Raw genomic sequence first — 57,388 nt, 5'->3', positions numbered from 1 at the left:
TATCCAAGCTCAAACCAAACCAAACCATAATCAAAGCCGATCCAAATCCGAGTTGTGGCACCCAGCTTCAACTTTGTAGCAAAGGGGGCCACCTATGGGTTTCAAACTCGGACTTAGACCTATCCAAGCCCAAGCCTTTGCTAGCCCAGGACCCATCTCAGACCCAGATCCAAACACAAAGCCGAGAAAATTATACTCCATATTTGTGTGAGTCTACGGGGTCTTTGACATACGAACAGAGGAGCAATGATGGTTGTTGTTGCGTCTGTGTTTCGTTCCCTAACCCCCGTAACTCAAGCTCGGTGGTGGAGCTTGAGGGTGGGCGGCCTCCGACACCGGCATAATATCGTGGAGCAACACAAGCAGAAGCACGAGTTCTCAGAGGCGTGGTCGTACCTGGGCAGCTAGAAGGTGTCGCCCAAGGACCCCAAGGAGGCGGAGGCGAAGCTGGGCTTCCTCCATCGCGACTACGCGAAAAAGGTGAAGGAGCTGAGGAAGCAATACATATGGGAGATGGAGGCACAGCAGCAGGAGCAGGTGCGCAAGGAGGAGGCGAGGCAGAAGAGCGTCCGCCGCGCCAAGGAGGAGCGCCTCGCCGCCAAGGCCAAGATCGTTGAGGGTCGCGCCGCCGAGCTTAAGCTCATCGATCAGGAGTTCTGCGAAACCCTGGTACCTCTGCTCCTTTCTCTCTTCTTCTGTAATTGTTTTGAATGCCCTAGAACGAATTATGCATTGCTTGATTTGTATTTTTAGGGCTTTCACTTTCATCCCCCAATGTTTTCATTGTTCTCTTTTGACGCTATCGATACAAACTGAGAGGCTAAATCTGACGAGTGGAATTGCTTCCTATTGTTGAGAATGATCCCTTACTCTTTCATTTTTATATCTATGTGTGTGTGGATGCGCTTTTTGAAAAACTTGTTCAATTAGGCAAACATATCACAGAAAAACCCTTAGAAGAACATGGATCGACTTGGCTCTGTTTTTTTTCTTTTTCTTTCTTTAAGGTCATTTAAATAACATAGCTAGGGCTTAATTTCGACAGTTCAAATGCGCATCTTTGTCATACTCTGTTTGATCTTGCTAGGCTTCCAGTTTATCCTTTCGATTCTCTTTTGTTGAATACGTATCAGTTGATTTTGTAATCTTCATCTTGTGCATGAGCTATACTATGCAGGCATAAATTGAATGGGACCCTCCAGAAAGCTGGTTTGATATGCAGTTTTACTTTGGGATCCAGGAACGAGCCGTTCAATGATCGGTGTTGATTCATGAGATTCAAAGCTTGAGTCATTGACAGAAATAGAGGAATAAAAGATCGCTGTGATCTGTTTCCGTTATATGGGAAGAACCGTTCTGCTTTGGTAGTCATATTAATTTAGCAGTCAGTCAATTGTTTGCTCTTCTTTGTTGTTAGCATGTGTGATACCTTACCGATTCAAAACGTGAACAAGATCAGTTTGGCAACCAGCAGACAGTGCTCCCAAACTCATCTAATTCGTAGTTGAATCAGGGTTGCTGGCCTTAACTACTTAATCAGAACTGCAACAGGATGAGGCTCAACTTAGGCAATGGACTTCTCAACCCTGGAGGGAGCTGGTGGTCCATCCATGCCTCTGCCCATATCCGCCCCTAAACACAATGTGGGATTGGGCAAACGGCAAACAAAACATTCTTGGTGAATGGTAGACGCCAAGAGAGCACCAGTCCACTAGTGCATGGAACAGGTTTTTCGCTTCCCATTTTACTCTCCACTTTCTCAGGGCAAACCTCAAAAGGTTTGGACTCAAATCCAATGACCACAAAGGAAAACCTGATTTATTGTTCCCTTGGTAATGCACTTGGTGGTTTGGGAAACTAAGTGCATTTGATATCTCAGTATTTCTAATTAACATGTTAATAAGCCATTGGGGGGCTCTCTTCTGTGCAAATATTGGTGGAGAAAAATGTCATGAAAACAACCAGTGTGAAGATGATATTCATAAAATATATCATGATGGTCTAAGATACAGGTAAACTTGCATAATCACATTAGATTGTTTTACAAATAATCTCAAAAGAAAGTAAAAAAGAAAAAAACAAAATCATAGGAGAATGGAAAAGAATGACTGACTGTTATGTTTCTAGAGTCTGTTTGTTGATCCCAAGGCATTCTTGGGTGTAGCAACTTTTCCATGTCCCAATATTAATTGGTTTGCCCTGTTCATTTAGTGTTCCTCAAGTGAAGTTCGTGGCTATGATTGCAGTTGATTATAATTGTGAAATCTGATTTACTGTATTCTTAGTTGGAGATTGTTGTTTATTCCTTACTTATGCTTGTTTTCCTTTTGATTTATACACGAATTGGACCTGGAGCTAGTTCTTGCTTATGATAGTACTAGATGGTTCTGGAGGGCAAGCCTTGCCCTTTATCTCTTTGTTGGTGATATTGCAACTTGTTATGTAAATGCAATTGCGGCTTGGATTGCGCACACCAAGGCTTGATGGATTTCTATGGCAAGGGATGGTACTATTCATTGTAAACCTCATTCTGATACCATTAGCCTTCAATTTTTTGAAGGGCTCGTTACCACAACAAATGTCATTCAAATTTAGTTTTTTAGAGAAATTTAATATCTGCCTCAACAACTTCAAAAGAAAAAAATGTCATTTTTATTTACTTCTGAGTGTAAGCTCTGAAAATGGAGGTCATGTGCACTAAGGGCTCCCATCGTAGATAATTCTATATGGTTGGAGAGTCAAAAGAACTTTTTAGTCCTTGTAGCATCAAGTTTCAATAATGAAGTAAATGTTTGGCATCCTAGCTTGTGTTATTATAGTAGAGCCTCTGATGATGATATGTGATAAGGGTTCATTTTCAATCTTTTATAATCTGTTAAAGCACTTATGTTATGGGCATCAAGTTGGAAAATATGTCAATTTTCTCTTTCATAGCAATAAGTGCTCCTTCCATTTGTGAGATAATTCTTACTAACGTTGGTTCCTTTCTCATGTTACTTCTTCTGCACCTCATTATTATGTTGTATTTTCAGTTGATTTCTCCATATTTTCTTGGTTGTTTTTTCCTGAAAAATATATCTCAAGTATTATAAGTAGGACTAGGTTCTGATTAAGAACTGGAAGTGGACTTGGTATAGAGTTTTGGCATCCAAATCCTAGATCAAATATGTGTAGAATGCTGAATTTTCCGCTAGATAGAATTGTAGACTTGGTTCTAGCTGTTCCAATCCAACTTTGGATCTGATTAGGTCGGACATGGTAATGTCTAGATCAGACCTGAATCCGACCTGTTCACATTCTAAATTTTTGGTATAAAAAATATAAATCTGAGCCTGTTTGCACTCGGCCATTGTTATGCCTACCGAACAATTTTATGCAACATTTATCTGAATTAATCTGATTTTGAACCCAGTTTATATACCCAAACTTATCTTATACCGAGCTGGAACTTAGATCTATCCAAGCCCAAACCAAACCATAATCGAAGCCAATCCAAATCCGAGTTGTGGCACCCAACTTCAACTTTGTAGCAAAGGGGGGCACCTATGGGTTTCGAACTCGGACTTAGACATATCCAAGCCCAAGCCTTTGCTAGCCCAGGACCCATCTCAGACCCGGATCCGAACACGAAGCCGAGAAAATTATACTCCATATTTGTGTGTGTCTGGGGGGGCTTTGACAGATGGACAGAGGAGCAAGGATGGTTGCTGCTGCTGCTGCGTCTCTGTTTCGTTCCCTAACCCCCGTAACTCAAGCTCAGTGGTGGTGTTTGAGGGTGGGGGGCTTTCATCACCGGCACAATATCGTGGAGCAACACGAGCAGAAGCACGAGTTCTGAGAGGCGTGCTCGTGCCTAGGCAGCTGGAAGGCGGCGCCCAAGGAGGCAGAGGCAAAGTTGGACCTGCTCCACCGTGACTACGCAAAGAAGGTGAAGGAGCTGAGGAAGCAGTACATCTGGAAGATGGAGGTGCAGCGGCAGGAGCAGGTACACAAGGAGGAGGTGAGGCGGGAGAGCGTCCGCCACGCCAAGGAGGAGCGCCTCACCGCCAAGGCCAAGATCGCCGAGGGCCGCGCCGCCGAGCGCAAGCTCATCGATCAGGAGTTCTGCGAAACTCTGGTACCTCTGCTCCTTTCCCTCTTCTTCTGCAATTGTTTTGAATGCCCTAGAACGAACTATGCGCTACTTGATTTGTATTTTTAGGGCTTTCACTTTCATCCCCCAATGTTTTCGTTGTTCTCTTTCGACACTACCGATACAAACCGAGAGGCTAAATCTGACGAGTGGAATTGCTTCCTCTTGTTGAAAATGATCCCGTACACTTTCATTTTTATATCTATGTGTGTGTGTGTGGATACGCTTTTTGAGAAACTTGTTCAATTAGGCAAACGTATCACAGAAAACCCCTTAGAAGAACATGGATCGACTTGGCTCTGTTTTTTTTCTTTTTCTTTCTTTGAGGTCATTTAAATTACATAGCAAGGGCTTAATTTCAACACTTCAAAAGCGTGTCTTTGTCATACTCGGTTTGATCTTGCTAGGCTTCCAGTTTATCCTTTCGATTCTTTTTCGTCGAATACATATCGATTGATTTCGTAATCTTCATCTTATGCATGAGTTGTACTCTGCAGACGGAAATTGAATGGTACCCTCCAGAAAGCCGGTTTGATCTACAGTTTTTCCCTGGGATCCAGAAACGAGCCGCTCAATGATCAGTGTTGATTCATGAGATTGATCAAAGCTTGAGTCATTGACAGGAATAGAGGAATAAAAGATCGTTGTGATCTGTTTCCGTTATATGGGAAGAACCGATCTGCTTTGGAAGTCATATTAATTTAACAGTGAGTCAATTGTTTGCTCCTTTTTGTTGTTAGCATGTGCGATACCTTACTGATTCAAAATGTGAACAAGATCAGTTTGGCAACAAGCAGACAACACTCCCTAACTCATCTAATTCGTAGTTGAATCAGGGTTGTTGGCCTTAACTACTTAATCAGAACTGCAACTGGATGAGGCTCAACTTAGGCAGTGGACTTCTCAACCCTGGAGGGAGCTGGAGGTCCATCCATGCCTCTGCCCATATCCGCTCCTAAACACAATGTGGGGTTGGGCAAGCGGCAAACAAAACATTCTTGGTGAATGGTAGACGCCAAGAGAGCACCAGTCCACTGGTGCATGGAACAGGTTTTTCTCTTCCCATTTTACTCTCCGCTTTCTCAGGGCAAACCTCAAAAAGTTTGGACTCAAAGCCAATGACCACAAAGGAAAACCTGATTTATTGTTCCCTTGGTAATGCACTTGGTGGTTTGGGAAACTAAGTGCATTTGATATCTCAGTATTTCTAATTAGCATGTTAACAAGCCATTGGGGGGTTCTCTTTTGTGCAAATATTGGTGGAGAAAAATGCCATGAAAGCAACCAGTGTGAAGATGATATTCATAAAATATATCATGATGGTCTAAGATACAGGTAAACATGTATAATCACATTGGATTGTTTTACAAATAATCTCGAAAAAAAGTAAAAAAGAAAAAAACAAAATCATAGGAGAATGGAAAAGAATGACTGACCGTTATGTTTCTAGAGTCTGTTTGTTGATCCCAAGGCATTCTTGGGTGTAGCAACTTTTCTATGTCCCAATATTAATTGGTTTGCTCTGTTCATTTAGTGTTCCTCAAGTGAAGTTGGTGGCTATGATTGCGGTTGATTATAATTGTGAAATCTAATTATGTGCACTCTCCATCGCAATCTCAATTTTTGGCTAGGCATCTGATCCACCCACCTCTACTTCTTAAGTTCCCTCACTCACCTCCTTTTTCTAAGGACCCTTCATATTAACCTTAGCCTTAGGGTTCACATCCTCCCATTGCTGAAGTATTGTCTCCATCTCGCCATTGCCATTGTCGGTGGTTGTGTCTTTATCTTCCTCTATCTAGAAATTGAGGTTAATAACAACCTCAGAGTTAGCCAATGGGTGAAATTCCTTCACCACTGAATCTCATTCTCCCTCCTTAAAAGCTTTCGGGATGAGAGACAAGATCGTAGTCACAAACTCGTTAACAAATTTTTTACATTCATCATTAGATTTGGGTTACACTTCAAGTGCTTGTTGTTGGTTGATATGTATTAAAGGTATTAGGTGCTGCAAGTTTAAGCATAGAATTATATGTCTTAATTTATCAATGCTTTATTTTCTATGAAAAATGTCCAACACTCATGCTTTTGGGCATAGAGTAGGCTCCTTCTCTACCTCTGTGCTCCTTACTTTATAATATAAATTATCAACCAGAATGTAATTTTTCTTCACTTGCTTTTTTCGTTGTGTTCTAACAATAGCAAATGTTGTGGGTGTGGCCCCCTTGGAGCAAGTATTCTCAATCACCATATTAAACAAATTAAAATTTTCTACAATAACAACATAAAGAATATAAATAAACAAGCAGGCAACAACGACAGAGTATAGGCTATTGAAAAAGCATTACAAAAAAACAAACAAAATAACCTATAAAAAACTCGAACCGTTAAGGAAACAACCAAAAGAAACAAAGAGTGTTATTCAATCATGTTTATAATACAAGATACACAACATATAATCATACAGACACTCACACACAAATTATTTATTCAAAGTAAAAAATAGAATATGCAAAGATAACTAAAAAACCATGCAATTCTTCCATAACATAACTAACTCATGCCAATATTTCAAAAAAAAAATGATTCAAGCTTTAAAAAAAATAGGTTCAACCGTTAAAGATGTGCTTATCGAAAAAACTCATTGTCCATGATTTTCTACCGATGAAGTATTGCCACCTATAATTCGCCAAAAATTATTGCTTAGGGAAAGCACGTTGGGGACTATAAAAAAATCCTATTTTATGGAAAAATAACCTTGGGGTGTGACAATCGTTTTTTATACAATGAAGAAAATTCACATTTAATGCTCGTACGAAAAACCACAAACAGGCATATTCGCAATGACATGATTTGCAAAGTTAGTACCTAATTTATGAACTTCACACTATATCCTACGGTTTGTGTTATATATATGCAAATTTAGTACAGTATTTGCAAGTTACGTTATATGAATATCAAGTTTGCACTATATCTCGTAAATTTCATGTTATATATGCGAATTTAGTATGATATTTGTGAAGTTTCTAGGTTTCAATTTAACAAGAGGTTCGCAAATATAGTTATGTGAACTTTCTAAGGTCCACAAAAAAAAAAACATGTGAATCTACATTGAAGTGTATTTGTGATAGTCAACAAACAGACCGATCACGAACCTCAAGAGGTTCCATGTGCGAATGTTAAAATGATATTTTTGAAGCAGAATATTTGCAATTTTGGACATCTGGCAATTTTTTTTAAAATATAGGTTTTTTTGAGAAACACATCATTTTTGTTGTACAGTAGAACTATCTTCTGTTTATTAAAATCAACTATACTTAACTTTTTCTGTGATAATTATGATGCTTGTTTGCTATTGTGTATATTTTAAGTACTAAATGCATATATGAACATGTAACAAGTGACTTATCTAGCAAAAAATAATTACTTTTTTCGTCTAGCTCACATATGAAACAAGTAACCAAAGTGATATTAGTCACTCTTATGAAAGGGAAACGCATTCACTTCTACAAGAGGCAATCATCTTGTAAGGTGAACACTCCAATAACTTGATCCATGTTCCTAACTATGTATGTGAGACACCAAAGTAGACCGTGCCCTGGTATATGCGTGACTGAGATACCAAAGTAGATCCATGATGTAAGATTCATCTATAAAAATGGTCAAAGGTTTTAAACCTTGAGCGACAATATGACGAGGCGTGATTCTGTGTTCAGGGCCGGACACTTATGAAGTGTTTGACACCTTTTTTTTTTATAGGGGCTTTCCCTAACTGGGGCGCCAACACTGGATCTGCTCCCCAATATGACATGAAGTGATAATTTCATGCAAATGAGTTCTGTTTAGATTTTTTAAATTTGTCACTCTTTTCTCTCTCTGACACCCATATCACAAAAATATGGATACGACCCGTGACATGAGTTCGACAAGGGATCTTTGCAAATAAGATCAAATTAGGTCAAGATTGTTTTATTCTAATAGAAACAAATTGGGTTTGACCTGCATGAAATTGGGTCAAGGTAATTTGGCTCATTAACTCATGTTTTAGGTTCAAATCCACTTATATTAGCACTAAACCAATATCTATCTCTAAATTTCACCAAAACGTTCACGAGAGAGAGTTGAACGAATAACCTTAGCTTTTTTCGCTAATTATATAAAGTTATTGAGAGCAAGAATTTGTTTTTTCAAAGTTAGTGTTAGTAGGTTTTGCAATTTGTCTTTTCGGGATCCCATTCGGATCTGAATCCCATTATATTAAGCTATTCCGGATCCAAACCATTTCCATCCCCAGCCTTCTCTCATCTAAAGCAAACACATGTCCCCTTGTTAAAAATCAGCTAATAGAGGAGTTTGATCTTAGGTCCCAAAAATCAAATAGCAGGATAAATGCTTTATAATTAAGAATCACCTTTCTGCTTAGTTCATTACTGATCTCTCTTTTCGATTTAGCGAGTTTCATGTGAACAGCAACGACAATACCACTAGCCACTTTTAAGAAAGGGGACACACGTCCAATCATGAAGGGACCAATCGCCTCAAAAGATGGTCGCCCCGATTACTGGATCCATGTACGTACCACATGGAGAGCAGAAGTTGGATCAGAGGGGGGTCCACATGGCTCCATACTTAAGATAGTGATCCTCTTGTGTATTAACCCAAAAGCAAGATATTGGACCCCATGCACCTATATTGGCAGTTCTTTTGGTTATGTGGTTTTTAGGAAGAATATCTGAAGAACCGAACCCGTAATAATGCAACTCCATTACATTCACTGGTGTGTATATATATATACATATTCATGGCTCAGAAAAGATTAGATGGTACGTGTCCTTGTGTGGGTAAAGTAATGATCGTGCTGGATTGGAGCGTGCCATCCAAGTAGCTAGTGAGAGCAACAAGCACGTCTTGTGGGTCTTTGGGGGTGTTGCACCGTTTCTTTGTCCGCCAGAAGAGGGTCATGTGGTGGTCCTCAAACCCCTCTCAATGCTACTACCTTCAGGTTTTCCTGCTTGCTGTCTTCTGGACCAACCCCATGGCCTCCCACCATTTCTGACAATTGGAGCCCAAAACTCTCTCTCTCTCTCTCTCTCTCTCTCTTGTAGCTGATGTAATAGTGCATGAGTAAATGTGCTCCCCGAGACAGAAACCTTAAGAACGTCATCTGACTAATAAGACGTAAATTACTTGGCCTTCAATTGTCTTTCTTTTCTTTTCTTTTTTTTCATTTGGAAAGAGAGAGAGAGAGAGGCTTGAGCTCCAACTTGTTTTCTTTTTTCTTCTTTTCTATTGAGAGAGAGAGAGAGAGTCATTTGATTAATGAAATGTAAATCAGTGGAGCACCAATTGTCTTGTTTCCTTTTTTTTATTTAGGTAGAGAGAGAGAGAGACCTAGAGATCTAGAGAGATTGCGTGCATCTACATTCGAATGCCCTGTCGTTTTGTGGGCTGTAGACTAGTGCTGCTCAATGTGCCATGGCGACGATTACGCCGCTTTGCGTTACTATAAATTATAGTTTGAAATAACTTATCTTTAGTTCAGTCCAATCTTATCTTATAAGTTCAATTTGGACTCGATTAATAAAAAGATTGGGACCTTTGTTTTTAGGAAGCACAAGCATCTCTTTGTTCTATGTGCATATATCATTACTATATGATCACCACCACCGCCACCACTGTACATCACAAGGACACGGGGTTCTCTGTATTTTTCCATCAATAGTAGTATATAAGTGAATATGAAACTGGAGTATCCTGTAACATAGACCACCACCCTTAAACATCACTTGCCTCATGCCTTGTAATTAATAGCAATGATAATCTGATCCTTACCAGTTTTGTTAAAACTTTTTTTTTTTACTTGTTAAAACTAATTTGGCTCGTTTATGAGCCCTACTTAGGGAAATTATGCACACATATGCATTTGGTATGAGTTTATGAGTTTGATTGTATCCAACTGGACCTCCAAACAGACTTCGACAGTGATTTTTTGGAGAATGCATATCATCTCTTCCAATATTTGGCTCCACACATTTGAGTTGCTTCTAATCGTGAACGGATTATACCTAATCCATTTTCCTTTTTAACCCATGGGTCTGGCATCAGCATGCCAAGATCCAAGACAGATTTGAATTTGTATTTTTAGGCCAGACTTGGATCTGGATCCAGACATGGATCAGAAGCAATTGGGTCAATATTGGATATTCTGGGTGGAGATCAAGCATGGTCGGGCTTGATTTATTTCGACCCGCATTCACTTTAGAATTTGGAAGCCGCAGGTCATTCTAAATAAAAGCAAAGCCTAAGCCAGGTCTGTTTCTAACAGCAGTGTGTCAGCTATATTTTGAAAATATCGCTAAAAAATATGACATTTTACTCATAATATAAGAAGGCCAACATATCATGATATTTCCATGTAGTAAAAAATATCACAATCTTAACATGATATGTAATGTCAGTAGAATACCTGTTGATTATTTTATTTTGTTGCACGTTATTCACTACGTTTGTTCTTTTTCCTTCTGTTTTTTCGTGTTGTTTAATTCTATATATGTATTTTTGCAGAGATTTTGGTGACAAAAATGAGAAAACAAATTTATTAAAAATACCACCATATTTCATAGCCAATAAGTTTCTGTCTAGGATGCTTGTTATAATTAGTGGGGCTGCACAAGAGCTGAGCTTGGGTTGTTCAAGCTCAGAGAAACTCATGTTCAAGCTCGACTCGAGCTCAAGCTACACTTAAATATCCTTGCCGATCAAGCTCTACTTGCATCAAACTCAAGCTGAGCTTGGTATACACTTGCCCAAGCTAATTAATCTTGGGTGAAGCTCAGCCTCAGCTCAAGTTACGCTCTGCTAGGCTGAAGCTAAACAAGGGCCCAAGCTTGGCTTATTTATTAAACAAATGAGTCCGAGCTTTGCTTTAGCTGAGCCAAGCCGCGTGCCTACGTTGAGCTACTTGGCTCATTGTGCATAGGGATGGCAGTGAACCGGGGCGGGGGTGGGGGACAAGGTCTCCACCCCCACCCCGTCTCAAAATCCTGCCTTCATCCCTGCATGGGTTTTGATTTTAACCTCCATCCCCGCCTTCATCCCTGTTTCATGTCCTCCATCCCCGGTCCCAAACGAGGCGGGGCGGAGCGGGGCGAAGTCCCATTTTCCCTCGGTCCACTGTCATCTCTAAAGAGAATTTTAGCATTTTACAAACAGGGATCAGGGACGGGTGGGATGGGGCAAGGCGGGGCGGGGGAAAGCCTAAGTTCATCCCTGCACTGGTTTTGATTTTAACCTCCATCCCTTTTTCATGTCCTCCATCCCCAGTCCAAATGGGGCGGAGCCCTGATTTCCCCAGGTCCAATGCCATCCCTAATTGTGCACCCCTACTTACCAGCATGGTTTGAAGGATTTAGCCTTGGGGTTGGGGTTTATGAGGAGAGGAAGAGGGAAACCCAGCTTAGTTTAAATTGTCTTTCTTAAATTTTTTTAGGTTAATGAATAATAAACCAAGTAATAAAGCCAAGTGGGGTTTGTGGGGGGCCTCAAAAATCCTTACTTAATACGGTCGTATGATGGGCCGTAATACCCCGTTAGCACGGCGTAGGGATTGAGGCACAGATTTCAGGCGTAATGTCGGGGTCATATGAGTGTTGTGTCTCCATCCATGTGAGCCTCATTAATTCCTGTTTCCCTTTATGCTACGAACCCATACCTTTTTTGTAGGGGAATATTTTATCCCACCAAAAGTTGGATTTCATTCTGCTAGAGACAAGGCTTTTCCCACTATAAATTTTAACTCTCTTACCATTTTCCTACCCCAGCATTTATCTCCATTTCCCTTACGGCCAACAAGCTCCTAGCTCTTCAACCATGGCCATGACTATGCATGTGAAGCTTGAAAGACTGCTTTCCATGAAAGGAGGCAGAGGGGAGTTGAGTTATGCTAAGAACTCTCAAGCTCAGGCAAGTAAATTCTATGTAGATTTAGTGTCACTCATATACAACCATTAGTAGCCTATTAGTATTTTTTCTTTGTTTTTTTTTTTCATGTCCATAGAGTGCATCAACGCTATGTAAGCTTTAATGTATTATATATAGAACATAACCATGTTATCTGATTTTCCTTTTTTAATGAAAAATCGTGTTTTGTATCATATGATTTGGTGATGTTACTCATGGCCTACAAAGTTTTATGGTTGAGCTTTGGATGTGTGCTTGGCGAGCGATGCCAAGTCGGCCATGGGTGTCTGCTAGCGACCATAGTGATAAATATCACAATATTTTTTAAAATATAATGAAAATTGGTCATAATATAGTGTTATTTTCGTCTTTTAATTAAAATATCATGTGATTTTATCATGACATTTGCATCTTGTTGGTACATATTGGAAGTCTTTTTTGCATTTATATATTTTATTATTTCTTTTCACATATGTTTTTTTAGTTTATTCACTTCAACGGATATTTTAATGACGATAAAAATGGTGAGAGCTATAAAAATGTTAAATTTCTCACTAGATAGTTGTCTGCCGTTATTTTCACATTGAAGAATTTGTTATGACTAGCTGAAGACCAACTGGACATAAAATGACTCGCAATGCACCCCAAGTGTTATCGTTATCATCACCGTTATTATTGTTATTACTGTTATGTTGCTCGATGTTGGTTATTAGCCTTATCATGAAGTTGAAGCTCAATGTAAACTATTATAATAGCAAATAATTTAAATGCCACAATATGATTAGAAGTGAACTGTAGCTGACTTATATTTTTATCTTCCTCATGATTACCCTCTCGTCTTCCTTTTTTCCCAGTGAACAAGGTGAGGGATAACCCTGCGGTACATTTCACACTTTATTGTGCCTCTGCTGATCAGCTCTCCATCTTCTGTTGGGCCCCACAGCCTCATAGATGGAGGGTGGTCGGGTGCAGCAGCACACTCAAAGTGTGCAAATGTGATTTCACCTGATCTACCCTCGTTCTATTTTCGAACTTGGGACCCCTATGTTATAATAGTGCACCCTAACTTCCAGCTGTCTTATTCGACCCTCCATTTTTTTTTCTGCTAGCCCAAGGGAAAACTGTCCATGTCCATCGCCAACCACATTGGCAGGCATCCAATTTGTAAAACCTTTGAGGTCCTCCCTGTCCACTGAAAAGTACACTCAGCTTGAACTTACAGCAAAGAATGCTCCTCATGGGTTTCGAACCGTGGTTATCCTATGTCAGATGACAAACCATAGTCGCCCTTAGCGGGGAAGGCGGAGCCCACGTAGGCCCCCTTCATAGTTATTAGAAACGCTAATGGATAAAATCATAAGCATATCAATTTCAGTAACCAATATTGTAATTTTCTTTTGTATATTGCCATAACCTTGACGTGAAATTAACCATTGCATGTATTTTATGGTATAGATTTTTTTTGATAGGCGATTTTATGCTCTAGACTTTGTGATTGGTAACGGCAGCCAAATTTTGATGCCATAAAATCATAATATTTTTTGTTTAACTGTCAATATTGCAAAAAAAAATCATGGTATTTTGGCTGCCAAAAACTGCAGCTAAAATATCGCATGTTTTCGTGATGTTTTCAAAATATCGCTGATATTTGTCAGAATGGTGCTTAGCTTGCTTTCTCTTTCCTTCTCCTTGCAATCTAATAGTATCCCCCATTGGTTTAAATAGGCTGAACATGCCCGATCAGTTCTGTATCTTCTCGAAGCAGCACTGGATGAAATGCAGTTCACTTCCTCTGAAACTACCTTCACGGTAGTGGATCTGGGATGCTCCTGTGGGAACAATACCTTGTTTATCGTCGATAAGATCGTAAAACACATGCTCAAGAGGTACGAAGCTGCCGGCGCACCGGCGCCAGAATTCCAGGCCTTCTTCTCCGACCTGCCATCCAATGACTTCAACACCCTCTTCCAGCTGATGCCTCCACTGGTCATGAATGCTAGCTTGGAGCAGTGCCTCACCGCGGTCGACATTCAGCGATCTTATTTCGCCGCTGCCGTCCCGGGTTCGTTTTACCGGCGCCTTTTCCCAGCGAGGTCCATCGATGTCTTCCATTCAGCCTTCTCATTGCACTGGCTTTCTCAGGTAAGATGTTATAGTCACAAATGTTGACCTCAGTGATTGAAAATATCGCGCGATATTTTGAAAGTTTTTGTTCTTCTCGAGAAAAGCTTCAAAACATATTGGCATATATAAACAAGTAAACTAACCAGGATGGGAATATATTGGCATATATAAACATATAAAGTGCGATTGGTTTGACAAAGCTTGTAATGTTGTTGATCTTAATCTAGCCAGGAAGGGAATTCTCCAACTGATACTGTCAAATTCAGTTTTCATCTCTCTCTCTCTCTCTCTCTCTCTCTCTCTCTCTCTCTCTCTCTCTCTCTCTCTCTCTCTCTCTCTCTCTCCTGTGAGAGTGCCCAACACTTGAATTCCAGTGATTCTCACTAGAAATATGATCTATTGTGGTGGAGCTAGAACTAGAGTCTGGTCATTGTTATGGGAAATCGATGCCATATATTCCCCACACATTCTACTTGGATCCACAATAAAACTGATATCTGGATTACTTCATTCATCATATTTTCTTCATACGTAGTTGTCTTTCACAGTGCATAAGATGATTTTCATTAGACCGTTCCTCCATATGCATTGTTAACGGAAACCCATCTTAAAAAAACAGATTAGATCTTTAAAGAAAATAGAAAAAAAAGATTTAGAGTGTTCAGTAAAACGTCTTCGTCCCTGAAAAAGGTGGTTCATTCTCATCTGCAGGCGCGTTCTGAAAATTGAACATTGCTTTGATGTTTTCCTCTTTGATAGAACGTAGCTTTCATTATCAGTGTTTGCCATAAAGCATGCCTGTCGCCAATTGCTGCGGCAAAAGAATTGTTCCTTTCCGCTCATTGAACAAGTTGTGGTATGGTCCCCTTCACCTAGAAAAGATTAGGCTGTATCATTCATGATGGCCTCTCAATTAATTCCAAGTCGAAACCCAAAAAGCACTAGCCTGGCTCCATACCACCTATATAATGAGTGTTTTTTCTGTTTGTTGTTGGAATGATGGATTGGTTGGTGAGACTGAGGGCTATAAGCTTAGAGAAGAAATGTTATGATAGGATGTGAGTTGGTCAGCATATATCAGATAACTTTCACAAGCTTCACACTCTAGGAGCCAGAGTTTAATATGTTTATCTATTGAAAAATATTCACATGAAAGCTGAAAAAATTTAAGCATCCAAAGTGTCATCGGCTTATTAGAAGCAAAAAGGTGAAAACATGGAGGTTGGAACACAGAGCTTATACAATTATATATTGGTTACCATGCATCCCACTTTAGGACTGTGCATCTTACTTGCTAACTATGAGAGTGGGCCCACAGGCATATCCATCGAGTGACGTGTGAGGCGGGGATATTGATCAATGAGAGTGATGAATCAATTATATACAGTGTTCTAAATTTTTATGTTTATTTGATACCGCGGATCAGGCGCAATCACATTGTACAAAGTACATGTTCTGCTGCAACTGACCGCCACCCTTCATCTGTTGGGTCCCATGGCTTATAACGACGGATCAGGTGCAATCACATTTCACATTTTGAGTGTGCCGCTACACGCCTTTCATCTTCTATTGGGGCCCCACAGCTGACAGGTTGTACCTCAGAGATGAAGGGCAGTCAGGTGCAGCGGCACACTTTTGAGTGTGCAATGTGATTGCACCTGATCTGCCATCTGGCTTAATTATAGGTTGTGTCGCATAAATGCGTGGCAATCAGGTGCAGCAGCACATGCAGTTTGTGCAATGTGATTGCAACCGATCTAATTTGTGTTTATTTCTTTCTTAAAAGTAGCTATCAGTGTTAACCTAGGGTCTGCAAAACCCACTATAGCCGGACATGATATTTATAACTGAAATTCTGTCTAGCTCGTTATTTTCTCTCCTTTACTTTTTTAAAGAAATTCTCTCCTTTCAATATAGCGATGTCAGTCGCTACCTTTAAAAAAGGGTAGGTGTCTGATTCTGAAGGTGGAAATAAGCTTGGAAGCTGATTATTGGATCCATGTTCCATAAGATATCACGGATTAAAAAACATGAAGTATAAATCTTAGCATACAATTAATGGTTAATTAGGGTCCACAGAAGTTTTATCAAAATACTGCTCTTTTTTAAATGGTTATGCATACTTATGGAATTCTTGGTACAGCAATGTGAGGAGACCACTTCAGGTCACATTTTATATAAATGATTCCCCAGTTATATTCAATCCACACCACACATCTCACCTGATGGAGATATGTGCCGCCCCCCCTCTCATATTTCCCCAAGTGAGATGCAGAATTCTCAAGTGATTTGGAGAGCAGTTATGCTCATATGATGTGTTATATTCAATCCAGACCACATATCTGACTTGGAAATAATGCATTTCACTTGAGATATGTGAGATTGGGCCCGGCACACATCTCCAACAAGTAGGATGCACGGTGGTAATGTTCATAACCAGCAATTTGGTTATATATAATATGATGGTAACTAAGTAAGGATCGAATATAACCAACGATCAGTTATGCACAAATATGACCTGATCTGCTCTTCAATGCGAGGGGCTTATTGGATGTGTGTGTGTGTGTGTGTGCGCATGCTGATGGACGTCTTGTTTAAAGGTGCCGGAGGTGGTGATGGATAAGAGATCTGGTGCATACAACCGAGGGAAGATATTCATACATGGAGCATCAGAGCACACTGCAAATGCATACAAGAGGCAATTTCAGCATGACTTGGCAGGGTTTCTGAGGTCAAGGTCTCAAGAGATGAAGAGTGGAGGGTGCATGTTCCTTGTGTGCTTGGGTAGGACCTCAAGCATTCCTAGTGATCAAGGTGGTGCGGGGCTCCTCTTTGGTACACACTTTGAAGATGCATGGAACGACCTGGTGGTCGAGGTAAAACACACACAACTACGGCCTTATTCAATTTCCAATTGTTTAAATTGATGTCCTCTGGGATATATTTAGCCTCTGTTTGGAAACCTTGCATTGTGACTATTTCCATGTGTCGCCAAAATATGGTTTTTCCAAAATGTGGTGTCGAGGATAGAGTTGCCAAAAGCATCTTATCGAATGGTGTTGAAATGTAGTGTTAGGGCTGCCAATTCTATTCTCAATGCAGTGTTTTTGGCAAATACTATTTCTCTCAAACAGCAGAGAGCATGAGAGCATTTATGGAAACCACAACACACCTCTGCTTCAAGGCTCCCAAACAAAGCCTTAAGGATGTCAAAGGGTCAGGTTTGTGTTAGCGAACCTGGTGCTATTCGATTAATAGCCCCATCGAGTCCATATGCAGTTTTGCATCTGAACCTAACCGGAAATCATTCGGATAATCCAACCTGATTACATATAAAGCGTATCTGATTAGCTAACTGGATCCGAACTTGACATTTTTTCTATATATAGAGCCGAACTCAACATATTCCTTTTTTATTCAGCTCTGAATTCAAATGGAAACCTGATTAGGCAAGATCCAATTAGATGGATTCAATAATGCTGAACCTTAATCTTGCATGAAAAAGATAATGGTCACCAACAAACATTCCCCGAGCATAGTCATAAATATTGATCATTTTCTGGAAATCTTGCGATTTTATTGCAAGATTTTCAAAAAATTAATATAATCCCAAAAGAAAGGTGATGTTTTCAAAATATCACCTATTTTGGAAATATCATGTTTTTATCACGCTAACAGCATGATATTTATATTTTATATATTTAATATTTTTATTCTATTTTAATATATTTTTAAATTTTAAATATAGCGATACTTTTTAGTAAACAAATTTTTTTATTTATCGCTGAGATCTTCTTTTGAAGAGAAAACCCTAACAACATCTGTGATTATGTTCCCCACAAAAAGGAATATGATTTTTGAACTGCGCTAGAAAAGAAAAAAAAAAGGAAAAAGAAGAATGGCATAAGGTACCTTCCATTGTACATAACTGTGTCTGCTTTTTTGTCTTTGAAAATTATTGCATGTTGCAAGGAAAAGCCGAAGAACATGTTGTTTCCACTTGTCTTTTCTTCTTCTTTTTTCTCTTTTTTTTCTTTTTTTAGGTTTTATCACGTTCCCAATCTCCTTTGCTTTTCTTTTGGAAGGAACCTTTACCTTTTTGTTAGTTCACTCAATGGCCAGCAAGATGCACATGGCAGCAGGAATGCAATGCTCTGCTGCATACTTTTGAAGGTGCTATGATACCAAATCGGTTTCACTCGTCTCCAACTAGATCGACCATGTTGAACCCATCTATAGGGTCAGATTTGATCAAAACAACTTGAATTATAAGATTTAAGAGGGTTATCACATAGACATTGTCTAGGTTCAAATCTCATGGGTGTCACCCTTTGTGCAAGCCGAAGCATGGTGACTCCCTGGAAGCAATGAGCCTAGCCACGAGCTGCTTGGTTCATTTCCCTGAACTACCCCTAATGGTAATTGGGTATCCCACTCTGATTTACTAGGACAGCATATTCCCCTAACAATTGTGCAGAAGACTTAGTTGCACACCATTGTCTGTGGACTCATGCAGGGCCTAGTAGACGCAGAGAAGCGCGACAGCTTCAACATTCCGGTTTATGCGCCGAGCCCGGAAGACTTCCAAGAGGTGGTAGAGGCAAATGGCTCCTTTGTGGTGAACAAGCTGGAGGTGTTCAAGGGAGGCAGCCCGCTGGTAGTAAGCTGCCCGGACGACGTGGCCGAGGTCGGCCGGGCATTCGCCAACAGTTGCCGGAGCGTGTGCGGCGTGTTGGTGGATGCGCACATAGGCGAGCAGTTGAGCCATGAGCTGTTCAAGCGGCTAGAGCGACGAGCCATACTGCATGCCAAGGAGCTGTTGGATCACCTTCAACTCTTTCACGTAGTGGCCTCACTTTCACTAGCTTAGACAAGGACACGACTCGTGCGTGTCGCTTGGGAAAAGCTTTCAGAGTTCACCAATGAATGTAAAACATTTGAGACACAGATCATCTGATGTTTAATTTCTAATAGTTTATTTGTTTTTCCTTCCATTCCCTTTTCTTTCATGACGTATGCTATACCCAATTGGGATCCAATGACATCTTTTTAACTCAGCATTTTTAGTAGGACCTACATTCTGTTGAGGTGGGGGAGACATTTCATGGGAAATGGCACATTCCGTGAGAAAAGGTGGACCCATCTTCTTTTTAGGGCTGAGAAACATCCTGACCCGCTCGTAGCTTAGCTCACGTTCGATTCCTAAGAGGCTTAAGCTGTATATATATGAACGATAGGTGCCCGGCTTGACTCGTATAAGCTCGTTAAGTATTAAAAATTATATTTTACATGTATATTCTTTTAATCTCATTTCTTCCAGCTTTAAACCAATGTATTTTTTTTTTATAAACAAGCCAATTCAAACTCTGTTCGTTTAATTAGGGCTTATTGTGTGCACAAACTTGGCTTGGCTCACTACAAGAACGAGAGCTAAGCTTGAACACTCTAAGATCAGATCGTTCTGTTGAGTTGCAGTATGTCGAAACACCCAAGAAGGGGTGAATTGGGTTTTAAAAACCTATAAATCAAAAGAAGCAATACTAAAGCAAAGAAAACAAGCAAACACGATACACGATTTATAAAGGTTCAACTCAACTCTGGCCTACATCCTCTTGGCAGTGCCCTTGCTCCACTAATAAATCACTAGCTTCACTGTGCTAGTAACCAATACACAAGTTTCACACCGCTTGTGAAACCCAACGTGAGCTTTTTCAGTTCATTGTAGTTCAACCCAAAAGCTATTAATACAAATGAGCTTGAAATGATAACTCTTTATAGAAATTACAATCTTGACACAGTGAGAATATGGGTGAGTGAAACCCAAAACAGAAAAATCCTAAGAGATTCCAACACAAGAGTAAAAAATCGATGAAATCTTTGTTGGAGAGTTTTTGAACACTTGAGAGCTTTGAATCTTGATCTTCTTGAGGGTGTGTTTGATTTCTTTGATCTATAGTGGTTTTTCATCTTGATTTTATACTAAGAGAGAATTTAGATCGGTTGAGAAAATGATGGGTACAAAATAGTACAACATCAAACGTCTTTATGATCATTGGAATTCATTTGTTGAATACAGGAGTCAACTCTGAGCACACATGGATCGATTTTGTATCCTCGAAGGTCGACTCTTCTTTTTTCAGATTTAAGCTCTGTCATTTGTAACAAACCAAAGGGGTCGACTCTTATTAGAAAGAGTCAACTATTTTTACCCTAAGAGTCAACTCTTTATTTCGAGGGTCGACTCATAGTTGCTTAGTCAATGTTTATACATTCGGTTGCCTGAGAGTCAATTGTTCTTTAAGAGGGTCGATTGTTCTTTAAGAGCATCGAACTCTCTCCAAAAGTCAACTCTTATTACTAAGGGTCGACTGTTTAGGGCAGAATATGTCATTGTGTTGCACAGGGAGTCGACTCTTTATCCTTAATGGTTGACTTTTTTTCTTGAGGGTCGATTATTCATTTTGAAGGTCGACTATTTGATGCTTTGAGCCTTGATATGTTCAGTTCTTCAAGGGTCAACTATTCTCTGTCTTTATAAGATGCTTTAGCAGTTGATTCTGAACATATTCAAGGGTCAACTTTTTTTCATTATGATCATATGAATATCTCTAAAAATCGTCATTGTAATGACATGTTCTTTTAACACTTTTAGAAAGATATTTATAGCTGAAATATAATATTTAAGAGAGCATTGTAAGCAAATTTAAATTTATACACACTTGAGGTTAAATAATTAGTCCTTCGAGAGTTTTATAATCATCGAAATCAGTTCAACTCATTTACCAGCCATACTTCTTTTCACAAAGGTACGTTGTTCAGTGAGAAAATGAAAATGATCCCTTTGGTTTTTCTCATGCAACAAACAAGCCCAAAATTTCTTTACTTGGAGGTGTGGGGGGTGTTGGGGGGAAAGAATAAATGCAAAAAGGAAAGAGTCATTCTGACCTGGTTTGGGCCCAGTTGAGATAAGGGTACCAAATTTAGACCCAGGTCTAATCAGGCCCACCATAAAGAAAAAACCATACTCAGGTCTTACAAGGATTTACATGAACTAGACCCAGTCCATACCCTATAAAATAATATTTTCATCACTTTTACATTGAGAAAACATGAATCTTAATAGAAACTCGGGTTGAACTTGGGTGTGATATGAAATTTCACAAACCATACGACAGCTCCATATACTAATCAGGCCCTTCAGGTCTGACCCGGATTCTAATCAGACCTTCTTATTTATCACCAAAATCTAAACCTATGGGGCTTGATACGGGTCTGATCCAGGTCCAACCCTACCCATTGACACCCGCAGGTTGTCATCATTTGATTAAATGGCTTTCACTTACATGACCCCACTCTACCTCTCATTGGTATTTGTGTGGTGGATAGTAGTCTCATGGTGTTGTTTATCCATAGGTTAGCAATTTTTTTTTTTTTTTTGGATTAGCAACTTACAGGAAGAAAGTCCACCTACAGACCCTTTCACTTCAATCCGGCCAATGAAGCACTAAGCACAGAGCATGGTTTGACAAGATTTAAATGCTGGATGACCTACATAGGGAACTGACTTTTAAATGGTTCATGCCTTGGAGAATTGACTTGAAGCCTCCTACAGTTTGGAGTCAGACTATAGGTTTCTGGTTATAGATATTAAATGCGAATACATTTATCCGATTAGTAAGTACAACATGCTAAATGTAATCCATTGGGTTAGGCATACCCTTACCAGTAATACAACTATACCATTGGGTTTTGAACCTACAACGTCTCAACACAAAGTGACGGTATTTATCATAATCGGACTATCCAAAAGCCAATTCTCGCTAGCCAAGAGATGTAGATGACATCTGTAAGATTAGTACTAGGCTTTGACGGTATTTATCATCCGGTTTTTTGAACCCGGGACTCTTGAAAAATCTTTTCATTCGGTTTGTGCACCTCTCACAAGGTACGACGACACATCGATGTAAGCCCATTCTGGATGGCATATGGATTTTAAAACCGATACAAAAATTTAAAGAAAATTACAAAGAAGACTCACTCAAACGTCCAGTTAAGCTGATCAAAGTTAACCTTACAAAGTGGGACAGCCTTAACTTTCTATTTAATAGACCACCCCCCACCCCTTCATTTTTCCCACATTGCTCTTGGTAATACTCACATAACTAGAACGGCTCTTTTAAGGGATTTACGAGTTAAAATACAAAAAAAAAAATAATAAACTCTTTTAAACAGTTGTATTATTTTGTAATTAAATCACAATAATAACATGATCTTATCATGTCATATTTAGAAGGGTATGATTTCGAAAATCACACAATATTATCAAGTTCCTTACACCGCGATAATATCATAAGATTTTTTCCAAACGATTTTTTAAATATGGTTCTCTCATCGCTTGGACGATAGACGGCAAAGAACTTGCATAGTCTATCCCATCTTATTGGTCAAAGAGAGCCTTGAGGTAGGGTAGCCAAACAGATGGTCCAGGACGACTAAGCCTCAGCTTGGTCTTCAACAGCCTAAATACTCATGGGAATCGAATTCCAAACTGCCTCGGTACTGTCCTGCACTCCATGATAATCTTTACAAGTTCCCAAACATGAACTATGAAGATTGCCAACCCAAAGCCCGAAGAATAAACACCGACCAGTCATAAATTGCTGCAAGGCCCACATCGCACCAAGAATTCCATCTTATGATTAGGGATGATAGCGGGAAACAAGGATTCCACCCTTGCCTGTCTCAAAATTTTGCCCTCCATCCCTGCCTTCATCCCCACACGGATTTTGATTTCAACCTTCATCCCCAGTCCAAATGGGGCAAGATGGGGCGGGGCCCGTTTATCAGGGCTAGTTAGAGAAAGGAGAGAGAAGAGATTCGAGAAAGGGTTTTATGTTAGGGTTATATATATATATAATGGTATAATAGTAGTTTTTTTAATGAAGATCGGGGTGGGTGGGTAAGAATAAGTCCATCCCCGGTTTCATGTTCTCCGTCCCCGGTCCAAACGGGGCGAGGCAGGGCAGGTACCCCGTTTCCCACCAGTCCAATGATAACCATCGGAGAAAGATGACTAGGCATTTCACAATTTCAAATTTTTTTGGGTTTCCTTTTTAAATGTCCTTAATTCATACATTGGAAAAAAAAACAAAAGAGGGAAGAACAAATTACAGAACTCAACCTTGTCCAAAATTTGGATTCTCTCTCTCTCCGTGCGCATGGGCGTCTGCATGCACAATAAAAATCCAAAAGAATAGAAATTAGCTTTACAATGAAAAATTCTTCATTTAGTTCTTAGAAAGACCACCACAATTCATTAACAAGTAGTGACATTCATGCATCGCACCCTACCTTCATAAAGCTTCCACAATAAAAAACCCTCAAACTGTACAACAAAATGGAACGATTATATTTTGTTCTTTTTGTTTTTCACTCCAGAAAGCTGTTCAAGACTGGCAATTTACAAACCAACTGCAAAGCCAATACAAAGACTCAGTGAGTTGTTGCAGATGGGTTGGTCAACAATTCAAGCGATCTCCGGAGGAAGTCGACTGCAACAGGAACATCATCAAATGCAAGAGCTCCAACAGCAAATCTAGCAGCCTTATGGGCCTCGGCTATCTTCTCAGGTTGTGGCTGATAATTGCAATCATACGCGAAAGCTACAGCAGGTTGTGGTTGTGGTTTCTCGGTGTAGGTTTCATTCCTGCTTCCAGGATTGTGAGACAAGTCTTGAACACGAGGGTCAGGCTGCCGCATATATGATGCACCAACATGGCCAGCATCAACACCTTGATCATAAGTAGAGTATGGAGCAGACCCTGTCGCTGGATTCTTGTCGTTAACATTTGAATAAGATTGGGAATCATGGTAATAAGAACTGGTCATGTCATGAGAAGGATAGTGCTGTTGGGTAGGTGGTGGCTCGTGGTGTTCTTGTGGAGGGGGCTGATGGTAAGGTTGTGGATATGACAAGTTCCCACCAATTTTTGCAGAAGAATGGTAATCAGCAGTATTATATGTGAAAGACGGCGAGTGTGGAGGAGGAGGAGGTTGCATGTAGCTATCTGGGTATGTGGATGGTGTATCCTGTCTTGGCTGAGGCGCATCAACAGATGAAGGGTAATCAGAAGTAGTATATGTGAAAGACGATGAGTGTGAGGGAGGAGGAGGTTGCTTATAGTTTTCTGGGTACGTGGATGATGTATCCTGTCTTGACTGATTCATATGAACAGACGAAGGATAATCAGAAGCAGGAGACGTGAACGATGATGTGCGCAAGGGAGGAGGTTGCATGTAGTTATCTGGGTATGTGGATGATGTATCCTGTCTTGGCTGGTTTGCAGGAAAGGTATCAACATGTCCAGAATCCTGCAGAATAATTAGCCACTGATGAGGCCTGAAAGCTTGAACCTTCAATTTTATTGCAAAAAACAAATATTTCAAGAAACAAAAGACAATTCACCTGTGTAACATCGATAACATTGTTCATTCAAGGATGGTCACCTTATAAATCAAGCTTTATTTATAACAAAAGGCAAAATCCCCTAAAATTTGCAAGGGAATCTAGATTATTGAAGTTGGGTGGAAACATGGTCACATCTATTAGATCCTAACGGGCCTGGGGAAAGGCCCAAGCCTTTGCTAGCCAGGACCCATCTCACATGACATTTCACCCATCGTACGGATCCTGTATCAACATGATACAACATCTCAACACACCATATGGCACCCCATGGACACAACCAAACTAGTGTTGCATGCAGTAAATATCATGTCCTTAACTTTATCTATTTCTTTTTGTGATCTTGATTGTCTACTTTGTATTTATTTATGTTTTTCCTTTAAAATTGACATTGATTACATCACATTTTATTTTTCATCTCAGATTTGTTGTTTAATATTTTTAATCATAAGGATTTAGAATTTTTGTTTAAGAATTTGCATTTAAGACAATATTCATGCTTTATTGCATAAGAGTTTTGAATGCACACAATTATATATATATATATAGAGAGAGAGAGAGAGAGTAATACATCGGTGCTAAATATGGCAAGGTGCTAAATGACAAATTTTATTGGATTTTAGGTGTTTTTGCAAAATTCTGACTGTATAGATGTGTTTAACATTATTGATTTAGTAGAAATCAACACTTGGATCATGCATTTTGGATGGCAAAATATGGTATTTGGAGCCTCGAAAATTTATGAAAATTGTAGACAGTTGATTTTTTAAACCTTACAAAAACTTATCCATGTATGGGAATCAAATGCTCCAAGAAGTGATTCCTATAAAAACAAGCATATAGATCACATCTGTATGGTTAAAATTTTGAAAAAAAAAAACGAAAATCTAATAGCATGTTTCATTTAGCACCATGCCCATTTAGCATGGATATATATATATATATATATATATATATATATATATATATATAGTAGAGAGTAGCTGCCTACACAGATCCATGCCTACCACTGCCTACGGAGCTTTTGAAGGGTTCTTTTTCATGTTTTTCTTGAATCTGACCATACAAATGTGTTCTACCTGTTTGATTTTATAAGAATAGACTCTTACATCATTCAATTCTGAAGCACAAGTAGGTTTTTATAAGGTTTGAAAATTGACGGTGTAACATTTTTATAAATATCATAAATATTCAAGACTTAAAATTTTGTATTTTTTATTGAAAAAACATGATCTAAGTGTTGTTTCCTAGCAAATTGACCATGCCGAATGCATGTGTGCAGTAAGATTTGGGAAAAACAACTTAGAAACCCCCCTTCGCTCATGGTAAGCTGTCGTTAGCAGCTTAGTTGTCAAAAGTTGCGCCTAGGCTGGCTAGGCGTAGGGCCACTGCCTAGGCTTATGGGTCTAGATGGTAGGGGCCTGTTTTCTTTACCTAGGTTGCCTAGGTTGTCCATGCCTAAGCCCCAAGGACATATTTGTCATGTTTTTTTAACTTTTTTTGTCTCTTTTCTTTCTTTTTCTTCTTCCTCCAGCTCCAAAAGTTTTTTTTATTCTCTCATTTTCTTCGTTTGTTTTTCTTTTTTACCTTTTTTTTTATTCCTCCTCCTTTCACCCCTCCACTTAGTTGTCAAAGGCGGAGCCTAGACGCCGCCTAGGCGGCCTAACCGAGGTAGTCTCTCGGTTTGATGAGCAGTTGTACACACACACACACATATATATATATATACTTAATTCATATATAATCTATAAGCGTATGAGTTATCTATTTGATTGTTTTTATGTAATATAATTGCTTTACAGCTATGTCACATGGGTGCGGGTGCGGGTGCGGGCGCGGGTGCGGGTGCGGGCGCGGGTGCGGGTGCGGGCGCGGGTGCGGGTGCGGGGATTCGGCACTTCCAAAAAACCCGGGTGCGGGGGTGCGGCAGGGGCAAAAATGTCAATATATATATAGGGGGTCGGGGTTCCCCTCCCTTACGAATCGATTTTTTTTTTTAAAAAAGCAGCTGTCTGCTGCTTTTTTTAAAAAAAAATCGAGCTGTCAGCCAGCTGACAGAGCTGCTTTTTAAAAAAAAGAATAGCAGCTGACAGCTGCTGTCACAGCTGACAGACTGCTGTCAGCTGCTGTCAACAGTTTTTTTTTTAAATCGCAGCATAGGGCAAATTTAAAAAAAAAAAATCCAAAAAAAAAAATGGACTTAAATGATCTTGGGTGCGGTCAACGCACCCAGGATCGGGTTGACCGCACCCGCACCCGCGTCGAGTCGCGTCGACGCGGGTGCGGCACCCTGCTAGCCGAATCCCTGTGACATAGCTTTACAGTGTTCGACAACATGTTAACATATTATTTGTCTATTGCTTATTGTTGATTGATTTTATGTTGTACATATGTTTGTTATTAATTTTAGTAGTTTGTTTACATATTTTGTATGTTTTTCTAATTTTTTTTATTTGAGGTACCACCTAGGCCCCACCTAGTCATTTTAGGGGCTCACCACCTAGGCTCCGCCTAGTGCTTTTGACAACTAAGGTAGGCAGCTATTCTCTCTCTCTCTCTCTCTCTCTCTCTCTCTCTCTATATATATATATATATATATATATATATATATATATATATATATATGCACACCCATTGTAAGCTAGGTATCCTATGGCCCATTAGGTATGAAGTTGGTAACTTGAAAAATGATAAACTTTTTCAGAAAATTTGTGAACATAAAAAAAAAGTGCATGTACATTCAGAGGAGCTCTCAATCACTGCCAAAACAAGCTCTATCCTGGTCTCCATTCTTCATACCAGCAAACATCAATCTCATAACAGACTAGACACCAGCGATTTACCATTCTATTTTGTGATTACACTTGCATTTTGACCTTGCAAACAATTCTCACTTAAACAGCCAGAGGCTGGTAAAACGGTCAAGCCTAAAAACTGTCCATCAACTCATTCAAATTAGGCGGGGAAAGAAAAAAAACCTATGTTGAGTAGACAAACAAGCTGACATCAAGTGTAGCTGGACTCCACTAACTGAATCTTTGCTTAGTTTTTTTTTTAAGAAAAAACTAGGATTAGTGTGTTTGCATCAATGGCAGAGAAAGAGTGATCAATATCTTTGGCAGGTATTAGAGTAACCATCTAAGGACTAGAGATACTCTAGAGCACAGAAGTTCAATGGTCAGTGTGAAGAAGCCAAACCTGCAGAACGGGATGGAAGGAAGCATTTAGCCAACAAAGAGAAGGAACCACAGAGAGTCTATTTGGATGTCTTATTCGGGCGGCAACCCCAACACACACACACACCCAAAAAAAAGAAAATTCTTACTTTAATGGGTTTTTGCCAATCCTTTATTTATTAGGTCTACATTAGATCCAAGATAGTATGTGAGAACCTATGTTACACGGACATTTTACTTTAACATGTGTATCCTATGTTGACATGACGTGAGATGAATACAATCAAACCACTGTCAGACACTATCAACACTAATTTTATCTATTTCCTTTTAGGATCTTCACTACTTATTTTGTATTCACTTGTAACTTGTATTCTTTTTCTATTTAAAATTTGTCATCAATAACATTACATTTCAATTTCAACTTAAGTTTATTATTTGATGTTTTTATTTAAAATGACTGCACTTGAGATGAAATTAATGTTTTTAATTATAATGGGGAACATGACACGAAGTGGATAATCATGGCACAACATGGCAGTTGTAAAAAAATAGGACAAGGGGACATGGCCACAAACACACACACATACGGCTGTGTCCCAATGTCCTGATCTTTTTACAACTGCCATTTGTATCAATTGTATCTGCATCATGTCCTGTTCTCGCATCCATATCCATGTGACATAGGTGAGAAACAATCAGAGCAAAACCATCAACTTACTGGTTTAAATGCATAAATGGGTTGTAAATTATGTTGTCACCTTATTCCATCTCCTATCTTGTCCTCCAGGCCAAGATAAGAAGTGAAAATGATGAGTTCAATGACATGCTTTCTATGTCATTCATGGCAGAAAGTAAGCTTCGCCCCGCTGTTTCCTTCCTCCATTCTTAGGGGAAATAATGAGGGATGGAGCATATTTTTCACCCTCGATGCACATCCCTTAAAGGGGTTAGAAAGGATGGTTGTGCCCCATCCTGTGAGTCAAAACTTCTAAAAGTAGTTTAAACAGGTTACATATTGGCTCACCGGAGGTTCAGAGGGCCAGATAAAACTCAATCAAAGGTCAAACCAAGCTACAGCAGAACTTAGGTCTTATTGACCCAAGCCTGCATATGTTATCTGCAGCCCGGAGGTTTTACAAGAAACATAATGCAATCATCACCTTCAAATGTTTTGCAAGAAAGTCAATACATAAAATCACCAGACGTCTCTAAAATAAAAGAAACATACATTTATGGTGGTTGAAGCAGTAGAGGGAAGCAATAAGTCCTCATCATCACCTGGAGGACCTGGTTCAGGCTTTCGTCCTTCCTTCAGAGCTTTTCTGATATCTGCAGCCTTCCAAGCAGCATATTTCATCTTTTGTTCGATCTGTCAGAGATACAAGAAACAAAAAATTGTTTTGAACTGGAGCAATTTCTTATTCGCCTGGTGAATCCAAACCATAAGTGATACTCATTCCATACACACAAATTGAAGAAAAAGAAAAATGGGAAAAAAAAAACAGGGCATTCACATTGATTAGAAACTGTACTGTAGAGTCTTAGATTAGTAAAAAGTAACAATGTATTCAGTGTCAATGAACTCACATCAGGCTGGGGATCTCCAAACTGACTAAGTATCTCAAAAAATATGCCAGCTGCATAGAAAGTCTTTGCTGTATTCCTGGATCAACAAAGATAGGAATCAATAAAATGCAACTTTCAGCTAATGAACTATCATTTTTCTTTTTCTTCTTCTTGATGAATAGCCCCTGGTGAAATTCAAACAAGGGGCTTCCACAACCAAAACAGTGCAACTTTCTCATTCCAGTTATCACATTGATTTTCAAAATAAAGTAAAAGTAAGAAGATGCATACAGGTCAGCTCGTCCAGCTCGATCTTGCTTATCAGCCTTTGCAAACACGTTCAAGGCAAAGCCTTCAAGATGAAGATGGTCTTCAGGACCAAGTTTTATTGACTTCTTATCCTGTGAAATGGTCACAAAAATATGCAATGGTTAGAAAAGATACAACCAGTACCATTATATAAGTTAGCAAGGTAAAAGAGAAACTGGTATTAGTGATGTTTACTTTGCTCAAGCTCTCACAACAGTGGTGATACCTTGATCCAGTACACAAAATAATTTTGCAGTCTCTACCATTAATTAATGATCAAAAGGCACACCAATCCATCGAAAAAAAGAAGAGGAAAAAGGTACGAAGAGTGATAGCATTCATACATTCAGAGATGTATTGTCATTATGATCCACCAAAGAGGTTCACGCTTATCATAGGATCATAATATCAACCTAAACGGTGAATGAAATGAAAGAGCTCAAGTCAATCACCAACATTATGTATAACTGCCAGACCACATGTGAATTGCAATTAATACTTTGTTTTTGTAATACTAACATGAAAAGATACTCTATCATCCAGCCAAATGTATGCACTCATGCACGCATCGCACAACAGGTTTGACTGCATGCATGTCCTCAGCAAATGGACTTGATGAAAGCCTCACAAATATAAAAGGGGACACAAAACCTATGTCACATAGGTGCGGGTGCGGGTGCGGGTGTGGCAACACGGCACTTTAAAAACACTTGGGTGTGGGAGGGTATATATATATATATATATATATATATATATATATATATATATATATATATAAAATCCCGGAGGGACCTGGCTCTGTATATCCAAACTGATTCAAACCTGGATTTACTTTGACCCAGGTCCAATTCAAACCTAGGTCTGCTTTGACGCAAGACTGAGTCTAACTTGAGTCAGAATAGGTCCAAGTCCAATTCAGATCGGGGTTGCTTTGACCCAAGTCTGAATCAGACTTGTTTCTAAACAGACCTGGATCAGATCTGACACCTGAGTCTGACCCAGTTAACACCTGGCTGCTTGATTGCGCCAGGTGTTGTAAACCTATAAAAATAAGAAAACGGGAAAAATAGGAGAGAAAAGGGGGAAAATGAGAGAGAGAGAGAGAGACTCGAAGTGTAGGCAACAGAGGAGGAGATGGAGGAGGCGGCGAAAGCAAGAGAAGAGGAAAAAATGGAGGAGGAGGAAGCAGAACAAGAGGAGATATACATTAAAAGCGCTAGGCAGTGCCTAGTCGGTAGGCCCCTAAAAAGATTAGTCGAGGACTAGTCGGTACCCTGATTAAAATATAAAAAAGTATACAAAATATACATTAAAATATGTTTAATTCTTTTATTAATAAGATGTTTTCATTACACAAGTACAAAATTACACATGCTTTCACAAAATATATTAATATACATAACTAGAATATACATATATATAATTGTACACACACATATATATGCTTTCAGCCTTTCACAGAAGCACAATAACACATACATATATAAATAACATATATACATCATAAACAAAGTAACACATATATAAGAAACATAATCAATTAAAATTAACTGTGCATGCTTTCAATGTTTTACAAAATAAATCCCAAAAGCAAAGTAACACACACACACACACACACACACACACACACACACACACACACACACACACACACACACACACACATATATATATATATATATATATATATATAAGAACTGGAAATATGAGAACTAATGTGTGAACCACTATTTTCATGGATTTTTTGTTCTTTTCTCTTAAAATCTAACCATACGGATGTGATCCACATGCTTGGTTTTATAAGAACCCGCACTTGAATCATCCAATTTTGATGCATAATTGTGATTTTTTTAAGGTTTTAAAATCAATGGCTCAAAATCTTCATAAATATTCAAACATTCAAAAATCACATTTTTTCATTAAAAATGCATGATCCAATGGCTGATTCCTAGCAAATTCACCAAGCTAAGCACATCCACATGGTTGGATTTGCAAAAAAAAGTGTTAGAAATGTACATATTCCAGTTCTCATATTCTAGTTACTATATATATATATATATATATATATATATATATAAAATCCCGGAGGGACCTGGCTCTGTATATCCAAACTGATTCAAACCTGGATTTACTTTGACCCAGGTCCAATTCAAACCTAGGTCTGCTTTGACGCAAGACTGAGTCTAACTTGAGTCAGAATAGGTCCAAGTCCAATTCAGATCGGGGTTGCTTTGACCCAAGTCTGAATCAGACTTGTTTCTAAACAGACCTGGATCAGATCTGACACCTGAGTCTGACCCAGTTAACACCTGGCTGCTTGATTGCGCCAGGTGTTGTAAACCTATAAAAATAAGAAAACGGGAAAAATAGGAGAGAAAAGGGGGAAAATGAGAGAGAGAGAGAGAGACTCGAAGTGTAGGCAACAGAGGAGGAGATGGAGGAGGCGGCGAAAGCAAGAGAAGAGGAAAAAATGGAGGAGGAAGCAGAACAAGAGGAGAGCGAGATGGAGGAGGGCGACGACAACCTCAAGCCTCTCTATATGTGTGTGTGGGTAGGCAACCCTCTCTCTCTCTGGCGTGTTTGCCGCACCGGGTGCGGCACCCGCTTCGCGGGGTGCGAAGGCCTTTTTTGACGAGTCCCTATGACATAGCACGAAATCTCTGGCCTATCAGCTTCAGTATAGAATATCAACAAGGAGTAGGGCATTAATCAGGATTTGTATTTGTAACATCCCAACTTCTACAAGATATAACCTATGTCACATAGGTGCGGGTGCGGGAGGGTATATATATATATATATATATATATATATATATGAAATGAAATGGGGATCTTCGAAACACGAGCTTTGATTAACAAGAGCAAGTGTCAAGAATGACACTAAAGCTTGGAAACAAAATAAAAATAAAAATGTATTCTTTATTGATATGAAAAACCAATTGCTTAAGAAGCATTGGAGTAAAATACAAGAGGGGCTGCACCCCTTTATATACACAGCTGAAAGAGGACTCAATAGAGTTGTTGGGCACAGTCCAACAGCTCTATTTAGAGCTGTTGGAATGTGTCAGTCCAACAGCTCTATTAAGAGCTGTTGGACTGTGTCAGTCCAACAGCTCTATTGCTAGTCAAGTCTGGACAGGACTTGACTAGCAACAGTCATTCTAGTTCAAACTGAACTAGATGACATAAAGACAAAAAATAAAAATAAAGGAAAAAAAATACAGAAAAGAAAGAAATTAAAAATGTATTTATATATATATATAATAATATAATATTATTATATATACATATATGTACAGTTTTACATTTTAACACTCCCCCTCAAACTTACGGTACAATGAGCGAAAGTTTGTCTAAGAGAAAGTGAAATCGGGGAGCAGCGAGAGGCTTTGTAAAGAGGTCTACTAACTGATATTCTGAAGTGACATATGGCAGATCAATTATCCCGTGTAGATATTCCTCTCTGACGTAGTGACAATCCATTTCGATGTGTTTGGTGCGTTCGTGGAATGTTCTGTTACTGGCAATATAGATCGCACTTTTGTTGTCACAACACATTTGTGAAGCCTTTGTTGCTTCAATTCCCATGTCAGCAAGCAGTCGTCGGAGCCAAACTACTTCCATGGTCGTGGTTGCCATGGCTCTGTATTCAGCTTCGGTGGATGAGAGAGATACCTTCTGCTGCTTTTTACACCTCCACGAGATTAATGATTCCCCTAAAAAGACACAAAAGCCAGTGGTTGAGTGTCTGTTATTGGGATCACCTCCCCAATCAGCATCAGTATATGCAATTAAATCAAGAGAAGAGGAGGAAGATAAGAAAAGTCCTCGTGAAAGAGAGGACTTGATGTATCTGATAATACGCATGACTGCTCCCATATGAACAGAAGTAGGAGCATGTTGAAATTGACTTGCTGTATGAACAGCATGTGCTATATCTGGTCTGGTAATGGATAGATAGGAAAGTGCCCCGACAAGCTGTCTGTAAGGAGTAGGGTCTGCAAGAAGTTCTCCATCACCAATCTTCATTTTAACATTAACAACTTCTGGAGTGTCAACTTTCTTATCATCAGTAATACCAGACCTGAAAACAATATCAAAAGCAAATTTAGTCTGAGATAATAAATATCCTCTAGGAGAATAAGCAACTTCAATGCCTAAAAAATATCTCAACAAGCCCAAATCAGTCATTTCAAAATGAGATTTAAGAAGTGTTTTGATTGTTTCAACTCCCTGTTTATCGCTTCCGGTGATGATCATATCATCCACATAGAGAAGAAGCACAATGATCCCTGCATCAGAATTCTTAATAAACAAAGCAGTGTCAGTTAAACAGAATTGAAAACCAATATCAATCATAACACGACTAAACCTATCATACCAAGCTTTTGGTGCTTGTTTAAGTCCATAAAGAGCTTTTTCTAAGCGAAGGACTTTACCCTTAAGAATACTTAGACCAGGAGGGGGTTCCATATATACTTCTTCAACTAGCTTTCCATTTAAAAAAGCATTTTTGACATCCATTTGAAAAATAGACCATTTTTTGATAGAAGCTAAGGCAATTAAGGTTCGGACAGTAGTCATACGAGCCACCGGAGCAAAGGTTTCTTCATAATCAATCCCATATTCTTGGGCATAACCTTTGGCTACTAAACAGGCTTTATATCTTTCAAGAGTACCATCACTCTTGGTTTTAATTTTATAAACCCATCGACATCCTATAGTTTTCTTCCCTGGAGGAAGATCTTGAATATTCCATGTAGAAGCCTTTTCAAGTGCATCTAATTCAACTTTCATGGCTTCTATCCATTTGATATCATTTTTTGCTTGAAAATATGTGGATGGTTCTTCATATGAGTGAATTAATGCAATAACTGCCCTATATGTGGGTGAGAAAGACTCGTATGATACAAACTTTTCTGGAGGCCTCGAGATTCGGGATGATTGTCTAGTTGGAATGTTAGAATATTTCTCAAGTGCACATGGAGTATTAGACTCTTGTCGCCTGGAATATTGAATACTAGTATCTCTATGAACTTCTTCATTTTCAACATTAAGATCAATAATTCTTGGATCATCATCAAAGTTACAATCAAGGTCATATTCATCAGATGTTGATGTTAGATCTAGCAAAAAGGAGTACTCAGTGACGTCTTTTAATTTTCTAAAATCAAAGAAGCTCTCCTTTTCAAGAAAGGAAACATTTCTAGACACATATAGTTTATTATTTTTGAAGTCAAAACATCTATAACCTTTCTGGTTTTCAGCATATCCTAAAAAGGCACAGGGAATCGCACGAGGGGAAAGTTTATCATTTTTGTCAGTAAATATGAAACATTTGCACCCAAATATTCTTAATCTAAAGTAGTCTGGAGAAATGTTCATAAGTTTTTCAATGGGAGTGATATTTTGTAACGAAGAAGATGGCATCCTATTAATGAGATAGGTGGCAGTTAAGGCAGCTTCTGCCCAAAAGTCTTTAGGGACTTGATTTGCTATTAATAAAGTTCTAGTGGTTTCTATAATATGGCGATGTTTTCGTTCTGCCAGTCCATTTTGTTGAGGTGTATAAGGACAAGATCTTTGATGTGTGATGCCATGCAATTTAAGATAATTTTGAAAATCTGTGGATAAAAACTCTCCCCCTGAATCTGTGCGAAAAATAGTAATATCATTTTGAAATTTGTTTTTAACCATATTATGAAAAGTTTGAAAGTATGAAAATGCTTCAGACTTATGTTTGAGAAAGTACATCCACGTATGTCGGGAGAAATCATCGACAAAAATAACATAGTAAACAAATCCTCCTTTAGAAATTACTGGTGCAGGACCCCAAACATCCGAGTGTATTAATTCAAGTGGTCTTGAAGAGAAAAAGGTTCTGTTCTGAAATGGTAATCTTTTCATTTTGCCGAGAATACAATCTTTACAATCAAATGATTCAGAGTTACAAAATTTCCCTAGATTTGGAAAATGTTGGATTTTGGCTATATGTGGGTGACCAAGTCTCTTATGCCACAGTTCCAACTCTATTTTTTGAATATTATAACAAAAAGCTTTCTTCGGCATTTCCAAAAAATCCATGTAATAGAGTCCTCCTTCTCTATGGCCTTCCCCAATCAGCTTGCCTGACTGGCGATCCTGTACCCAACAACCATGAGAAGAAAAAGAAATATTACACCCATAATCAGAAATTTGAGATACAGATAAAAGATTTAAATTTAATTTGGGAACATGTCTAATTTCTGGAATAAAAAATTTTTTTTGTTTTATAAATTTTTTCAAAATCTCCTATTCCTTCTATTTCAAGAGAAGTCCCATCAGCAGTAAAGACCTTTGACACACTTGTTTTATTTTTAACACATTTGGATAGACTTTGATTATTTGGGGTCATATGAAAAGATGCACCAGAGTCAAGAAGCCAAGAAATTTTACCTAAATCAGAAAAAGATGAGGCTGTTGCGCCGGTTGAAGCTTCAGATGAGGAAGAGGCACCTTTGATGAGAGGCTGAAGGATCTCCATTAGTTGGGCCAGGGAAACTGGTGCATCCTGATCTTTAGGCTCCGATCCAGCAATTGCAGCTCTTTTTTCTCTCAGCTCCTTAAGTTTGGGACATTGTGGCCTGTAGTGTCCCGGTTCATGACAGTGATGACAAATAACTTTCTTCTTATCATAGTCACCATTTTGTCGGTTAAAGTGAGGAGGCCTATATGATCGAACATGATTCCCTGGTCTAGACACGGCTAAAACGGAATCATCTTCAATTTTTAAAGAACCTTTCCGGAGACGATTTTCTTCCATTGTTAACTCTTCAATAGTTTCAACAATAGAAGGAATTTTTCCCCGGTGAAGTAGGGCCGATTTAGTGGTTTCAAATTCCGGCCTTAATCCAGTGATAAACTGGTAAAAATGTTCAACATCGAGTTGTTTCTGACGAAGCTCGATGTCTTCGGCACAATGCCACTTTGGTTCTAAAAGGGAAAGTTCTTCCCAAAGTTCGGACAACCCATTGTAATATTCACGAATAGTTTTGTCTCCTTGTGTCATCATTCGAACTTTTTCTTGGAGGTTGCACACGTGTGCAATATCTTTAAGGGAATACATATTCTTAAGGTATTCCCATGCCTTATCGGCATGATCAAATTTGGCAAGACTTGAGCATTTTTTAATGTCAACGCTATTGATAAGCCATGACATTATCTTTGCATGAGATATTCTCTATTCTTTCCATTTCTTCTCGTATGAGGCAATAGCCTTGATTTTCTCTTCTTCCGATAGAGGGACGTCTTTATCTCCCTCCTTTTTAGTAAGAGATAGCTTAGGTTCCGAATCGGAACCATCCACAATCCCCCATAAGCCTTTTCCCCATATATGGTGCTTCATGATTGAAGCCCATGTTACATAGTTCGTATCGCTTAGTTCCATAGGCATGATGGTGACTTTATCATTGTCATCCATCGATTACAAGGAGAGAAAGAATAGGGATAGAAGAGAAACAAGAAGGAAAATGAGAAAGAAAAAAAAAAAAACAATACAACAAGATGTGAAATCTTCTCCAATGAAGTGATAAAACACTTCTCTTCAAATGGCGAACACTTTTGCAAACGGGCACGGAAACCGAGGCAGCTTTTCCTCAAGATTTAGTACTTCCGCGGCTCTGATACCATGAAATGAAATGGGGATCTTCGAAACACGAGCTTTGATTAACAAGAGCAAGTGTCAAGAATGACACTAAAGCATAACCCTTAAAAAGGGTATAATTGGAAACAAAATAAAAATAAAAATGTATTCTTTATTGATATGAAAAACCAATTGCTTAAGAAGCATTGGAGTAAAATACAAGAGGGGCTGCACCCCTTTATATACACAGCTGAAAGAGGACTCAATAGAGCTGTTGGGCACAGTCCAACAGCTCTATTTAGAGCTGTTGGAATGTGTCAGTCCAACAGCTCTATTAAGAGTTGTTGGACTGTGTCAGTCCAACAGCTCTATTGCTAGTCAAGTCTGGACAGGACTTGACTAGCAACAGTCATTCTAGTTCAAACTGAACTAGATGACATAAAGACAAAAAATAAAAATAAAGGAAAAAAATACAGAAAAGAAATAAATTAAAAATGTATTTATATATATATATAATAATATAATATTATTATATATACATATATGTACAGTTTTACATTTTAACAATATATATATATATATAATTTTGGACAAACTTGGGGCTGTATACCCAGACTGATTCAAACCTGGGTTTACTTTCACCCAAGTCTGAATCAGCTTGAGTCAAAGTGAACCCAACAAATCTAGGTTCAATTCAGACCTAGGTCTGCTTTGACACAAGACTGAGTCTGACTTAGGTTAAAATAGGTTCAAGTCCGATTCAGATCTGGGTTGCCTTGACCCAAGTCGAAATCAGACTTGAGTCTAAACAGATCCAGTTCAATTAGATCTGGATCAGACCTAGACTTGGATCATACCTAAGTCTGACCTAGTTAACACCTGGGTGCTTGCTTGTGCCAAGAGCTGTAAAACTATAAAAAGATAAAAAGGAGAAAAGGGAAGAGAAAAAGGAAAAAAAGGGAGAACGAGAGAGAGAGAGCCTTAGCGTGGATGCAACAGAGGAGGAGATGGAGAAGGAGGGGGTGGTAAAAATGGAGAAGCATAAGGGAGCAGGAGAGGAGGACCCACCATTCAGGTATGTACCTCTCTCTCTCTCTCTCTCTTCTGCTTATCCTCTTTTTCCGCCGTCCCCCCCCCCAACCACTCCTCAATGTCCTCCTCTGTGGGCCAAGGCTCTCTCTCATTCTCTCCTTTTCACCCTTTTCTCTCTTTTTTTTGTATAGTTTTACCCCCTCCCCCCCTAAAATTTCTTTTCTTTTTAATGGACTCGGCCAAAGTTGACCGAGTCCATTTTGGACAAAGTCGCCGGGTGCGGCATCCGCACTCATGTTGGGTCGCATCACGTCAACGCAGGTGCGACGACCTACTAGGCAAGGCCATGTGACATAGGATGTAACCCAATCTAACTCCAAACGGCCATTAGTTCAATGTAGAAAGGTGATCTCCGAATGGCTAAACCATAATTTACATTAGTTTTAATCATAGTCACAAATATCAGATATTTTTTGAAGATCTTGTAATTTTATTATGAGATTTTCAAAAACCAATATAATACCCAACAAACATGATATTTTATAAAATATCACATATTCTGAAAATATCATGTTTTTATCATGATATTATCGTGTTATTAACATGATGTTTATATGTTTTATATATCTCAATATTTTTAATGTTTCCCATATTTTTATATATTTTCAGAATTTTACCGACATAGACCTGAGAAACAACTTTTTTAATTTATCATGAGATTTTCCTTTGCCGAGAAAATCCCAATAACAAGATTTGTGACTACGGTTTTAATATCAGTCATGTATTAAATGGTATTTCCCTAATTAACCCAATTAATTATTATGTTGAATAATATGATTGTGCACAACACCTCATGCAAGAAATCTGAAGTCATAAGGGTCATTTAATCTCTTTCAAAACTTTTCTCTTATTCTTCACCTATTCAAATGTCAAGGCTAAGATTTTCCATTTCAATAGGATGCCATATGGTCAAGATGCAAAATTATTATTGTGTTCATGTTTTAAGGAATGTTGTAATTATCGTATCGAAACCCATATCGGAAGGGCTGGGGATACAGGTGTATTGTATCATAAGATATGGAAAAAACCATTTTAAAAATCATAAAAATAAAAAAAATGCACAAAAAATAAAAAAATCCAAAAAAAAAAATAAAGTATAAAATTCATAGAATGAAATAGAAAAAAAGAAATCAAATTTAAGTATTATGAACAATTAAACATATAAATACACTACTATAACATGTGAATCGATATTGTAACAAACTAACAACTAACAAAACAAAAGCTTTACTATTAAAGAGTCATGTTAGATAATAAACAAAAGTAAAAAGTTTTGAGTAAACAAATTATAGCAACTGGAGTGTTGTGCGATCGTAGAATGCCATTGCGGTTGAACGGAAAGTTTTATAGGATGACTATTAGGCCTGCTTTACTATATGGTACGGAATGTTGGGCTGTCAAGAGACATCATATTCAAAAAATGAGTGTAGCTGAGATGCGTATGCTTAGATGGTTGTGTGGAAATACAATAAAAGATAAGATTCGGAACGAGGAGATACGTAAGAAGGTAGGCGTTGCACCCATTGAAAATAAGATGAGAGAGAATCGTTTACGGTGGTTTGGACATATTCGGCGAAGGCCTAACGATGCTCCAGTTAGAAGGATGGAGAAATGGGAAAATATATTAGTTAAAAGAGGTCGAGGTAGGCCTAGGAAGACTTGGATGGAGATGATAGGAAAGGATATGAATGCTTTGAACCTCACCGAGGACATGGCATTGGATAGAAATGATTGGAGGAGAAGAATTCATGTGGAAGACCCAAAATGATTTTCTTTGTTGGTTCATATCGCCGACCCCAATTGTTTTGGGATGAAGGCGTAGTTGTTGTTGTTGTTGTAAATTATAGCAATCACATAATACAAAATAAAATAAGTTTTAAAATAACTAAAAAAAATTAAAATATGACCACAACAATAATAAAACACATTTTAGTCAAACAACAATATTAAGTAAATTTAATTATGAAAATTGAGCATGAATAAATATGTAACAATTATCAAATATAAAAGCTACAATTATGATGTTATAACAATGTATTCATTACATATATTAAAAGATTAAAGTAAAAATAATAATATCATTTCTAAGTAGTAAGCATTAAAAAAGAGAAGTATCATAATGTATTGATTAATTTGTTTTACTAATTACAATAAGAAAAAGAGTTGAATAATTCGTGCTCTTCCATAATAATATTTCTCTTCTCCTCTTTCTTGTCTTCACTAATCACAATAAATTAAGAACTTCCATTTTTTTGTTCACATAGCTTATGAAATAAGTGAATAGGACTCTATTAAAGTCTTATTTATATAAAAAGTTGACACTAAAAGTGAAAAATGATCCAAAATAAATTGCTTGAAAAATCTCAACACAAAAAAGTTAGATACAGCATGTAATACTGTCCGATATACTGCATTTTCCGATTGAGGGGGCTATATCGTATCACATGGACCAGCCATACTGCGATACACTGTATCGTATTGTATGATACAATATGATACTGATAACACTGGTTTTAAGTGCTATTAAACAACTATTTTTTTTGTTTTGATGACCACGCTAGGGGATAGCTGCTGTAGGATTCCAACAGGACGAGACTGCTCAGTTATTATCATGCACCGCTACTCATAGGATTTCAAAAGGAAATTAAGGGGAAAAAACATCCACCCATCATTTTACTACATCTTTTTTACAGTCATAAGAAGTTTTCAAAGCAGCAGAAAGCAATGGTGCTTCAAAAGCCAAAAGAGGCAGCCAAGAATAGGATGTGCAGATGCAAGTGGATCACAGTGTTAGTCCCATGCAACCTGCGAGAAACATATTAACCATTCTCTTAGAGGACCAGCACTTTTCCGATGCCCTTGCAATCCCTAGAGCTTAGAGAGAATATCCTCGCGCAAAATTAATCAGATGCTACAGCTGATTCGTTGACAGACGATGGATTCTCGGTTTACAGATAACAATCAGTCACGAGCATGCGTGCACAAATGTGATCTCCAATCATGCGAAAACAATAAGCGTATTCGTGAATTAAAAAAGTACAGGAAAGAATGAAGGAAAAAATATAAAAAAAAGGACTGGCAAAGCAAAAACAGTAACCCATAATCAGATTTGTGAAATCAGACCCTCATGAGGTCTCACAGCGGCACGTCCTGCTTGAACGCCGCTAGACGGATTGGAGCAAGCAACCGGCCAACAAGCAAAGAAGCACGGACCAGGAATTACTTGAAAGGAAGGATAAGGATAAGAAAAATAAGAGGAATTGACCTTCTCGAGCTGGTTCATGAGGGAGACGAGGAGGGCTTCGGTGGTCTTGGTTCGCTCCTTTCGCGGGATTTTCAGCCCCAACTCCATCGCGTACAAACGGCCTGCCAAGACGATCACGATCAAATCCTCTTTCCATATTGAAACCACACACACCTAATCGCTTAATTCCCCAATAAAGAGAGAGAGAGAGAGAGAGAAGAATGGGGTACAGTAGTAGGCGATGAGGGGCTCGTGTTTCTGCAACTCATCGGCTCTCTGGAGGTAAGGAAGGAGTTGCTTTGCAGGCTCGACGTCGCTACCCATTATTCTCCAACTCTGATGACGATGGTGGTGGTGATCGGGATGGAGAAGGACGACGAATCGCGCACTTATTTCTCCTTTTCTCCTCTCTCTTGTCTTGTGGGCGACGCGACGAAGGGATTTGGGAAAGGGGGAAACGGTGTTTGGAGGGAAATGGGAAGCCGCTGGTTTCCCATCCTTAGGGGTAAAGTCGACCGCGGGCCCCACACACACCGAACCTTCCCTTCTTACCACTTGACCCGAACCCGAATTCGTTTAAGTGGATTCGGTAGTCAAAGTCGGTTCTGATTAAGAACTGGACTTGGTATAGAGTTTCGCATCCAAATCCTGGATCAAATATGTGTAGAATGTCGAATTTTACGCTAGATGGAACTGTAGACTTGATTCTAGCTGATTCAATCCAACTTTGGATCTGATTAGGTTGGACATGATAATGCCTAGATCAGACCCGAATCTGACATGTTCACATTCTAAATTTTTGGTATGAAAAATATAAATCTGAGCCTGTTTGCACTCGACCATTGTTATGCCTACTGAACAATTTTATGCAATTTTTATCTGAATTAATCTCATTTTGAACCCAGTTTATCTACCCAAACTTATCCTATACCGAACTGGAACTTAGATCTATCCAAGCCCAAACCAAACCATAATCGAAGCCGATCCAAATCCGAGTTGTGGCACCCAGCTTCAACCTTGTAGCAAGGGGGGCCACTTATGGGTTTCGAACTCGGACATAGATCTATCCAAGCCCAAGCCTTTGCTAGCCCAGGACCCATCTCAGACCCGGATCCGAACACGAAGCCGAGAAAATTATACTCCATATTTGTGTGTCTACCGGGTGCTTTGACAGACGGACAGAGAAGCAAGCATGGCTGCTGCTGCTGCATTTCGTTCCCTAACCCCCGTAACTCAAGCCCGGTGGTAGAGCTTGAGGGTGGGCGGCCTCCGTCATCGGCATAATATCGTGGAGCAACACGAGCAGAAGCACGAGTTCTCGGAGGCGTGCCCATACCTGGGCAGCTGGAAGGCGGCGCCCAAGGACCCCAAGGAGGCGGAGGCGAAGTTGGGCCTCCTCCGCCGCGATTACGCGAAGAAGGTGAAGGATCTGAGGAAGCAGTACATCTCGGAGATGGAGGCGCAGCGGCAAGAGCAGGTGCGCAAGGAGGAGGCGAGGCGGGAGAGCGTCCGCCGCGCCAAGGAGGAGCGCCTCGCCGCCAAGGCCAAGATCGCCGAGGGCCGCGCCGCCGAGCGCAAGCTCATCGATCAGGAGTTCCGCAAAACCCTGGTACCTCTACTCCTCTCCCTCTTCTTCTGCAATTGCTTTGAATGCCCTAGAATGAATTATGTGTTGCTTGATTTGTATTTTTAGAGCTTTCACTTTCATCCCCCGATGTTTTCGTTGTTCTCTTTCGATGCTACCGATACAAACTGAGAGGCTAAATCTGAAGAGTGGAATTGCTTCCTCTTGTTGGGAATGATCCCTTACTCTTTCAATTTTATATCTATGTGTGTGTGTGTACGCTTTTTGAGAAACTTCTTCAATTAGGCAAACATATCACAGAAAACCCCTTAGAAGAACATGGATCGACTTCGCTCTGGGTTTTTTTTCTTTGAGGTCATTTAAATAACATAGCTAGGGCTTAATTTCGACAGTTCAAAAGCAAGTCTTTGTCATACTTTATTTGATATTGCTGGGCTTTCAGTTTATCTTTTCGATTCTCTTTTGTCGAATACGTATCGGTTGATTTCGTAATCTTCATCTTGTGCATAAGTTATACTATACAAGCGGAAATTGAATGGGAGCCTTCAGAAAGATGGTTTGATCTGCAGTTTTTCCCTGGGATCCAGGAACGAGCCGCTCAATGATCGGTGTTGATTCATGAGATTCAAAGCTTGAGACATTCACAGGAATGACAGGAAAAGGGGAATAAAAGATCATTGCGATCTGTTTCCGTTACATGGGAAAAAACGATCTGCTTTGGTAGTCATATTAATTTAGCAGTCAGTCAATTGTTTGCTCCTTTTTGTTGTTAGCATGTGCGATACCTTACCAATTCAAAATGTGAACAAGATCAGATTGGCAACAAGCAGACAGCGCTCCCTAACTCATCTAATTCATAGTTGAATCGGGGTTGTTGGCCTTAACTACTTAATCAGAACTGTAGCTGGATGAGGCTCAACTTAGGCAGTGGACTTCTCAACCCTGGAGGGAGCTGGAGGTGCATCCATGCCTCTGCCCATATCTTCCCCTAAACACAATGTGGGGTTGGGCAACCGGCAAACAAAACATTCTTGGTGAATGGTAGATGCCAAGACAGCACCAGTCCACTAGTGCATGGAACAGATTTTTCTCTTCCCACTTTACTCTCTGATTTCTCAGTGCAAACATCAAATTGTTTGGACTCAAAGCCAATGATCACAAAAGAAAACCTGATTTATTGTTCCCTTGGTAATGCACTTGGTGGTTTGGGAAACTAAGTGCATTTGATATCTCAGTATTTCTAATTAGCATGTTAACAAGCCACTGGGGGGCTCTCTTCTGTGCAAATATTGGTGGAGAAAAATGCCATGAAAACAACCAGTGTGAAGATGATATTCATAAAATATATCATGATGGTGTAAGATACAGGTAAACTTGCATAATCACATTGGATTGTTTTACAAATAATCTCGAAAGAAAGTAAAAAAGAAAAAAACAAAATCATAGGAGAATGGAAAAGAATGACTGATCGTTATGTTTTTAGAGTCTGTTTGTTGATCCCAAGGCATTCTTAGGTGTAGCAACTTTTCCATGTCCCAATATTAACTGGTTTGCTCTGTTCATTTAGTGTTCCTCAAGTGAAATTGGTGGCTATGATTGCGGTTGATTATAATTGTGAAATCTGATTTCTATTTTCTTAGTTGGAGATTGTTGTTTGTTCAGTACTTATGTTTGTTTTCCTTTTGATTTATACACGAATTGGACTTGGAGCTAGTTCTTGCTTATGATAGTACTAGATGGTTGTGGAGGGCAAGCCATGCCCTTTATCTCTTTGTTGGTGATATTGCAGCTTGTTATGTAAATGCAACTGTGGCTTGGATTGCGCACACCAAGGCTTGATGGATTTCTATGGCAAGGGATGGTACTATTCATCGTAAACCTCATGCTGGTACCATTAGCCTTCAATTTTTTGAAGGCCTCATTACCACAACAAATGTCATTCAAATTAAGTTTTTTAGAGAAATTTAATATCTGCCTCAACAACTTCAAAAGAAACAATGTCATTTTTATTTACTTCCGAGTGTAAGCTCTGAAAATGGAGGTCATGTGCGCTAAGGGCTCCCATGGTAGATAATTCTATATGGTTGGAGAGTCAAACGAACTTTTTAGTCCTTGTTGCATCAAGTTTCAATAATGAGGTAAATGTTTGGCATCCTAGCTTGTGGCATTATAGTAGGGCCTCTGATGTCGATATGTGATAAGGGTTCATTTTCAATCTTTTATAATCTGTTAAAACATTTATGTTATGGGCATCAAGTTGGAAAATGTCAATTTTTTCTTTCATAGGAATAAGTGCTCCTTCCATTTGTGAGATAATTCTTACTAACGTTGGTTCCTTGCTCATGTTCCTTCTTCTGCACCTCATTATTATGTGGTGTTTTCAGTTGATTTCTGCATATTTTCTTGGTTGTTTTTTCCTGAAAAATATATCTCAAGTATTATAAGTAGGACTACATTGAAAAGTATCCATTGTAGGTTTCTTACTATTAAAAGTTTTTTGTTTTTTTATTAATCCACCAGTAGCTTGTGTGGAACAATGATTCTAAGATTGGACCACACACACACACACACACACACACATATATATATATATATATATATATATAAGACATAAAGTTGTTCTGTGTTAACTTAAATCAAGCCTTTGATGATAGAACACGGTGACTTGTGTGTATATATCTGCCTTATGGGATTGTTTGATTTGCTGTTTAATCCAAAATGTTGTGTATTGTACGTTGATCAACATTATTTTGTTCTTTTCAAATTCATTCTCATGAAATTTTCTCATTTTTCCATCAAATGTGATTGCAGTTGAAGGAAAGAGCAGAGAAATTAGAATTATGGAGGACTAGAGAACAGCAGAGAGGGGACAAGAATCATGAAAAGCAGGAACTCCTTAGGTGGCAGAGCTCTGTTTGGGTTGATGAAAGTGAACTAGACAAGAAAATACTGGAAGCTATTGTTGATACCACCCCCTTGTAGTGAAAATACTGATGTGCAGAGGACACCATGCATCAGTTCAGTTCAACACCCAGTGTGTTCTGTTGGGGTGTAAAGTTCCTTGTTTTAGCTTTTCCTGGAACTCAAAGTTGTCCCTTGATGTGCTTTCCACAGATTCTTGGATGCATTTTAAAGCAGAATGTTTTTCTTTTATGCCGTGTCTTGTGTGGTCTGAAGTGTAGAATTTAGTTGTAGGAGTGGCCTGTTTTGAGATCTGTTGAACCAGGTTTAAGCCTTGATTTTGATCTGTACTTGAATCTGTGTGCCTTTTCTTTATTTTCTTTTTTTAATCCTTTTTTTCCTTTTTCTTTTTTGGTTAAGGATGGAGCAGGCCCATTTCAATTATGAGCGGCACTTGGTGTGGTCTTCCGACTGGATATGGTTAGAGCAGCATCGTTGAGTGACAAATGGTGACAGCTAAATGGCCATCTCATCGGTCCGGCAAGGACCTCTCTCTCTCTCTCTCTCTCTCTCTCTCTCTCTCTCTCTCTCTCTCTCTCTCTCTCTGTGGTCCTCTGCTCCCACCGGGGTATTACCCTGACACCTCCACCCCATCCCGATGGCTTTTCCCCTTCCCCACCATCCTTAGCTCCAACGTCCTCTGCTCCCTCCGGGCTATTACACTGTCTCTTCCCCACCATCCTTAGCTCCGGCGTCCTCTGCTCCCCACCATGCCTTTTGATCCAGCTTTGACAAAAGACACCCCCTTGAATACCTTATACCCGTGACTCTCTCTCTCTCTCTCTGTTCCACCTCCACCGACCCTTCCTTCTTCTTCCACCACAACCATTGCCGCCCCCACAAGATAGCAGCCCCGCCTTCCCACCAGATGGCAGTCCTTTCCTCTTTCCTCTCTCTCACAATCGCTCTCTCTCTATGAGCCACCACCGTTGGCGATTTTCCACTGTCTCAGAGCCACCACCATCACAGCACTCTCACCTCTCTCACTCACTCCCATTGCAGAGCCACCACCGTCTCAGAGCATACGGTCCTCTCTCTCTCTCTCTCAAACCCCAAATCCCTTCTTCTTTTCATTTCCAGTCAATGCAGTCACTGTCGGATGCCCTCCGTCGGATGCCCTCCGTCGGATGCTCTTTGATGCCCTCTGTTGTGTGCGCCCGTAGATAGGGCCCTCAGCATCTCACGACTCCTCTGCCACCATTTTTCGGTGGTCCATTCCCCTACGGCTTCCGCATCGGCGATGGGGTTTCCAGCAATAGTCTCTAAGCGTGAAGGAGGTTACCCGGCCCTCTTTCCCTCTCTCAAATCTTGAATCTCACCTACCTCTCTCTTGTTGTCCATCCCCTTCTGCCACCATCTTTCAGTGGTCCATTCCCTTTCGGCCTCCGCATCAGCATTTGAGTTTCCAGCAACAGTGAATCTCACTGACCTCTATCTTGTTGTCCATCCTCCTCCGACCCTCCGCGTCTCACGACCCCTCTGCCACCATTTTTGGGTGGTCCAGCCCCCTTCCTCCTCTGCATCGGTGATTGGGTTTCCAGCTGTCTCAAAGCAGCGTGAAGGAGCGATTGAGGGAGGTTACTCGGTCTCTTTCTCTCAGCGATGCACGACGGGAGGTGGAGTTCGTGCTGGAGGCCGTCCGGTAGGGAATCTCGGCGATGGGCGTCCGCGGCACCGACACCTTTGTCCTCGGCATCTAGAAGCAGTCCTCCGCCAAGCTCCAAGTCTCCCGAGTGTAAGGGATTTCGGCCATCGGCGTCAAGGATTCTGACCTCCATCGTCAATCCTACGGTGGGACACATGCCTCCCTCATCCCCCTTCTTCTGGGGCTTAGGAGCCTCCAACTCCCTGCAGGCCAACCAACATGCTCTATCCTCTATCCTAGAGGCTTTGAACGATTGGGGACTCGCTTTCGCCCTTCGCCGCCAAGGTGCTTTTGTTGCTCTCCCTTTCTGCTTATCTTTTCGTGTGTTTTTCTCTCTATCGGAGGCCTTCGCGTCCTGTCTCGCCGCCGGTTCACTGCTGGCTCGTGATGTCGGGCGATTTCTTAGAGCTGTCAGGGTGGAATCCCTTCAGGCATGCTCTGTTGGCGCCACTCTTCGGGCTCCATTTTTCTTTCGTAGGCCGCCCAGCTCGATCGACGGTCGGGGCTGGCAGGAGGTGAAAGCTACCTGGCAGCGGTCTTTCTCCAAAAAGCTTCCTCGCACTCGTCTTTCACAAGCGAAGCCGGGTGACTGGTGGTGCGCGGGTTGCCTTTCACTCAACTTTCGCAGGCGTCGTGCTTGCCTCCATTGCGCCTCGTTGTTCAGGTCTCGGCGGCACCCAGTGTTGAAGCACTCGTGGGCGGTAGTCCCTCTTCCCTCCCTCGGACGAGCCTCTTCGCGAGGTATGCACCGCCCTCGCAAAGCCTCTTTCGCGCCTTGGGTCCAGATCGGTATCTTGGAAGATCCTTCGTCGTCATTTTTGGGATTCAAGATCGGCTCTGTTTGGGTGCCGATGCGACCGTCTACGGCTGCTCCGATGTCTTTCGCAGGGAAGCGTTTCAATCTTAACCATCTTTGTCGTGACCGTACCTGTGGCTCGCCTGCCATCTTGGGTCAGGATAGTTTCTGCTCTGCTGTGTCGGGCCCGCCTGTCCTTTGTGTTGCCTCTGTCTCTGAGGGTTCCGCGTCTGGTGACTTCTGCAGCCAGGGAGTGCTTGCGACATGCTCGGGGGTGCAGGTGGCTTGCTCGGGGATGTTTGCGTTTTATCCATCCTTTTCTCCTCGGCGTAGATCGGGGATGCAGGTCACGTGCTCGGGGGTGCCTTCGATTTATTCTCCTTTCTCTGGTCGACGAAGGTACTTTTTCTCTTCTTTCGCTCCTTTTGATGTGCGAGGAGTTGTTATGGCCAGAGGTGAGGCAAGCAGGCTCTCCCCGATTCAATTATCGAGATCTCGCCTCTCCTTGTCTTGGTGGTCATGTTGGCCACTCGGTTTTCAAGCCGTACGGAGATCGGTGGATACCGTGGGTCCCGTTAGCGAAGTGGCGAGGTCTTCTTGGGTGAGCAGGGATTCTCTTTGTCCGTTGTCGTCATCTTGCTCTCCTTCGGGGGCGTTGGGGTTCGGGCTACCGCGGCTCCCTGGCGGTGTTTGTGTCTCTGTGTCGGCAGGGGGCGTTTTGCAGCCTCGGGGTGCGAATATGCTCGCATCATCATCATCATCTGTAGTATCTTCCTTTCTGTGCTCGTTGTTCGAAGCGGGGCGGGCTTTCAGGTGGTATGGCGGGTGTGACGACGCATCTTGGCCTCGGTCAGGAAGATGTTGGCTGTCGTGGCTTCCCGGGTGGTCTGAGTCTTGAACTATGTTGTTGCGGAACATTTTGGTGGATCCTTTCTTCAAGCTTGATGGGGATCGGGTACCGTCAGGTGTCGCCTTGGCGTCTAAGGATTCTCTCTGCCACTCGGCAGCTGCAACATCCTATATTTCGTTTGCTTCGACCTATGGGGCATATGAGTTTGGGTCTTTCTCGCGTAACAGGTCTCATCTCTCGGAGGACTCTCTCCTTGCTCGGGCCCACAGGTCGCCTATTATCGGAGTCCCGATCCGACAGTGTTTCTTCTTCAAGCTGGTTGATGGCCTTTCAGTCTTGGTTTCATCTTTCTCAACAAAGTGCATCGTATGTCCGATTCGCCTGGTCTTCATCAACTTGGTAAGTGCCCCTCTGTTAGCCGTGTTTTGCAGGGCTCCGTTGGCATTGAACTCCTCCTCTTTCATCCGGGAGGGCGACTTCGCAGGCCTGGAGGGCTCCCCAAACTTGGTCTATCCGTCAATTGCGGGTTCGTCATCTTTGAGTGGTCAACTCTCATCCTTTTTGGGTCTGTCTGTGGACGATGCAGCTCGGCGGCTCAAGCTTGCGCTTTCCCAAGCCCAGCTTCTCAACGTCGATTCTGTTATGCGTGAGTCCTTGGCCGCGATCGCAGATCGTTTACCGACCTTGGTCGCGGATGCTGGGCGTATCTCGTTCATCAACACCACTTCTCCTTCGGTTGAGGGGTTATCTCCTCCTGAGTGGGGTGGTCTCCCTATTAGGAGACGTCGTCGACCTTCGCTATCTCCATCCGGCGAGTCTGGGGTCTCTCCTAGGTGGTCTGTGAGGATCCGCACTCCTCGGGTATTTCCGGACTTTCAGTTATGAAGATCTTGTGTTGGAATATTCGGGGACTGAATTGCCCCACCAAACGTCTTTTCCTGGGGAGTTGGATCCGTCAAGAAAAGCTCGATCTTATTGCTCTTTGTGAAACGAAGATGACAGATATCTCAAGCTCCGTCGTCTCCGAAATCTGGCGTGGTGCAGATTCCTTTTTCAAGCCTGCGACTCAATATGCGGGAGGCATCCTCATCCTCGGGAAGCATTCTCTAGCCTTTCAACAGGTGGACGAAGGTACGTTTTCCATATCCATCACTCTTCCCTTACCTACTCAGACTATTTCAGCTGTGGTCACTATGGTGTATGGTCCCCACCGTCAAAGCCGTCGGGAGGAGTTTTGGTTGGACTTAAATAGGGTAATTGCTTCATTCGGGGATCATCATATTATCATGGGAGATTTCAATTGCCTTATGTCTCCTATCGATTCTAGCTTTCCGGTTAATTTCTCGGCTTCAATGAGGGGCTTCCAAAATTTTATTCAGATGAACCGGTTGTACCACGTTCTCCATGTTGGTGAAGCTTTCTCGTGGTCCAATCGACGATCTACTCCGTGCTTCCGTCTGCTAGACAGGGTGCTCGTTTCGTTAGAGCTGCTGAGTTCTATTAATGACATCTCTTGTTGTCTTCTGCCACCATCTGTCTCAGACCATAGTCAGATTGTTATCCGATGGGGTCAAGGCTTCACCGGCGATAGATCCTTTAGATTTGAGCAATGGTGGCTTAAGGAGGCGGGCTTCGAGTCGTTAGTCCATCAATCTTGGAGTAGACCTTGTTTTGCTGTCCGGACGGCTACAAGATGCATGGTTAAGCTTTTTCGTCTATCCCGCGATATCAAATCTTGGCTTATCTCCAATAGAATAAGTAAATTCCAAAATCTGGGGGATTGGGAACGAGAGCTGGCTTCTATCAATCAGTCTCTCTTGGATACGTCCTATATGAATGCATCAGATATTGAATGTCTCAATGCTAGATCGGCCGAGCTGACTCTTCTAGTGCAATCGTGGCGTCTAAAGGATGAAATTCGTTGGAAGCAGCGGTCAAGGGTGAATTGGCTTAAAGCGGGTGACGGGAATACAAGGTTCTTTCATTCGTTAGCATCTCACAGGCATCGAAGACATGTGATTCACACTCTGTATATCAATGGTGTCTCCTTTTCGGGCGATCAGGTACTCAATGCTGTCTCAAACTATTTTTATAACCTGTATTCCTGCAACCAAGCTGTAGGTGGTAATATGGGTTCAACTTTATTTTTGTCCATGGATCGAGCGCTAGCCAACTCGATTCAGGGGTTGTTCACCGAAGAAGAAATCGTCTCGGCGGTGCGGGAGTCGTCTGGGTGGAAAGCTCCAGGATTTGATGGCTATCCTGTGGATTTCTTTCGCATATTCTGGCAATGCGTTAAGAGTGACATTCTTAGTGTCTTCGCCGAGTTTCATCGAAATGGCCGATTGCCGGTTCATTCTCACCTAGCAATTGTGTCGCTTATTCCTAAGGAGGAAGCCGCATCGGATATCTCGCGGTTTAGACCTATATCAGTGTTAGGCAGTTTATATCGCATTATCGCCAAGGTCTTAGCTAACAGGATGCGTTCAATTGCTCCTAGGATTTTCTCAGAGACTCAGTTCGCCTTCATTCCTAACAGAAGACTTCAACATTCCTTCATTTTGGCCACAAAAGTGTTGCACTCTCTCAAGATCAGCGGGGGGGCCTTTTTCACTCTGAAGCTTGACTTTCATAAAGCCTACGACTCGGTTCATTGGCCGTTCCTCTTCAACATGTTGGCAAACTTGGGCTTCGATAGGCGTTTCTCTAGCTGGGTGCATGAGCTGGTAACCAATGCCCAATCTCAGTTTCAGATCAATGGGGTCAAGGGAAAACAATTCAAACTTGGTCGTGGTCTTCGACAAGGATGTCCTCTGTCTCCGTTACTCTTTAACGTCGTCTCTGAAGGCCTGGTGGTCTTGGTTAAGAGGGCAGTGGAGGGTGATCTAATTGAATCTCTTGGTATTCAAGAGTGTCGTAGTCAGATCCTGACATACGCTGATGACATAATTATCTTCGGAAGGGCCTCCATCCAACAAATGTTAAGATTCAAGCTTGTCCTTCTTTTTTTCCAATCGATGTCAGGTCTATCCTTGAACTACGAGAAGTGTTGTCTTTCCATGGTCAACGCCCCTGCTTCAATGTTGGACTTGGGCCAGCGGATATTCGGATGCTCGGTTTCGGATAACTCTTTCTCTTATCTGGGTCTGCCGCTACAAAATCAGTCGTGTATCAACGGCAGCCTGGAGCACCACTATCCAAAGGGTTCAGAAAAAAATTTTGGGCTGGCAAGCGTCCTACCTTTCTATCGCAGGTAGACTAACTCTCATCAAGCACGTTCTTTCTGCTATGCCAGAAATTTTTATGTCTATGTTCCTGATGCCCATGGGGGTTAGTAAGAAGATAGCTCAGGTAGTGACGCACTTCCTGTGGTCTGGGCGTGGTCACAAAAACAAGCGCCACCTAATAGGGTGGGACACTCTTCGACTACCCCAAAATAGGAGGGGTTTGGGAATCAAGGACCCCCGGCTGAGGAGTATGATTCTTGTCGTGAAGCAGAGCTGGCTTGCACACCAACCTGGGTCTCCGTGTGCAAGCGTGCTTCTAGCTAAATACGGTGGTGTGGAATCATTGGTGGGGGTCACAAGCGTGCGTCAGCGATCGATGTCAAAGCTTCGACGATCATGGATCCAAGCATGGTCTGCAGTTCTATCTCATAATGGCAATGTTGAATCGCAGTCTCTGTTCTTTGGTCGTAACCTTGCTCCGAACGGATCTTTCCACTCTAAAGAAGGCTACCTCGCTCTCTTTCCGTCGGGGGTGGACCGGTTTCCGACGAACCTGATCTGGGGCAAGGGTCCCACTCCGAGATCATGTTTTCTGGCGTGGCTAATCTTACACAATCGGGTGCAGACTGACAACTTCCTCAAATCCATCGGTTTTCATCTGCCGAGTAAATGTGTGTTGTGTGAGGCGGCTGAAGAATCTGCCTTTCACCTTTTTTGGGAGTGCTTTGTTTTTCAAAACATCTTTAAGGTGACTTGGAATAAGCCGGGGGTCAGCGTGCGTCAGGAATCGTTCGCCAATGATTTGTTGTGGGGTCCTCAACCAGTTCGTCATTGCAACAAATGGCGTATTATTTGGCGAACTTGGCTTCTCTCATCATGGTGGGCCGTATGGATGACTCGCAACAACGCTATTTTTCGGCATATTCCGGCAGTGTTCAACAAAATGGTGAACCTTATTTTGGCGGACGTATACGCCATTCTCCGCATCAACATCCCTGATTTGCAACACCATCTGCCTCCAGGGACCATTCATGATCCTGGGTGATGCTCGTCGCCTAACTGTATTTGCTTCTTGTTTCTTTCTTCCTTTTCTCCTTGCATCTCTCCTTTTCTTTTTTTCCCTTTTTTGGGGCTCTTTGGCGTGTCTTGGGCCCGTGTTTGGTTTCCCGGTAGGTTCAATGTTGGTTGAACCTGTTTTCGTTTCGTAATGTTGATGGTTATAGTTCGGCTCTCTCTCTCTCTCTCTCTCGTTCTTTTTGTGTCCATTTTGGTTTTGTTTGTTTCATGTTTTTTGCGGTTTTTTCTTTTTGCGTTATTTTTGAATTTGGGATTCCGATTGATTTGGAATTTTCATGCTTTTTTTGGTTGCTCGAAGTTTGGAGACGATTTTAAGGGTGGAAGAGGATATGTGTTTTGATTTGTCCCCGTTTTTTATACTGTACACCTTTCTTTTTGTAAAAGTTTGGCTCGGTCGTAGGAGCCAAACCAATAAAAGATAAAAGAATGAGAAATGATCGTATTGACAAAAATGACATCTTTTTTAAAAGAATTAAAATTTTAGAAATCAATGTGCTATCTAAAATAGTAAATACTGTTATTTTTAGGATTTTTTTAGCTGTTTCTCTATCATTTTCGGTGCAAATTTTTTTTATATATGAATTTTCTCCTCTATCAGAAACGCCTTAGCAACATTTATCACATGTAGTTGTTGCCTCAATTGATGTTTAATCTTGATTATACTGTCAAAACCTAGTCTCTGGTGGATCTTCTGCAATTGGAGTCACCACTTGGTGGCAGAGAATGGTTTGGGTTTTTTTATGAAAACTCGAATTTCAAAACCTTGCAAATACTTGAGTTATTGCACATTAAAAATTTATCAAATTTGCATAAAATAAGTATGAATGAACTTTCTTTTAAACTTGAATTGACAAATATCACAAGTAATCAAGTTATCTTGCATAAAAAATATAATGTCTTATAAAAAATTTATAATTTTTTTATTCGAACCTATAAATCTCACAAATACTCAAGTTACCTTACATAAAAAATGTAATAACATCTCTTAAAAAAATTGTAATTTTTTTTAACTCGAACCGATAAACCTCGCAAATGCTTGATTTACCTCGCATAAAAAATAAAATAACTTTGCATAAAAAAAATAATTTTTTTTTTAACTTGAACTGACAGACCTCGCAAATACTTGAGTTATCTCATAAAAAAATGAAACAACATTGCATAAAAAATTTATAATTTTTTTTTTAACTCCAACCAACAAATCTCGCAAATACTTGAGTTACCTTTCATAAAAAATGTAATAATGTCGTATATAAAATTTATGATTTTTTTTTAACTTGAACTGACAAACCATGCAAATACTTGAGTTACATCGCATAAACAATTTACGAAATTCACATAAAATAAGTGCAATGAAACTTTTTTTTAAACTCTCGAACTTTTAAGCATTGCAAATACATGAGTTACTTAGCATAATTTTCTTTAAATTGGCATAAAAAATTTGCAAAATTTCTTTTGAACTCAAACCAATGTTAATACATATTTTATGTAAAGTAATTCAGGTATTTGCATGATTTTTACATTTTTAATGTGAAGTAACTCAAGTATTTGCTCAAATTGTCAGTTTGAGTTTAAAAGAAATTTTACAAATTTTTTATGTAAAGTAACTTAGGTATTTGTGATGTTTCAATGTTCGAGAGTTTAAAAAAAAGTTTTTTCGCACTTATTTTATGCAAATTTCATAAATTATTTATGCGATATAACTTAAGTATTTGCGAGGTTTGTCGATTTAAGTCAAAAAAATATTTATTACATTTTTCATGCTAGGTAACTCAAGTATTTGCAAGGTTTGTCGATTTGAGTTAAAAAAATCGCAGATTTGTTATAAGATTTTTTTTTATTTTTTATGTGAGGTAACTCAAGTATTTACGAAGTTTGTTCGATTTAAAAAAAAAATCATAGATTTTTTATGCGATGTTATTTTATTTTTTACATGATCACTACAAGAAAAATGCTAATTAGCGACGGATATTTGCGACAGAAAAAATCCATCGCAAAGTAGCGACGGATTAGCGAAAGAAAACTATTTGTCGCTAACATTTGAAATATTTGCAAACGTAGCGACAGAAATATTTCCCTCGCTAAATCCGTCGCTACTTAGCGATGAATTAGCGACAAAAATTTTCTGTCGCCAAAACACTACAAAAAAATACTAATTAGCGACAGATTTAGCGAGGGAAAATTTCCGTCGCTAATTCGTCGCTACATAGGGATGAATTAGCGACAGAAAAATTCCCTCGCTAAATCCGTCGCTAATTTTCGATTTAAACCATCCTGCCTGAGGCGCAAAATTTTCCCTCCCTCCTCCCCCCCCCCCCCGTTTGATTTAAATCGCCCTTCCTCTAACGATGCGCAGCAACCCTCCGAGCGTCCTCCTCCTCCCGCTACCTCTCCCCTGCGCCGTCCTCCTCCTCCTCCCGGCGGTGCCCCTCACCGGTCTCCACTGCCCGTCCTACCTCTCCCTCGCCTGAGGTTCTCCGAGCGTGACTGGCGTCGGCCCCCAAACCGTCCTCCTCCTCCCGCTACCTCTCCTCTGCGCGCCATCCTCCTCCTCCCGGCGGTGCCCCTCGCCGGTCTCCACCGCCTGTCTTGCCTCTCCCTCGCCTGAGGCCTTCCGATCGTGATTGGCGTAGGCCCCCGGACCGTCCTCCTCCCGCTACCTCTCCCCCGCGTCATCCTCCTCCTCCCGGCGGTGTCCCTCGCCGGTCTCCACCGCCCGTCCTGCCGCTTCCTCGCCTGAGGCCGTCCGCCGTGATTGGCTCGCTGCGGAAGAGCATCCCGACGCCGGAACCCGCCTGTGCAAAAAAATTTGTTTCATGTCGGAGAACGCGCCGGCAGAGAGCATTTTTTTTTAATTTTTTTTTTTTAAATTTAACGACGGATTAGCGACAGAGATTATCCATCGCTAATTTAAAATAGCGGACTCGCGATGGATCATGTTCGTCGCTAATCCGTCGCAAATTAGCGACGACAGTAGCGACGAATAAGTTCTGTCACTACTTAGCGTCGAAAAATTCGCGATGAAAGTTATTCATCGCTAATTCGACGCTAATCCGTCGCTAAACCGTTTAGCGACGAATTAGCGTCGGATTAGCGACAGATTTAGGTTGTCGCTAATCCACAGGTTTCTTGTAGTGGATGTAACTCAAGTATTTGTAAAGTTTGTCGGTTCAAGTTAAAAAAACTATAGATTTTTTATGTGATGTCATTTTATTTTTTATACAAGGCAACTCAAGTATTTGCGAGGTTTGTTGGTTTGAGTTTAAAAAATCATAAATTTTTTATACGACATATTACATTTGTTATACAAGGTAACTCAAGTATTTGTGAGGCTTGTTTGTTCAAGTTAAAAAAAAAAAATTGCAGATTTTTTATGTGTTGCTATTACATTTTTTATGCTTGGTAACTCAAGTATTTGTGGTGTTTGTAGATTCGAGTTTAAAAGAAAGTTTGCTCGCATTTATTTTATGCATATTTGATAAATTTTAAATGCATGATAATTTAAGTATTTACAAGGTTTCGAGGTTCAAGTTTTTGTCAAAAAACCCAAGTCATTCTC

At 40.4% G+C, this 57,388-nt stretch overlaps 3 protein-coding genes across 3 annotated transcripts; 2 read left to right on the top strand and 1 right to left on the bottom strand.

Moving 5' to 3' along the window:
* Positions 1 to 12,007: 12,007 nt before the first annotated feature.
* Positions 12,008 to 19,085, top strand: LOC149848165 (indole-3-acetate O-methyltransferase 1-like). Its single transcript, XM_090010577.1, has 4 exons — positions 12,008 to 12,094; positions 13,817 to 14,233; positions 16,816 to 17,091; positions 18,732 to 19,085. Exons 1-4 carry the CDS (start codon positions 12,008 to 12,010, stop codon positions 19,083 to 19,085), a joined length of 1,134 nt encoding a protein of 377 aa, XP_089866703.1.
* A 4,421-nt stretch (positions 19,086 to 23,506) lies between these two features.
* LOC149848164 (protein HOMOLOG OF MAMMALIAN LYST-INTERACTING PROTEIN 5-like) lies at positions 23,507 to 42,091 on the bottom strand. Its single transcript, XM_090010599.1, has 6 exons — positions 41,922 to 42,091; positions 41,713 to 41,813; positions 29,717 to 29,826; positions 29,447 to 29,522; positions 29,088 to 29,228; positions 23,507 to 24,586 (listed from the first exon to the last, which is right to left on the bottom strand). Exons 1-6 carry the CDS (start codon positions 42,013 to 42,015, stop codon positions 23,708 to 23,710), a joined length of 1,401 nt encoding a protein of 466 aa, XP_089866725.1. The 5' UTR covers positions 42,016 to 42,091; the 3' UTR covers positions 23,507 to 23,707.
* A 792-nt stretch (positions 42,092 to 42,883) lies between these two features.
* LOC149848163 (uncharacterized) lies at positions 42,884 to 46,326 on the top strand. Its single transcript, XM_090003513.1, has 3 exons — positions 42,884 to 42,919; positions 42,998 to 43,300; positions 46,088 to 46,326. The coding sequence occupies exons 1-3, from the start codon at positions 42,884 to 42,886 to the stop codon at positions 46,256 to 46,258; spliced, it is 510 nt and encodes a 169-aa protein (XP_089859639.1). The 3' UTR covers positions 46,259 to 46,326.
* Positions 46,327 to 57,388: the final 11,062 nt, after the last annotated feature.

Source organism: Nuphar pumila, chromosome 1 (genome assembly GCF_984573655.1).
Source record: "Nuphar pumila chromosome 1, dmNupPumi1.hap1.1, whole genome shotgun sequence".
Lineage (NCBI taxonomy): Eukaryota > Viridiplantae > Streptophyta > Magnoliopsida > Nymphaeales > Nymphaeaceae > Nuphar > Nuphar pumila.
Note: the sequence above shows the minus strand (reverse complement) of the source record. Positions and strands in the feature narration are given on the sequence as shown.

What these genes read in the sequence shown, in the direction of transcription:
- LOC149848163 (XM_090003513.1), top strand. Translation starts at nt 42,884, where the DNA reads ATGGCTGCTGCTGCTGCATTTCGTTCCCTAACCCCC. An exon ending in CATTTCGTTCCCTAACCCCC is followed by an intron (nt 42,920 to 42,997) that starts GTAACTCAAGCC and finishes CAACACGAGCAG; the next exon opens with AAGCACGAGTTCTCGGAGGC. An exon ending in AGGAGTTCCGCAAAACCCTG is followed by an intron (nt 43,301 to 46,087) that starts GTACCTCTACTC and finishes ATGTGATTGCAG; the next exon opens with TTGAAGGAAAGAGCAGAGAA.
- LOC149848165 (XM_090010577.1), top strand. Translation starts at nt 12,008, where the DNA reads ATGACTATGCATGTGAAGCTTGAAAGACTGCTTTCCATGAAAGGAGGC. An exon ending in CATTGCACTGGCTTTCTCAG is followed by an intron (nt 14,234 to 16,815) that starts GTAAGATGTTAT and finishes TCTTGTTTAAAG; the next exon opens with GTGCCGGAGGTGGTGATGGA. An exon ending in GGAACGACCTGGTGGTCGAG is followed by an intron (nt 17,092 to 18,731) that starts GTAAAACACACA and finishes GGACTCATGCAG; the next exon opens with GGCCTAGTAGACGCAGAGAA.
- LOC149848164 (XM_090010599.1), bottom strand. Translation starts at nt 42,015, where the DNA reads ATGGGTAGCGACGTCGAGCCTGCAAAGCAACTCCTTCCTTACCTCCAG. An exon ending in CGAGCTGGACGAGCTGACCT is followed by an intron (nt 29,523 to 29,716) that starts GTATGCATCTTC and finishes TTGTTGATCCAG; the next exon opens with GAATACAGCAAAGACTTTCT. An exon ending in CTGCTTCAACCACCATAAAT is followed by an intron (nt 24,587 to 29,087) that starts GTATGTTTCTTT and finishes ATTATTCTGCAG; the next exon opens with GATTCTGGACATGTTGATAC.